At 40.7% G+C, this 59,960-nt stretch overlaps 1 long non-coding RNA gene across 1 annotated transcript; it reads right to left on the bottom strand.

Annotated features, from left to right (window-relative positions):
• Positions 1-24,012: 24,012 nt before the first annotated feature.
• On the bottom strand, positions 24,013-39,240 carry LOC121132866. Its single transcript, XR_005869558.1, has 3 exons — positions 39,172-39,240; positions 24,467-24,547; positions 24,013-24,104 (listed from the first exon to the last, which is right to left on the bottom strand). It is a non-coding gene; the product is annotated as an uncharacterized LOC121132866 (long non-coding RNA).
• Between the last annotated feature and the right edge of the window lie 20,720 nt (positions 39,241-59,960).

The raw sequence follows: 59,960 nt of genomic DNA, 5'->3' as shown, positions 1-59,960 counted from the left end.
AGATGGTTTCAGTGCAAAACTCTACAAGAGATTCAAACAACAGCTAATACCAATATTCCTCAAAGTGTTACACACAATAGAAGCAGAAGGCTCATTGTGAAACTCTTTTTACAAGGCTATAATTACCTTGGTACCCAAGCCACACAAAGACACAGCTAAGAAACAGAACTGCAGACCAATATCCCTCATGAACATTAATGCAAAAATACTCAATAAAATGCTGGCAAATCAAATCTACGAATACATCAGGAAAATCATCCACCATGATCAAGTAGGCTGCATCCCAGGGATGCAGGGATAGTTCAACATACAAAAATCCATCAATGTAATCCACCATATAAAAAAACTGAAAAAGAAAAACCACATGATCATCTCAATTGATACTGAAAAAGACTTTAATAAAATCTAGCACCCCTTAATGACAAAGGTCTTGGAGAGATCAGGGATAATAGGAACATACCTAAACCTAGTAAAAGCAATAAACAGCAAACCAACAACCAACAACAAACTAAATGGAGATAAACTCAACGTGATTCCTCTAAAATAAGGAACAAGATGAGGCTGTTCACTCTCTCCATATCTCTTCAATACTGTACTTGAAGTTCTAGCTAGAGTAACAAGACAACAAAAGGAGATCAAGGGGATACAAATTGGAAAGAAAGAAATCAAATTTTCACTATTTGCAAATGACATCATAGTTTACATAAATGACCAGAAAAACTCTATCAGGGAACTCCTACAGCTGATAAATACCTTCATCAAAGTCTCAGAATACAAGATTAACTCAAAAAAATCAGTAGCCCTACTATATATAGACAATAAATGAGCTGAGAAAGAAATCAGAGAAACATGGCCCTTTACAATAGCCACAAAAAAACATAAAATATCCTGGGGTAATGCTAACCAACCAAGTGAAACACCCATATAACAAGAACTTTGAGTCTTTAAAGAAAATACCATAAAATGGAAAGATTGCCCATGCTCTTAGATAGGCAGGATCAACATAGTAAAAATGGCAATCTTACCAAAAGCAATCTACAGATTCAATGCAATCCCTATCAAAATCCCAGAACAATTCTTCACAGACCTTGAAGGACAATCTTCAACTTCATATGGAAAAACAAAAGACCCACGATAGCCAAAACAACCCTGTACTATAAAGGAACTTCAGGAGGCATCACCATACTTGACTTCAAGCTCTATTACAGAGCCATAGTCCTGAGAACAGCTTGGTATCGGCACAGAAATAGACAGGTAGACAATGGAATCGAATTGAAAACCCTGATTTTAACCCACACACCTATGAACACTTGATTTTTGACAAAGAAGCTAAAATTATACAATGGAAAAAAGAAAGCATCTTCAACAAATGGTGCTCACATAACTGGATATTGACATGTAGAAGACTGCAGAGAGATCCATATCTATCACCATGCAGAAAACTTAAGTCCAAATGGATCAAAAGACCACAACATAAATCCAGTCACATTGAACCGCTTAGAAGAGAAAGTGGGAGGTACCTTTGAATGAATTGGTATGGAAACAGCTTCCTTAATGTAACACCAGTACCACAGACACTGAGATGGACAATAATAAATGGGACCTCCTGAAACTGAGAAGCTTCTGTAAGGCAAAGGAAACAGTCAACAAGGCAAAACAGCAACCTACAGAATGGGGAAAGCTCTTCATCAACCCCACACCTTACAGAGGGCTATTTCTGAAATATATATATTAAAAAAAACTCAAGAAGTTAGTCACCAAAACACCAAATAATCCAATTACAAAGTGGGGTACAGAACTAAATCAAGAATTCTCAAGAGAGCAATCTAAAATGGCTAAAGGACACCTGAGAAAGTGATCAACATCCTTAGTCAACAGGAAAATGCAAATCAAAACAACTCTGTGATTCCAATAACTAAAATAAAAAACACCAACAACAGATTATGCTAGAGAGGATGGGGAAAAAGGGGAACGCTCCTCCACTGCTGGTGAGAGTGTCAACTTGTACAGTCACTTTGGCAATCAGTGTGGCAGTTCCTCAGGAAAATGAGAATCAGTCTACCACAAAATCCAGAAATTCTATTCTTAGGCATATACCAAAAAGATGCATGTTCATACAACAAGGACATCTGTTCAACCACATTCATAGCAGCATTATTTGTAATAACCAGAACCTGAAAACAACCTAGATGCCCTCAGCTGAAGAATGGATAAAGAAAATGTGATACATTTACACATTGGAGTACTACTCAGCGGAAAAAAAAACAATGGAATCTTGAAATTTGCAAGCAAGTGAATGGAACTAGAAGAAACCATTCTGAATGAGGTAACCCAGTCATAAAAAGACAAACAAGGTATGTACTCACTCATATATGGATTTTAGACATAGAGCAAATGATTACCAGCCTACCATTCACACTGCCAGAGAAACTAAAAAACAAGGAAGACCCTAAGAGAGACATATATGGTCCCCTGGAGAAGGGGAAAGGGACTAGATCTCCTGGCATCATCAGGGTGGGGAGAGGGACTTAGGAGAAAGAGACCGAAGAAGAGGATGGGAGTGGAGGACATGAGGGAGCAGGAAGACTGAGTTGGGGGAAGAATAGAGGAGAGCAAGAAAAGAGATACCATAAAAGAGGGATCCATTAAAGGTTTAAAGAGAAATTTGGCACTAGGGAAATATCCAGAGATCTATAAGGATGACCCCCAACTGAGAATCTAAGCAGTAGTAGAGAAGCTACCTTAAACGCCCTTCCACAATAATGAGATTGCTGACTACCTTATATACCATCCTAGAGCCTTCATCCAGGAACTGATAGAAGCAGAAGCAGACACCCACAGCTAAAAACTGAGCTGAACTCCTGAATCCAGTTGCAGTGAGAGAGGAGTGATGAGCAAAGGGGTCAAAAGCAGGCTGGAGAAACCCACAGAAAAAGCTGACCTGAACAAGGGGGCTCATGGACCCCAGACTGATAGCTGGGAAACCAGCACAGGCCTGACCCAGACCCTCTGAACATAGGTGTCAGTTAGGAAGCCTTGGCAATTTATGGGGCCTCTGACAATGGATCAGTATTTATTCCTACTGTACGAATGGACTATGGGAACCCATTCCACATAGATGGATACTCTCAGGCCTAGATCCTGCTCCAAAGCATATGACAGACTTTGAAGATCCCCCATGGAAGGCCTCACAAGCCCTGGAGAGCAAAATGGGGATGGGATGGGGGTTAGTGGGGTCAGGGGAGGAGGAGAAGGAGAGGTGACTGGGATTGGCATGTAAAACAAGATTGTTTGTAGTTTAAATAAAATTTTTAAAAAATTAAGATGAGCATGAAGGACACTCGGTGGGGAAATGCTGAAGAAACTCTCAACAAGGAGACAAAGCGGTAACATAACATGGAATTTTTTATTCTGTTTTTAAAATTTATTCTTCTCTCACATGTTATATCCTAACCACGGTTTCCCCTCCCCATTCTCCTTCCAGTCCTCCCCCACTACCTCCCCTCTCCCCCAGATCCATGCCTCATCTGCTTCCCTTCAGAAAATGGTAGGCCTTCCAGGGATACCAACCAAATATGGCATATCATGTTGCAAATAGAATAGGCACGTCCCCTCATATCGAGGCTGGACAAGACAACCCAGTAGGAAGGAAAAGTTCCCAAAAGCAGGCAAAAGAGTCAGATTGGCCCCAGCTCCCTCTGTTAGTAGTCTCACAAAAACCCCAAGCTGCACAACCATAATATATGTGCAGAGGACATAGGTCAGGTTCACACAGGCTCTCTGATTGTTGGTTCAGTCTTTGTGAGTCCCGATGAGCCCAGGTTAATCGATTCTGTGGGTTTTCTTGCTGTGTCCTTGACACCTCTAGGTCCTACAATCCTTCATAATATGGAACTTAGGATATATGTAGAACCGAAAATATAATAGCCATGGCATATGACAGCAGTTCTCAACCTGTAGGTTGTGACCCCTTTGGGGGTCAAATGACCCTTTCACAGGGGTCACCTAAGACCATCAGAAAACACAAATATTTACATTACAATTCATGACAGTAGCAAAATTCCAGTGATGAAGTGGCAACAAAAGTAACTTTATGTCACCACAACATATAACTGTGGTCAAGTGTCACAGATTTGGGAAGACTGAGAATCACTGCTTTAAGAGTAAGGAAAGGGATAAAGGGCTAAGACTCCAGTTACTTGGAAGTAGCAAAAGTAGAACTTGACACATATGCTGTATGTAGAGGCATACACACAGGCCCAGCACTTTGGAGGTGGCTGGAGGAGAAAGAATTAAGGGCGGCCTGGACTGCACATAACAAAATGGAAGTGAGGCAGAGGCATAAGAAGGCGTGGCAGAGAGGAAGGGGGTAGGAGATTGTATATGTCAAGCACTTGACATGCAGCTTGTTATTTACAGGACACTCACTAATAGGGTTGTAAAAGCAATGGCATTGGCATCAATAGGTTCTCACTGAGAACAAGAATACATGTTCATCTGTGGGATAATGAAAGTAAAGATGTTAGGCCCTGATGGCTAATCTGGGGTGAATCTCCTATTTTTTTTTTTGATTTTTTTTTCAAGACAGGATTTCTCTGTGGCTTTGGAGGCTGTCCTGGAACTCCCTTGGTAGTCCAGGCTGGTCTCGAACTCACAGAGACCCGCCTGCCTCTGCCTCCCGAGTACTGGGATTAAAGGTGTGGGCCACCAACGCCCAGCGAATCTCCTATTTTAAAACAGGCTGATTACTAATCTTAGTTCTTTGCCGTATAACTTACTGCGTGTTCGGGTTCAAAGGATCAGGAGACAGATCTCTAAGCGGTTATGATTTGGCCCACCAAAGCATCTCTCCAGAATTTGTCAGCTAAGCAAAGTAAAGGTGGGAAAGACTTTAATAACCCATGAAGATACTTTGGGAATCTACAAAGAGCTCTCCAGTACACAAGGAATTTACAAAAAGTTACTAGTCACCAGATGATAAATAAAATCTCACCTAAGAGAAGAGGGGAAAGAAAGGACCTAGATTAGTTTTATGTCTAAGAATAGAATCTTCTTCATAGAGACTCTTATCCTTGCATCTCCCCTGATGTTTCTGAAATTTTCCACAGCAAGGACTCATGGGAAGTAGAGAGGGTTTTGTTGAAGATTGAAATGCCTGTGTGTGGCAACAGAGAGTCATCAATCCCAAGAACAAACCCAAGAGCCATAGCAAAGTAGGGATTCTGACCAACAGATTCAGAAACCCATGCCTAAAAATCATCATCAAATTATTTCCTGTCTTCTCTAAGCTTGCATTGCTCCACGAGCCATCATGGGTCCAGCCGTCACACAAAAGGCCATGTGAGAAGACACCAGAGGCTGATTGGTAAAACCAGCTTTAGAATGGTGTTGGCCCTAAGAAAGGCTTGGATTCGAGGCCCAGTGTAACTTCCTGAGACTGGATAGAGTTTAGCAACCTGTCTCTAACCTGTAACCTCCACGTGGGGGTGACTCAGCCAGATCTGATGCAAGATTGCTACCTGCCTAGCTACCTGCCTGCTTGGTGGAATACTATTGGCCCTTAACTCCTCACTTCACCTTACCCTATTCTAAGATTCCCATCCCCTACCTCAGTCCTATATAAGTTCCTGTGTGTTGCAATAAATCGAGATCCTGCTTCAACAGACTCCCGACTCAGTGTGTGCTTTTTCCCCCCGGTAACTAATGGGGGGAGGGTCTGAGTTGTGGACACTCACCATCCCACTCAGCCCCTGGGAAGAGGCCCGCTGGACCGGCCCTTCCCCTGCTTTGCCTGCAGGAAGGACCCTGCAGAATGGGGCTGATGGTGTAGGCAGAAGGAAATGATGGTGGAAGTGTCTAAAATCACAAGAAAGAAACTTTAGTATGGCAGGACATCAACTTGGACAGAAAGGAAAGAATATTAGAATAAACTTGGGTGGTTCTCTTGGAACATCCAGAACTCATAAGAGAAGCAAAAGTGTCCTCAACAGAAGGTTGCTGGGAAGAGACCAACCACACTAGCTAAGTAAGAAAGTATGTGTGTCTATGAGCATGACCATAGATCTTTATAGCATCACCTTCAAGGCTACAAATTTCATTTCCTTTAGTGTTTTATAGCCCTTTGGAGAGACAATTTTTAAAATGCTGCTGTTTATGCTCTTAAAATTTTAGAGCATATATATATATATATATATATAGTTAGAAAATGAAATCTGATAGGGCAAAATCCATATGGTAGTAAAATTTGTTTTTTAAATAAATTATTAACTGGCTGTTCTTTTATCTAAGTAGAAGAGTCATTTTGCTTAGCATTTCCTTTTAAAGAAGTTATAAAGTGAAGCTATAAAAGGAGTCACAACATCCTTCTGGGACAATGGATGATAAAGTCCAGGCAAACAGCTATTGGCACAAACTAGCCTTTCTCCTTATAGGAAGGGAAATTTCAGAGTAACTCTGCAAACACAGTAGTTTTTATAGAGTGAGGGCAACACTGTGCAAAAAATGTGCATTTGCCTGGGAACAGGCCACTGGATCTGTTTGATGTGCTATTTATTAAGACATGCAATTGCATAGCTTGGCCTGGGCACCCTCTCAATACCTGGGCCCTCAACTTCCTTATCAGAAGCTGGACTTGAACTAGATGATCTCTAAAGGAGAAGAGCTCTAAGGTGTTTGTAGCTGCTGAATAGAAATTTCAGATTTCAGCACAAAGAAATAAGGTAAATACATGCACATATCCATGTCACAAGGAATTGATAAATGACATCAGGATATAAAGGAAGAGCTCAAAAAGAAAGATATAAGCATAGGACTAAACTGTTAAAATGAAAATAATGAAGAACCAGGAAAGGCAGCGCTTGTCTTCAAGCCCAGCGCATGGGAGTCTAAGGCAGAGAATTATCACTCATTTGAGGTCAATTAAGATCATACAGTGAGTTAATGGCTAGCCTGGGTCACCTAGTGAGACTCACACCTCAAAAAAAGCTACATGGTCAATATACAATGAGGACACATAAGAAATTGCCTTAGAATAAACAAAAAAACATTGTTGTAAAAACAACCAAAAAAAGAGAGAAGGTGGGAATGGTGAGGAGAAGGAGCAACAGGATGGGGAGGGAAATGAACAGGAGAAAAGAAAGACAGAAGCGAGGGGATACATTCTTTTCAGTGATCATAAGATTTTAAAATTGTCATTTTCTAACTCTGCCTTCCTCACACTGTCTTAGTTGCTCGGATGAAACACTGTGACTGAAAGAAACCTGAGGAGGTTTAGTTGGCTTACTTCCACATTGTAGTCTGTCCTTGACAGAAGTCAGGACAGGAGCTCAAACAGGGCAGGAACCTAGAGACAGGAGCTGATACAGAAGCCATGTGTGTGTGTGGGGGGGCGCCGGGGGGGCGGGGGCGGGGGGCAGGGGGGGGGAGCTTCTTACTGACTTGCTCAGAGGTATCCCACCCACTGTGTCCTGAGTCCTTCCCCATCAATCACTAATTAAGAAAATGCCTTACTGTGGGGTCTTATGGAGCATTTTCTCAGTTGAGATTCCCTCCTTTCAGATAACTTTAGCTCGAACTATCCAGCATATGTATTATGCATTAAAGGCTTTTTTCAGCTAATGTTATTAGACTGAAAGTAAAAAGTACATTGTTTTTTAAACAAGAGTATGACGGGCTAGATATTTGTGTCTCCCAGACTTTTGTGTTAACTCATAAAGCCCAGTGCTATGTTAGGAAGTAGAACTTTTTTTTTCCTTTTTTTAAAATTTAAGTTAGAAACAAGCTTGTTTCACATGTCAATCACAGCTCCCTCTCCCTCCCCTCCTCCCCAGCCTTTCCCACCAGATCCCCCCAGTCTCCCACCCAATCTCCACTCCGATCCCCAGGGAGGGTGAGGTCCTCCGTGGTGGATCTCCAGAGTCTGAGGAAGTAGAACTTTTAAGAGGTGACTGAGTCATAACGGTGGTGTCCTCATGTGTGGGACAGACCCTTCACTTCTTCCACTTGGGAAAGCTCAATGGAAAGGTGCCCTTTGAATCAGATGGGACAATGGCACGTCATCTTAGCCTTCTCAGCTCTTTAAGTGTAAACAGTAATTTCCTGTTGTTTATAAACCACTCGGTTTATGATCTTTCTGTTATAGCAATCTCAACAGACTACAAAGAGCAGAAAGGTAAATAGGGCATCTTTGGTCAGTGATAGAGCACTTTTCTAGCATGCACAAAGCCCCAGGTTCAAAAATTCCTCTTGTCTCACAACAGCAGGCAACTTTTATCCATAATATGTTCAAAATATATACATAGATGCCACATCACTAGGAAAATGTTTTGAATGTTATAGAATCACTTTTACATAAAATAAATTGGATAGATAGTATAAAAAGAGATCGCTTTAAGATTTAAAAATTAAACAGTGCTTGATGAAATCAGGAAAGTAATTCAGACAGTAGAGGGCTTGCCACTTAAGCTAGTTTGCTGTCTATTGCTAAAACACTGACCAAAACAAACTTGGGGAGGAAAGGATTTTTTTTTTGCATTACAGATTATAGTTCACCAGTAAGAGAAGCCTATTGTGGGATATTTTGATGGCACTCTGATACTTTTGAGACTGCCCAATAAAGTTATACATTGAATCAGTGGGCGGAGCCGGTGCTTTGCTGACCCAAATTGGCCATAGAGAAGGCAGCAAATTGGAGATAGAAGACACCCAAGAAGGAAAGGGCAGGGACCAGAGTTTGATCTCTCTTGGCTGGGCTGTGGGGTGGCAGACAATAATTAAAATATCAGTAGATTCATATGCAGCTGCTAAGCCAACAGAAAAGCATCAAAAGCCAAGGCAGGAACCTGGAGGCAGATGCTGAGCAAAGGGAAGGAGCCATGGAGGAATGCCGCTCACCGGCTTGTTCCCCAGGACTTACTCATCTCCTCACAGCCCAGGACCACTTTGTCAGGAGTGGCACTACTTACAATGGGCAGAGCCCTCCTACATGCCTCATGTACATGCCCACAGGCTTATCTGATGAAAGCCTCCCTCTATTACCGTCCCTTCTTCCAAAGTAACTCTAGTTTGTGTCAAGCTGACCAAAACTGACCAACATACTGCCTAAACGTGAAAATCTGAGTTTGAACCCCAGAAGCCACATTTAAAAATCCAAACATGCTTCTGCATGCTTGTAATCCCAGGACAGGGGAGTCTGAGACAGGTATATCCTGGGCTCAATGACCAGTGTAGATCCAAATGGTGGTGATTGGCACTTAATAAACAGCACCAGAACTTGTCGTATGGCCTACACACACACACACACACACACACACACACACACACACACACACACACGTGCGCACGCACCGTGCTATAATCTGGCCAGTGCCACCTGTTGTTAACATCTTGTCCTCCTATAGTACATTTCTAACAACTAATGAGCTGATACTGATGCCTTGTAATCCAAGTTTTATTTGAATATCCTTAGTCATTACCCAAAGCCTTCTTTCTGTCTCAGAATCCAGTTGGCATTTAATTCAGTCCACACTCTCTGCTCATTTGAGCCCTGAAATTCCTGGTTTCACAGCTGGTCCTCATGATACCATATTCAAGAACTATTGCTCTCCTGAGTCAGGCTATATTTAAGCAGCGGACTCCTGCAGGCAGAAGCCTTGGTATCTGGCACCAGTCTTTGTCAAGCTGACCTCATATTACAGGCTCCTGCTGAGCTAACCAAGCTGTCTCCAAGCATGAGCCTTCCTTGGTGCCTTATTCCAGCATCTTCTCTGAGACTCAGACCCTTTGATTTTCATTTGTTCAGTTCTCCCACTGACCTTCCATTCCCATGTTTATATGGTAGCCACACACTTCAGGGCAGGGTCTTCCAAGATGATCTTTCTCCACTCCCAGGCTTACTAGATAGCTCTGGTTCTAGAATTTGGGCTTCTGCTTTTGTCTGATTGAGGAGTTTTGTTAGATAATCTAGCTGGCTCCCTTCAGAAAACGTGTTTCTTCCAGGAAAATCTCCCATAAACATCAGACTCTGCCCTTAAAATCCATTCCCCCAGCTAAGATGATGTTTCTCTATGGACTCCTGGGTCTTCTGCTGGGGCACACCCACCTAAAGGTGCTGGCATAACATCATTCGTGAAGAGTCACTCTGAAATACTTGGTAAGGACCCCTGTAGGAGGAAGTCTGATGCCGCCATTAAACATGTGACTTATTAGAGGCGCATACAGATGAGGTAATAAAAGGGCGGTTTACCACACCGCTAACCACACCCACTTTAGGCAGGACTAAAGACGTATACGTACGTAGGCGGAACTACGTCACTAGCCAGGCCCACTTTTGGGCATGGCTAGGGGCGTTACGGGGGAAGGCATAAAAGACAGCACACAGGAAGTCTCGGTCTCTTTTCCTGGAGATCGGCTTCCGGTCCGGCAGCTAACTGAAAACTGCTCCTCTGGGTTTGGTATCTTGTGAGTAATTTTCTACATAAAATACTTAGCGTTACTGTCAGTAATTGTGTGTCTGTATTGTTACAGCGTCCGTTAAAGCCTACAGACCCCTAGATGACTTCCTCCTCTATAGAAATAGTAGGACCAGGACCCGCACAATGCTCTCACCCTCATGCAGGGCTGGCCTTTCTGCCTCACTAAGCCTAATCAGGATAGTCCTTCATAGGCCTCCCCAAAGGCTTACGTCCTGGGTGATTTCAGATCTATCGGGCTGACAATCAGTGTGAGCCATCACACAAGGTCACACAAGATCTCACTAATGTGTGGAGGCAAAGCACTGGAGCTCATAGGAGCAGAAAGCATAATGCTGGTTTCCAGGTTCCATGTGTCAGGGAGAGAGGAAAAGAATAGATGCCGGCCAAAGAATATAAAACTTCAATTAGGGAGAATAAGTTCAAAGAATATATTACCTAGAATTAATAACAGTGCATTATATTCACGGAGTAGATATGTTAAGTGTTCTCATTGTGAAAATAGTATGTGAAATAATGCACTCTATCCAGTCTTTCTATAACATGAAAATATCTTTCAAAGTATCATGTTGTGGTGATATATTGTCCATCTTTAGTAAAGATTTAGAATGCAAAGTTAGCCTCACTGGTTAACCATAGACACCAGGCAGTGGTGGGATACACCTTTAATCCCAGGACTCAGGAGAAGCAGATGGATCTCTGTGGATCCAAGGCCACTCAGGGCTATATGAGAGTGAATCAGTCTAAAACAGTAACAGAACTCATGCCTTTAATCACAGTACTAGAGATGTATATAAGCAGTTTCCAGTCACAGGGAAGACAGGATCTCCATTTCAGCCTTGATAGAGGTAAGAGCTGTTGGCTGATTGCTTTGCTTTTCTGATCTTTAGTTTGAACCCCAATATTTGTCTATGGGTTATTAATACTCATGCTACATTGTACGAACATGATAAATATATACAATGTTTATCTATTTTATGATAATTTTAAAAGAAGAAACTTTAAAAATTAAAGCTAGTTTTGCTTTAAAAACACTTACTTTTAAAATATTTTTATCCTATTCCTAGTCTTTTCATCTGTAAGCTTCCCACAGTTCAAAGGATAACCTTGTTGTATAGAAGGATAATGAAAGGCATTCTTAGGAATTCAAGAAAAGCTCAAAATTCAATTGAAAAAAATCACTATTCACCCATGCACACTAGTGTCTACACAAGGACCAGTGAGCCAAAGAAAGCACATGCCAGACAAATAGAAAGGTTACAGCATGAAACAAACATGTAGAGTAACACACTGGGAAAACTGACTCTTCAGGAGCAGCTATGCAGCCTTTAGAAAACAGGGTTCACCATGAGTTTCCATGCCTTTTACACCAAGCTGGCCCCACATTTCTTAAAATACAATAATGGTGAGCCAGTGAGATGACTAAGTGGGTAAAGGCACTTGCTGTACACACTGCTCAACTAAATTCCTTCCCCAAACCCAAGCAAAGGCAGACAGACAGAACTGACTCCACAAAGTTGTCTTCTGACCTTCACACATGTGCCATGATGTGTACATGTGTGCATACACACACTCTCACAATAATAATAATAATAATAATAATAATAATGATAATATAAACAAAAATTAGTGCCTTATAAAGAGGAAGTTCATAACAGTTCAATTACTACATGCTAACTGCTAAGTCAGTGAACTCAGTGATAGACCTTACTATTTAGTGCTTCTATGAAAATTTTATGATTGCATTTAGCGTATCTTAATCATACCTGCCCTTTACTCCCCACTGTCAGCTTCTCCGGTGATCCTCCTAAGCATCTCCCTCCCAACTTCAGGTCCTCCTTTGATAGTTATTTATTTATTTATTTACTTTAATTCAATGAAGCCTGCTAGTAGCTACACTCCTAAAGACAAGTGGCCCTCCCTCATAAGCCATCAGCTACCTTAACACCTCAGCTATTGGCGGGGCGGGGGGGGGGGGGACGGGTGGCTTGAGAGACATTTCTCAGATCAGGTTCAGTCTGTACCCAGGGTGCAGAAGCAGATGTGCTTTGGCTTGGACCGTGGTGCTGACAAAATTCTCTTTCTGTTGTGTGAACTTTTCCTGTGGAGACCTCATGCTGGGTTTGTTTCCACAAGACAGAATAGGAAATAGATGCCAGTCAAGGACAGAGTTTTGGTGAAGACAGACAGGAGGTCAAGAAGACCATTGAGAGAGAGCGTTGCCACCACTAACTAATGTGTATCGTTTGATCATATTTTCCTAAGAGAGTACAGGGTGACAGGTATGAGTCACGGGGTTGTAGATGACTCTGGGAGAAATAAGACAGCTTCTGTTCTTAAGATGAGGTTTACTCAGGATAATATCTAATATTTATTCATTCTTCTTTCCCTTTAATCATTGACTTCATAACTATATCCTCAGAGCAATCCAGTATTGAACTTAATATGACTGCAAAGGAAAGGAAACCATTGAGAAATGTGATTAAGGTAACTGTGCTCCAATCTTCAGAACGGAACCAGAAGCCTCTAAGGCAGCGAATCTCGACCCCAAATTTTTCAGTACCATCTGTCTTTCAAGTAGAAGGAAGTCCTCCTAAGAGGCTCCTCCCACAAAGGATTTGGTTGATCATGTGACAGGAAGACTTTGTCCCTTAAAGGGCAACACATTAAAAATAAAACAAACTAACAACCCACTGTACATTTACTGCTTGTTAGTTTTGTCCTATTCTTGTTAGGTTTTATTTTATTTTATTACTCTTGGATACATGTTTGATATCTAATGACAGAGAAAGAAGAGTGTGGGTGACAAGGGTGAGGAGGTGAGGAGGATCTTAGGAAGTTGGGTGAGGAGAAATCGTGATTAGAATTAGAATATACTGTAGAAAAAATCCATTTTTCAATAAAAGCATTTATTTTATTTGTGTGTGTGTGTGTGTGTGTGTGTGTGTGTGTGTGTGTGTGTGCGCGCGCGCGCACGTGCATGCACGTGCACAGAGGAAAAAATGGGTGCTGGTTCCTCTGGAAGAATATAACAGTACCTACTCTTAGTCACAGAACCATCTCTCCAGCCCCTTAAGAGGCATTCATTTTAATGTGTTAAGGCAAAGTCAGAATATCCTCACATGCTAACAGCTGGATCAAAGCACTATCCATCATCACACATGGAGGAAGAAAGCAGAGTCTGGTAGACAAAGAAAGACAGTTCTTGGGGCAACTGGGATGAGCCTATAGTACACAAGAAATGATTCATGAACTAAGATGTGAGGATGACCTCCCAAGCTCTAACAGTGGAATGACTCTATACCTCACTCATTTGAAGAACAAGAAGCCCTTTAACCTGTTCCAGTGAGTGCAAGCTGTATCTCTTGGCTTTTGAAAATATACCTCTCATAATACTTTCCATTTTCAAGACAATGAACATGCAATTAAAATAAACTACACTTGCTCTATGGAGTTCTCCCCAATCTACCTTTTTCTCTCAGATCACCTAAACTATACTCTTCATTAATTTCTGTAAGGTTCCATTTAATATTTTATATGGATCATTGATAGTTGGATTGCTGGTAGTGGATAGTTGAAACTGGATGGCAAAAATGTGTTTGGGGATCAGTAACTATATATCCAGTTTTTATTGATTTATCTGACAGGTATTCAGCAATCTCCCATGGTGTGCTAGATACAGAACAGAAGGCAAAGGAAAATTGAAACAGTTACACACTCCTCCCTCCCCTGACTTTTCCACTTTAGCAACAGGAAAAAAGGAGATGAATAGTGAGCAGAAAGAAAAAAATTCAGAAACGTGTGAGTACCATGAATAAAATTAAGAAGACAGGACAATAGCAACTGAGACGGCAAGGGACAGCCACTCTGGCAGCATTTGAATTGAATAATGAAGACTGATGTGAGTGCTTCCTAGTGGAGTATGCAGTAAGTGCAAATATCAGATAAAACAAGATGACTGAAGACTAAAGGAAAAGACTACTGTGGTTAGAGTATAGCAAGGGGCCTAGCAGAGCTGACTCACCAAGGCAGGAACTAGATTGCGGAAGGCTTTGCCTACCCTGGGAGGGTATGTGTGCTTCAGTCTAAGGAAAATACCACCATGATCCAAGGGGATACACTTAAGTCTATTGACACTTTACAACCTAGTCTAAACATCTGGTTGGAATGGAAAATGGAATGGAGGAGACAAACCATAATACTAATTAACATATCCAAGCAGAATCCATCTTAACTGATAATGACAGCCCTACTTCTCCTCCCTTCCAAGAGAGTGTGTAGCTTCAGCAGAATTTTATCTAAAGCCCTATATTGTGACAAAAGGGTCAGAATCCCCAAAATGCTTGTTTGTAGCTCTGGTTTTGTTATTGGTAATAGAATTGCTTGTCCAGGCTAGTACTAACTCTGCAAGTAAATGGTAGATGCATATTTCTGAACTGAACACAGACACAGGAAAGAGAATAGCTGCCTCTTCTGCTAAGAGCTAGGCACATGCTTCAAAGTTGAGATAAAGTGTCTCAGGTTTCTATACTGAACTGGTGACAAGACACAAATTGGTCCTTGGAATCCTCTCTTTGTAGCTTGAATAAGAAGAACCCAGAGACAGATATTGGAATTCAAACTGAAGATCAGAGAAGCAAAACAGCCATGCAGTAGCTCTTACCTCTACCAAGGCTGGAATGGAGATCCTGTCTTCCCTTTGACTGGAAACTAAATCTCCCTGAGACCCTTTGTCTCTTCCTTATATACCTCTCTAGTGTTGAGATTAAAAGCATGAGCTCTGTTATTCTTTTAGACTGATTCACTCTCATGTAGCCCTAGATGGTCTTGGTTGGACTCACAAAGATCTATCTGCCTCTGTCTCCTGAGTCCTGGAATAAAAGATATGTACCACCACTACCCAGCTTCTATAGCTAACTATGTGGCTGGTTTTGCATTCTGAACTTCAGTGGCTTTATTAGGTCATAAACAATATACCATCATATCTCCTCTCCTAAACCTTCTTTTCATTAATCCTGCAATGAATGTTAAAAGTTACTCTAGAGATCTGAGCAGCTGGCTCAATGGGTAACATGCTTATTAAATGTATATGAGGACTTGAGATAGAATATCCATAACACATGGAAAAAGTATGACAGTGTATTTCAGTAACAACAACTCTGTGGGGCAAGATAGACAGACCCTGGGAGCTCCAGGTTCAGGGAGTACCCAATTTTCAAAAAGTAAGGTAGAATGTCAGAGACAAAGATATCTGATGTCAATCTTTGGCCTTCACATGGGCAAGCATACATGTGTGTATACAAGTACCACCCTCATGTCCACACATGCATGTATGTTTTCCTGAAAAACTTCAGTAACGTATGAGGCACGCCACAGATTTTAATTCTGACTACAAAGAAATCCAAGAGGCAAAGCTTTACAGAACAATCCTTTTGGTCACACACACACACACACACACACACACACACACACACACACACACACAAAGCTGCTTCAAGTTACCCAGATTCCAATATACCAGTTTCTCTTCAGTTTGTAATCACCATTAGGACTCTATTGACAACAGAGCTTTTGCCAGTTATGCTACCGAGTGCTATGTTTAAAAAAACAATTACAGATGGCAAACTATTTGGCAAATATCTTCTATAAAAATAAAGCAACAGTTCTCTAAATTGATTTGCTGGTCCATCCGAGAACTAAAGCGGATGAATCTGGAGTTCTTTTTCTCTTTTCTGTGCTTTGGTCAGTTGTACACAGAGAGTTGGCAGAGGAAACTTCAGTACTTTCCATTTTGAGAAGATTGCCAAGTAGAGTCCATTTGTTTCCAGAAGAACCTTGACAATATTCCTTTAATTTTAAGCGAAGAAAGTTTTGTTGCAAAAAAAAAAGTCTCCCTTAATGGGGGTCTTTCATTTGGATAGTATTCTTAATGCTTGTTCCTCCATTGGAGTGTAAATCACTATCACAGATCAGCATCCGCGGAGTAACTCCTTTCTCCAAAAGATCTGGCTCAGCAGGAATGATGGAAATATGATACTTGTCTGGAATGCCCATTTGAATCATCACCCTCTATACTTCCATGGGTTTTCTCCTAGAAGCTATTGCTCCTTTCCAAAAGTGTCACTCGGGGGATTCATAAAAAGGATGCAGACAAAAGAGAGTACTAAGAGAGATATAGGAGGCATGACATATGTGGACTATGTAGGAGTCAGGAGGGTAGGGTACATTTGAGAGCATATTTAATCATCCTTGTTTTGAATGTTGCATGAGTGGATACATGTACACACACACACACACACTTATGGACACTCAAATGCTTTCATTTTTTGGTCATAGAGAAAGCTGCTAGGAGTAAAGTATTCCTGGAACTTTCTACATGAATAATAGAGTCATCCCGAGGATAATGCAAGTTTCATGTCACAAACCCACTATGCTAACTTTAACTGATATAATCAGGCATCTTGAATTTTAGCACTAAACAGATTTTAAATGACTTATGCACGCCAATCTACACATTGAATTTAATGATTTGTACAATCTCGGGTAACCCATAGCCCTCTGAGCACTACACATCATATTCTATGTGCTGTGATAGTCACCATTAGATGCTTCCTGCCACTAATCCTATGTTGTGTCAAGGGTCCATTTCACATTGAGGTTTCCAGTAGGAACATAAAATCTTAAATGAATACCAAAAGCATTATTTTTCAAAAAGCCAAACTGAAGTTAGGGGAAGAAAAATAAGTCAGCATTTAATGGATGGAACAGAGAGTGGAAACATCTGACAGAACAGTAGGAAACTTCGCTCTGTTCTGAGTGCCTCACCACTACTCACACCATCTGTCATGCATTTCTCGTGAAATAAACAATTTCAGAAATGTTTTGGCCGGGGGAGATGCATTTTGTTTTTTCACCCATCTATTTATCCTATATGGACTAAAGACGATGGCCTAGAGGGAAATCATTTTGCAGGAGATACCAGTTTTATTTGGAGGCACTAGTTAAGGACATGAGCTACAGATAGAACAGGAAACAGGACGGTGTGGCGGGGGTGGGGGTGCTCGAAGAGAAAGGTATTGCTGCCAAGAGCAAACACTGAATTTCCTGCAGTTTTTATTTCCCAAAATCAGAGTGGCTGGGAGAGGGCTGGCTGGGAGAAGGATCTGGGGGAAGGGGGAGGAATGGTGAGCCCTCTCCGGGGTTGGGGGGTGGGGGAAAGTTGGGGGGGCGTGGGTCTCCATACAAATTTTTGAATTATTTCCACAATCTGGTAATACTTTTATGCCAGAAGAAAGATGACACTCTCTTCATTATTTGCAGCTCTCTGACTGTGTCTCAGTTGACTGTACAAGTCTCTCCCCTCCATTCCATATGTGAAAGTCAGCTTTTCCTAGTGTCCTCCCCTTAATATTCAGAGGGTAGTTCTCGTAACACTACAATAACACCTTTGAATTTGACCGTTGGTGGCTTGGTGTAATAATTTGAATACCACATTTGTGAATGTTTTCTCTATTTAATGAGTCACAGTCAATTTTTCTCCTATGTGTCTTCTACCCTGGAAAATAGAGGTTTTTTTTCTTCTAGTAAGAACACTGGGACAGTAGATCCTCAATATGCCCTCAGCTTCAGTATTGCTCTGCACTCATGGGAAAGTCACTTTATCCCCTGTCTCTTCAATTGTATTTTTTGTTCCTCAGGGCAATGGTAAAGGTCGAATGTGATAATATATTTATGGTGTCTGGTTCATATTGAGAAATGAACAATTAATCCCTCTTGCACGTCTTTCCTCCTTGTTCCCATTGCTTTGTAACTCTTTCCCGTCATGCTCCCTTCCCTGGAATTCTTCCTTTTCCTTCTCTTCATTGTTCTTTGCATAGACAGATCCGAGGGCTGACGTAAGAAGGGTGTGTGGGCTAAGAAGGAGCATCCATTTTATAGCACACTAAAGAAAAGAGAATTTTAAGGCTCTATAGCTCATGTTATATGAATCAATAAAAAGTAGCATATTATATCAAACACGTTTAATGTTTAGTTACTCTATATATTTCTCTCTCCCTTTACCTACCCTCCCACCCATCTCCACACTTACATTTTTCCTTCATTAGTCTCCTTTACCAATTCTACCTTAACAAGGTGTGCCTACCGGTGCAATAATGGCATGACTATTATATTGGTGGCAACCAATCACTTCCTGATTGAATTTAAGGCTCCACAGGAGACAATTCATATCTGGTACTGTAAGCTTTGTCAGCATCCTGTGGCTGGAGATTCATCACTGGAGAACCTACTATTACTGTTTTATTAAATGGACCAGGTATCAAATTGTCTTTGAAACACTTGTTTTTATATCATGAGTTATGCATCTCTCAGCCCTCATCACAGAGGATTCATTTTGCAGTGGATGAAGGTTCCTACAGAGACTCACAAGGTTCAAAGTGAAGAGAATAAGTGATTGTGGGGTGTGCAGTCCTAAATGCAACATCATTTCACACAAGAGCCCTTCTTCCACAAAGGTTCAGGCAACAGCATGGAAGGCAAAGTGGGGGGATCATAATAATAATCAGTTTGAAAAGGAGGGCTGCTAACTGATGTCATCTCTTCGTGACATGACTGATGTAAGCCGGTGCTCACTTCAGCTGTGGTTGCTTGAATCACAGAAAGAAGAACTGTTCATGGGGATCCAGGCCTCCCTAAGAGACTATTGATAGTTAAGAGTGACTGGGGGAGGGGGTTCCCCTTCAGTGGTGCAGCCATTGATAAGTTTCCCATGCATCAGAAAACAGCATTTCCTGAAATTCTACTTAAACTCAAGGAGTCACACAGATAAAAATGAGACATGTAAACAAACAGGGATCCTGCTGAGAAGAGGGGTAGTGAGAGGAAGAGAGAAAAGACAGGGTGATAGGTGTTGAGGACTAAGATTCATTATATGCATGCATGAAGCTTTTAAAATTGCAAAGGGTTCAACCAGCATGAGTCTTCTGGCCTCTACTTGTGGTTTTTGAAATTGAGTTTATCCTTCATTGAGGTCCAGTTGTATTTCTTGTTTTCTTCCTACATCCCTCCTTATAATTTCTCCATCCCTTTGGTTTCTCTTGTAGTTTTTCCTCATTCTTGACTGTCCTCTAATTGAGATTAATTTGAGATTAAGAATGATTTCTTTTCATAAAAACCCAGTGGTATCATGCTGAATCTTGGCTGTTGAGTGTCCCCAAAGGTCTATGTGTTAAAGGCTTGTCCCCAGATGGTAGAACTTTAGAAGGTGGAGCCTATTGGGAAGTTCAAGGGCCATGGGAGACATGCCTTCGAAGGAACTGTGGATCCTGTTTTCTTTCTGTTGGCTTTTCTCTTGGAGCGTGTGATGTGAGCAGTTTCACTCCAGTACATGTTCCTGCCATGATGTGCTGTCTCTAAAGAACAATGGGGATGACTGGGTTGTGAACTGAAACTTCTAATTGTGTTCCAGAATAAGACCTTTCCCTTTGTAAATTAATTGAAACAGGTATTTTGTTGTAGTAACAGGAAGCTGACTAACTTATCCTGTTCGCCCAAATTTGCTCCTTTCATACTGACGCTAAGGCTAATTACCCATTATTACACTTACCTGATTGTTAGTGGGATAAAATTTCCCTTCATATTCCTCACTTTCATAGGTGGCCTCGTTTCAAATCATGGTATCTTTTTCTAAATACTTTTAAAACCACTTCTTCACTCTTTTGTTTGTTTCTTACAGGTAATTGAAAATCCCTAAACTCTTTGCCCATGTAATTTTTAATAGGGTCTTCCTCTTGGAAGTCCCTATTGTCCCTTCTAATCTTTCCCCTCTCTCAGTTTCCAGCTAATAACAGCTATAATAAAACTTTACGTGCCATTTTAAATATTTCTACGTTGTTCAGAAACTTGCTTTTCAGTTGTTTGTTTCTGCTTCTTCAAGCTAGCAGTGAAATCAGACTTCAAGGCTTCCCAGCCACTAGAGTACTTTCTGTTTATTCTTTGTGTAGTCTTCTGTAATGATGCATGCTTCTACCTAAATAGAAAAGAATCCCGTGTGGTAATGAGGCCTTTACTTTAGACTCTTTCTGGCCAACAGTAAGAGGTAGGGAAGTATATGTAACATTGCTAGAAGTCATAAAAGAGAGAGTGGAGAGTACAGATTTATTTGTGGCTAGGAATAGTGATTTACTTCAAGACACCAGTGTGCCTGTCTGCAAATGAGCTCACTCATGTTTCTCAAAATCAGAGATTTGCTTAAGGCTATTTAAAAGCATTAAGATTGTAAGCTTTTACTTCATACAAACAAGATAAACCAGGTCCTGGCCAAGTGACAGTAACCTAGCTCTCTAGCTCTGTTTTATAACAGCAGCAAAGCCAACTACTCTAAGCCATGCTTTTCCCATTTACTTTCCCAAGCTCTCTAATGCACTCTATGCTGTCTTTTGTGCATGTTTATGACCAGTGAGGTAACTTTTAGATGGTAAAATTTAGAAGCAAGTATTTTCATTGGTGTGTCATGATGCCCAAATTTCTGGCTCATGTCCATCTAGCTTTTAGTATTAATCATTCAGGGGCTATTTTTCCTTTTTGTCTTTTTTTTCAGTGTGTCTTGAGCCTGGGTCTTGCTTTGTAACCCTGGATTACCTGGAACTCACTGATTATAGCAATCCTCCTACCTCTATCTTACAAGGGCTGAGATTATTGGCATGTACCATCTTGCCCAGCATGCCCTCTTATGAGCTATATTTTTCCACAGTCTCTCTACTACCCTTTCTTTTCAGTAGTCACAGAACATTATATATGTGCTTTTCCTCATCATGATTGTTTGAAGTTCAATAAACTAAGCCTAGGAGGCAGTGTTGGGAAAAGCCAAAGATATAAATTGAAAATAGGACAAAAGTTCCTTAAATATACAGCATTAGGTGTTTTAGAAACTTTGGACAAAATGCTGGGCCAATGCAGGACCCCTGTCTGTGCCACTAATAGTATACAGAGCAGAAGGGATTCAGAAGCAAGGGCTGGTCATCTCATTCAAGTGCATAAAAGCTAATCTTCCCAGGAAGGGAAAGTGAGGTCTTGCTGACAGGGAGAGCAACATAGCTTCCACAGCCAAACATGATGGGGTAAAGGTAATGGGAGATGTCCTTCTGTATGCTGTGAATATTTGTTTCTCATACTGGTTGTCAAATAGAGCTGTTTCAGCCAATGAACAGGCAGGATGTAGCCAGACAGGAAGTATAGGCTAGGCTACCAGATTAGGAGAATTCTGGTTAAAGGAACTCAGTGAGTAAATCTTGAGAGAGACACCATGTAGCTGCCAAGAAGCAAAAGACCATGGCATTACTGGTAAACCAAGACCACATGGAGATTCCCAGATTACTAGAAATGAGTTAATAATTAAGAGAGAGTTGGCCAATAAGAAACCTAAGCCATTGGCCAAACAGTTTATAATTAATATAAGCCTCTGTGTTTATTTGGCACTGAATGGCTACGGCACCGGGCAGGATGGAAACTTCTGTCCACAGAAAGGCATACATGTGGTGGTCTGTGGCTACTGAAAGGGAAGTACACTCAAGAGACTGTGGAGAAATAGAATGCATAGGAGGATATGCTAGGCATGATGATGCATGCATATAAACTCAGCCCTTGGATGGCAGAAGGCAGAGGGTTGCAACAGTCAGTGAGTTCAGGCGAGCAAGGGCTACAAAGCAAGACAGAGGCTCAAAACACATGCTCTCTTCAAGCCTTCTTCTTGAAAGATGATTTCTTACTGTTTTGGTTTCTAATCATTTGCTAACCATGCCATTGGTACAAGATTCTTTAATGCTCTGACTATGCTAGTGAAGCTTGTCTCTTACCTTGCATTTGTCATTTTTCCAATGTTTCAAGAGTATTCATCACTTACAATCTTTTCACTTTCTCATCTACTTCTTTCATTCTTTCTGAACATGCTCTCAGAATTGCCTGAAGTGGAATGATACATTGGATTCACCTTGACCAGTTAAAATCCAGGAGTCAGGAAGGAGGAAATGCCAGTGAGTCACATTGACAATCGATGAGGTGAAAATATTAAAGTATTCAAATGAGTCTCCATCCAGGCATTTTTTTCTTTCTTTCTTCCTTCCTTCCTTTCTTCTTTTTATTCTTTTCTCATATAATACATTCTGACCATAGTTTCCCCTTCCTCCACTTCCCCCCACCTCCTTTCTCCCACAAATCCATGCCCCCTCCACGACCCCACAGAAAAGAGCAGGCCTCCCAGGGACATCAACCAAACATGATGGCATAAAAGCTAAGTAAGATCTGGCAATACACCTAAAGGATGACCATCCTATCACAAGGACACTTTCACGACTATGGTCACAACAGCTTTATTCATAACAGGCAGGCATTTCTTACTCAATGTGAACAGGCCACATGCAGCCAAAAATAGCTACAAGTCATCCTAACACAAAATAATAAACTTACTTAAAGCATTATGAGACTCTTTTTGCATTTCTTGGTACCTCAGTTGCATGGTTCTCAGATGTAAATTTTGTAGACGCCATTATTATTATGTCAATATTGAAAAGTTGGCCCTCCCGTAGGGTGAAACCCATTGTGCACACTATGGCATCTACGGTCATTCAGTCATTCAAGGGCTCTTTTTATTCCTTTTTCCAGCACTTCATTGATTTTAGCATGTACAAACACTTAAAGCAGCAGTTCTCAACCTGTGGGTCACGAGCCCTTTGGGGGTCAAATGGCCCTTTCACAGGGTTCACATATCAGATATCCTACATACCAGGTATTTATGCCACTCTTCCTAACAATAACAAAATTACAGTTATGAAGTAGCAATGGAATAATTTTATGATTTGGGATCACCACAGTTTGAAGAACTGTATGAAAGGGACACAGCATTTGGGAAGGCTGAGAACCACTGCTTTAAAAGATCTTGATGGGATCTGTCTTCTATTTGCCTCTGTGAGCTTCACACTACTCATCTTCTCACATTAAGTTATTCTACATATTTGAAGAGTCTGTGCTCTCTTTAAACCTTTCTAGTGGTTGCTTTTGTCTCTGCAGTATGTGATATGCCAACCTGTTCATCACTCTTATTCCCCCAAATAATGTCAATCCATACTGTGGCTCTTAGCTTAGACCTCATTTTATCCGGGAACTCTACCTCTCCCAACCATGCAGGGTGGGAATCAGAGCCTTTACAAAATTCTTTTACCCTCCTCATGTTTCTCTAGCATGTTTCTGTATGGCTATTGCCCATTTATCAGAACAATTCCCTCACAGATTAGCTCTAGGAGGGCGGGTCAGTACCTGCCCTGTGAGCTTACTATAAATTCTAGCATATCCTAGGACAGTGTAGTGGTTTGAATACAAATGTAGCCCTACCGATCCCATATTTGAACACTTGATGCCCGGTTGGTGATGCTGTTTGGGGAGGTTTTAGAAGTACAGCATTGCTGGAGGAAGTATGTCACTGAGGGTGGGCTTTGAGATCTTAAGGCCCACCCACTACTGTCAGTTTGCTCTCTCTGTTTCATACTTGCAATTTAAGCTGGAAGGCCTTGGGTTCTTGTTCCTGCTGTCATGCCTGGTGCTTGCTGCCTTGCCTCTGCTCCATGATGATGGACTCTTATCACTCTAAAACCATAAGCATAAATATGTTCTTTCTTCCATAAGTCTCCTTGGTATTTATATCACGGCAACAGAAAAGAAACTAACATAGTCAGAAAGACTTAATTTCATACAAAGGAATATCTGTATTTATCTACACTTATCAATTATACATGAATATGTCCTATATAATTGTATACACTGTGCATGCATGTGTGTGCATGGGTGTGTGTGCATGCGTGCACACATGGACATGTATATAACAGATGTGGTGACATGGTAGGTACCCATGCCCTTCAACCTCAATGTATGCTTTGGATTAGGTTTCTGGAATACACTTGATGTACATCCAGTTTCAGGATTTTCATCCTTGATAAATTTTCACTTACCTGTATAGAATATCTTCTTGTTTCTTTCTAACTTCCTCCTTTAGAATTACTTTTCCTAGTCTCCTCAGTTATTGTTCCTCCCTGTAACAAAACAAGGCATTATTCTTGGGCACACACAGGTTATTCATTTTACACATCCTCTCAAGCAAGTCTTGCTTTGATTTGAAATAAACTGAACCGGAATGAAGATTTTCATATGACCCACTCTATCCTTTGTTGTTTGTACAGTTGGTGTTTTACTTCTACAAGTTCCCCATATCCTGAAACCCATCAGGAGGTCTAGACAGTCACTTCTTCATAATCAGGAAAGTGAGGGCTCTGTGATGGTGCCATCAGCTTCTCTCATGTGGGTAATTTTGTGAATCTGTGAAGGAAGATTTTCCAACACCATTTGATATACACAAAAATAAAAGTGCCAAAAGTACTGAATAATATATATTTTTTTATTTCTCATATCTTTATTTTATAAATTTTATTTAAATTAGAAACAATCTTATTTTACATATCAATCCCAGTTCCCTCTCCCTCCCATCTTCCGATGCCTCCACGGACAACACCCATCCCATCTCCCATCCCCTCCCCAGGGAGGGTGAGACCTTCCATGAGGGATCATCAAAATCTGTTAAGTCATTTGAGGCAGGGCCTAGGCCCTCCCCTGTGTATCTAGGATAAGAGATTATCTCTCCATGGGCTCCTAAGGATACATCCCGGTTCCACTGCCAGAGGTCTCATAGACTGCCCAGGGCTCTTAGCTGACACCCACGTTCAGGGACCCTGGTTTGGTCCTATATTGGTTTCCCAGCTGTCAGATTGTGGTCCATGAGTTCCCACTTGCCCAGGTCAGCTGTGTCTGTGGGTTTCCCCAGCGTGGTGTTGACCTCTTACTTAGGAATGATGATAGGTGCTTCCATCTTCTCTCTTCTTGCCCATTGGCACAGAGACTTGATGAAGTCCTTCCTGTCTTATTCCTTGTCTCTCAGAGCCTAGATGATACATTTAGAAAACCATCTAACAAACATTCAGTCTTCACTGCAAGCACATAGGTCTTCTGGCCCAGCCAATATAACAACGAGGTGCTTGTCCAAAGGACTCCCACACTTTCTCCCCACACAACATTCAACTCACTACACTATCAACCTGCTTCTAATAATGTCCCCCACTTAGTGTACTTACATCTCTAGATTCCTCCCTGCCACTCCTCTGGGCTTATGATACATTCTTTTCCTTCCAGTTTGATAAATTGGAAAGGATAGCCAGATTATTTGATTTCTCCTACTGGATAAAAGCCCCTTTCTCATAGGAGTTATCCTGGACACTGTTGCCTCCCTAGTTCTGTTTCTAGAGGGATGAATATTGGCTGCTATACTAAATGTCTGTGATCCCTAAAGCTAGAGAGAGCCGGGTACTTGCTCTTTTACCAGTAACATTATCGTGTAAGCAGAAGCACATGATTGTTGAAGCCACTTGACAACGCATGAGACATGTCCCCCTCCAGAACTGTTGCTGCAAGTGAAAATATGATTTCTTGGGCTCTTTAACAACCTGCCATGCCCCCTATTTAATCATAAATAATTTATAATACTTCTTTTATAATCATGAAAGAAAAACATTGGCTAGTGTAATCAACCTGCTCATCTTTTTTTAAAATCAACATAATGCATATACAAACTTTAAAAGAAATAAGAGGAAAATGATTTCTAGCATGTTATAAGAGTTTCATAATGCAGATGCATAGGAATTAGTATTCCAGAGGACATGACAGTAGAGAGAGGGATTCACATCTATCAGCTAAGTCAACTTCTAACAATTACAAAGGCAGATGGAAGACCTTTTAATTTGGAGACATCTGGGGTTGAAAATAGCATCAGCGGTACTGTGATCAGAATGATATTTTTACTAAGAGATGGCTCAGCTCTTCCAGAGGACCTGCGTTCAATTCCCAGCAACCACAAGGTGGCTCACAATCATCTATAATGAGATCTTATGCCCTCTTCTGGCCTGCATGCACACATGCAGGCAGAACACTGCATACATAACAACTAAATAAATCTTTGGGGAAAAATGTGATCAAGTTCAAACTAAATAAAAAACAGTCTTGAATGGGAAGATTGTGAAGTATTGTGTTACTGCATAAAATGGAAGCCTTTTCTAGGCTCAAGTAATATGAACGAAGTTTTAACTGACACAAGCAACCTCTGGAACACTGAAAAGTTAGATGGGATGCAAAACAATTTGTTGTTCCTTTGTTGCCTGGACCTTTCTCGTGAGCTTTGGCATGTCTGCGTTCCTGGAGCCAGGAGAGGGATACAACCAAAGCCAGTAGTTTCCTTATCATGATAGCAACCACCCCCAGGAAATCTTCCGTTAATTTCCAAAATGTCACAAAGGGGTGACAAAGCACCCATTGAGGGCCACTGTCAATTGTCAAGCAGGGAATGTGGACAGAGTGGGAGACAGACGGTGGATGTGGTGGGGGTCTAGTTTGATGTTTATTGGTACCCATGATGTGGCAGAGTTGCTGAAGGAACATTACATGTTTTTGAATGTCATCTCAGAAATTAGCCCTGACTTAGGTAGCCTGCAGAAGCTAAACAATCTACTGAAGGTCATAGAGCCAGGAAGTAAGTAATGAGAAGAGTGGAGCTTGATTCCATAGCAAGAGCATTCTTGGCTCTGCGGCTGAACAGAAAATGAAGAAATGGTCAGTACCACACACGCAGCCAAGAGGCCCCTTCATGGAAATTTCAAGGGGGTTCCCAGCTGAGCTATGCCAGATGCATGAAAGCCCAGTTTGGGCAGAGAATGTCAATCAAGCTATTCACAGACTCCAGCTGAGGGAGGTCCTGTCCACCACTGTGCAGCAGAGTCGGAATCTTGGCCCGAGACCCAGGCTGGAACAATGCCACTCTCTATGGGATTTTTCATTCTCTCTCTCTTTCTCTCTTTTTTCTTTTAAAAAGAAAACAACTTCATTGTTTTCCCTTTTATAATAGAAATAATAGATGTTCACTGCAAAATGTTCCTACAGTGAAAAAATGCCAAAAACAAGAAAAGAAAATTCTTTAATCCCCATCGCTCAAAATTAATTACTGCTTACATCCTTTTGCTTTTGTTTTTCCCTTGTGTGTATAAAAACATTAATTTTAAAAGACACCATATCACAAGTATTGTTTTTAGCTTGTTGCATTTGTCTTGCAATGAACATTTTATGACTTTTTATCATCACCAATCTTCAACAAACTGGTGGTTCCTTCCTTCTTTCCAGTGTTTCCAGCATACAGACTTGTGTCTGTTTTCATATTAGGTCCTTAAGGAAACTGTCAAGGAACAAACAGAACTCAGAAATAACTATTTCGCATATTTTGCCATCACAAGCAATGCTACAATAAGGCACTATCAAGTATGCATCTTTGTGCAGGGACAAAAATACTTTTATAATTAAATTGCCCAAATATCCCTGAAAGACTGAATCAAATGATGTTTTACCAGAAGTGATTGAAACAGCCATTTTTTTTACCTCTGAGCAAACTTGTTAGCAACAGTTTATTTCCTGTTTGCTCTGGAGAGAATAACATGCGTTGGCCATTTTAAAATATAGTAAAGTATGTGAAATAATCACCTTTTGAACTCACAGCTCTCAAACATATCTGTTCAAAGATTTGAGTGTGGGTCTATAGCTTAATGGATGGTACTCTACCACTCATGTCCACTGGAGGCCTGAGTGCAACTATCCAGGAAAAAAAATCAGGTTAGATTAAAGATGCCAAGGGAAAGAATTATTGATCGTACGGGGCCCATGTCAAGGGTATATGGGAGAAGAGATGACACAGAAGACAGGGTGATATAAACAGATACAGGACTGGAGTAATTCAGCTACAAACCTGGGAATGCCAAGGACTGCCAGCGAATGCCAAAAATTGCCAAGGTATGCCAAGGGCTTCCATGGAATGTCAAGAATCGCCAGTGGTCACAGAGCACCACTACAAACACAGTTGTATGTATTTTTTTGTTGGTGGTAGGTATATGTGACATTATATAATATGTGGCCTCTGGTACCTGACGTTTTATTTCAGCTCAATATTCTCAGTATCCAGTCCAACCATAATTGTTAGAAATATTCCCATTCTCTGTAAGTAGCTGAATAATGTCCTATTATTCTAGTATAACCCATGATTATCTATTTATCAGTTAGTGGGGATTTTTACTACTTCCACCCTTGGCTACATGAATAGTACCATTCCGAACATACACGTACAGTTTTATGTGTTCAGATGCTCTCATAAACCTAATAGTGAAATTGCAAGTTCACATGACTATTCTGTGTAGCTTCTGGAAGAAATGTCAAAGTATTTCCATGGTGGCTGCATCATTTTATATTTCCAGCAGTTTTTCTCTTTTCCATTTGTTCTATTATTGTTGGTGCCCTGGAGGGTATTGAAGTGCTCACATTGTCGTTTTGATTTGCATTTCCTTAGTGACTAATGACTTTGACCACAAAAATCACTTTCAGTCCTTCAGAGAATTCCACTGTGTTCCTGCGCCATGATTTTTCCAGTATTTATTTAAGTAGTTCCCTGTGAAAAGATATATAGTTCCCAAAATCTTTTTGCCATCATAAGTAATTTTCAAGGTTTCTATTTTCTTTTGTCAACAAAGAAGGTTTCTGAGTCTAGACTCAGGATTAAGATCCCTAGGGAGACAACCCACACACTCTCGAGTCATACACTGTCACACAGTCTTCCTGAATAAGTGAATCTGCTTTCTGGTTGTGTTTATTTCTCACTAACTCACTAACTAAGCAACTACTCTAGATTGCAAGACCATATTTTGGTATTTACCAACAATCCATTTATTTGTATTGAGATAAGGTTTTGCAAGTCAGCCCATGCTGGTCTTCAAGCTTAAGCTCTTCTGGACTCCACAGGCCAAACAACTCTTACTCTTAAGATGTATTTAAATGAGATGCATGGCTGCATCTTGCTCCTGTTGTGGGGGAGATTAAATTATATCTATACACTACAGTTTGAAGATGTGCTCAGAAATTCATGCATTGGAATTATAATCCCCAAATTCATATGTAGTAGTTTGGAGATAAGGGGGTGAAGGTGGTTTTAGGGGAGGGGAGACTCATTTTAGCCCACTGGTTCACTCATTCCCATGGTGATGGAATATAGTGATGACCTTTACCATGTGAAGATAGAACAGATCCTCCTAGATGCTTCTGCCATGCTCTTAGGCCTCCCAGTCTTCAGAAATGTTCGCCAAATAGCTTGTGCTCTATAAATTGCTTTGCCTTGCTTGTTTTGCTACAAACCCCCAAGATGTTCTAAATGGGAATGCAAACAAAGCATCTGCTCCACTGTAAATCCCCAAAGTCTTGCAAAGTCCCCAGGGTTCTTAAAATGGAGTCACTGTCAGGGAGCACCCTCCCTGCCCTTTTCACGGGGTGACTACAGTGACACTTGTTTTCCATGTCCTTTGGATTCTTAGGATTATGCTCTTTCTTGGTCACACTCAAGGATGTCTTAAGAGTTGAGAGCCTAGGGAAGGGTTCTCTGTAGGGAGTTGCTCCCAAGTAGCTGTCACCCTTGGGAGTTCCTGCTCCCTCCCCACCCTGTGAATCAGAGTTCTCTTGCTTCCCTCTTTAAGTCAATCACATTGTCTCTTCATGCCTCCTCTTACACTCTCCCCACCCCTCTTTGAAGCCATGTATAGATTTTAGTTATGTAGAAATGACAGGAAAAGCCAGGTGGACTTTCTCTCTCAAAACCTAGATAAATCTATGAGGTAAGACAATAGAAAGGCTACACTTGGGGTAGAATATATTTGCATGGAGAACTAACACAAGTTAGCTTCTCTACTTGTTCTGCTTCTGCCTGATGGATATTAGACAGTCTTTCCTGCTTGTTAATTTGACATTTTTTTTCTTTGCTCACTTTCTGTCAAGGTGCTTACTGCTGTGTGCCTTGATTGTAGATGAAGTAATCTTTGCAAGTCAGGTAAAGACTGCATGCATTTCTGTCTATCCTACTAAAGGATATAAATTGACTTTTCACCTTTATTATTATTAAATCTAGTTTGCAAATTATCTTTTCACTTTTTAGATGACTGACTTTTTCTTTCCTTATGTGTAGGTGCTCATTATATTACCACAAAGACATTCAGCCTTCAAACATATCACAAAGATTTTCTCTTATCTTGAGTTTTCTATGGTCTTCAAGTCTCCATATTTATAGTATCAACAATACTCTTTATACTCACTCAACAATTTCCTTTTTAGTGTTTGAACTTAATTAAGTGTCATAATTACCTTTTTCTACACCAAGAAATATTCTTCCAAACTGTTTCATTTCTAACATACTGTATTATTTACAGTCTTCAAGTATTAGAGGTATCTGGTGTGTGTGTGTGTGTGTGTGTGTGTAAAGTACAATCAATCATGTGCTGGCTTAAGTTGATGCTTTTACCCTATTATATTTTCTTGTTAATATTGCTGGAATATGTTCTTAACTCTATATAATAATTTCCATTATTTCTAGATATTTCACTAAAGTTTAATTATTAACAAGATGCCATTAATTTCTTTTGGTTTGATATATATAAGAACAATAACATTATAAAAATAATAGCTTGAACCTTCCTATAAACTTCTATTAAATGTTGTGGTTTCCCAGCTGCAACACTGGAGAGAGCAAGCCCTGTGCCTTGCCTGGGCAGTACAATAGAGCCAACCCTGTTGGTGGAGGTGTGGGGGGAGTCAGCCCTAAGGTTGTGAGCTTGGGAGAGCTGTCATCACCACTCATCTGTCTTGTTGGCATGGCAGAGGAAAGATGCCCTCCTCTCACCATAATGGGAGGGGGTCTTTTGGCCCAAGGCTTAAGGATCTCCATAACACTGGGCAGCAACAAGATATCCAGCAAGAGTCCCACTGAGGGCCCAGAGTCGATGATATAGCAGAGATCAGGGGTTTCTAACTAGACCAATGATTCTTTGTGATAAATGGCTGCATGTAAAAATGTATGGAAAAAGGTGTTTTTTTTTTTTTGCGTGATTCACTGTGTCACGCTGCAACTTCCACGATGAGATTTTCTCCTTCTTCCTTTCTGTTTCTTTTTCTCTCTTAAATGTTATTTTGTTTTATTGATGGAGGGTGGGAGGGATGGGGAGACATGATATGTAAGGCACAAAGAACAAACAAAAAGAAAGTTAAAAAAATTTAAAAAGTCAGAAGAGGGTGATCGATTCTTTAGAACTGGAGTTACAGACAGCCATGAGCCAACAGGAGGGTATTTCAGGTCCTCTGAAGGAGCAGCCAGTACTCCTAACCAATGAGCCCCTATTTAATCTTCAATATATCTTTTTAACGGAAACTATGCACAGAATACTTGTGCTGCATAATGAGGAATTGCTATCTCAAGGAAATACTTGCATGAATTTTTGAAATACAAGCTAAACAGGTCCAAATTTTATGGGGCACTATTTTTGTTTGAAAGAACTACCAATAGCTGGGTGGGCAGTGGGGTCTCAAACCTTTAATCCAAGCACTGGGGAGACAGAGGCAGGTGGATATCTATGTTTAAGGCCAGCCTGGTCTCCAGATCGAATTTCAGGACAGCCAGTATGGTTACACAGAGAAAACCCATCTTGAAAAGAAAACAAAGAACAACTGATTAATTATGATTATATGAATATTTGGAATAGACATGCACTCTTAAATGTCTTAAAACAAGCCTATCATTTCAAGGGAAAAATACTAATTGTATTTATTGCTAAAATGAGAATTGAGTTATAGAAAACATTGACATCTCACTATTTTAAAAAATTATTGTTTCCTTTATATGAACTGCACAAATTTCTCATTAAACTTATACCAAGTGTATTTTAATTCTTGTTCTTATGTGAGCTAAAATATACATACAAAGCTGGCTTATTTGTCACATGGTTTAGTGGGAACTCTTGCCAATGATAAAGACAAACTCCTCTTGAGCCCACATTCCTTTAAAAAAATGTTTTTTAAAGGAGTATGTTTAAAGGGAGTTAAAACAGCTTTGTTGATAACTGGCCCATTGCTTTCCTGATGTCTGATTTTTTTTTCTACTGTGAACCAAAACAGGATCAAACTATTGTTTATGCCACAGACAATGTCTCTACTCAGTTCACCAATTTCTAGCTAGTCTCAGCCTTGGCTTTTCTTGAATATGCTAACTCAGCACCAACTGTGGGTGATGTAACTGCCCTCACTAGTCAGATACTGAGCAAGTAGAGGGGAAATATTACAAGGAAGGGGTTTCCCAAACCAGATGTAGAACCAAGTCTAAGTCTGAAGCCTGTAGTACAGAAGAGTCTGTATGTAGACCATGGGGAAATAATAGAAATATGGGATCCAAGCTCTAAATGCCCAGTGCAGCCAGCTCTGTGGACTGTTGGACTCTGAATGATTTGCATCTGATTTGCATATGAGCGCAAGTCTGTCACTTGTAGATAAATTGGTTGTACAAAGTCTCCCTAGACTTTCTAGTCTACCATGCCAAGAGTCATTTTGTCTCACAACTTCATGATACAAACACTAAACCAAGAGTCTAAAACATGTGAGACAAGAGTACATTAAATGTACCCAAGGGTCTACGTGTTCAAGTCTGGATAACCAGCCTGTGGCTCTGCTAGGAGGTGAGCCCTTGTGAGAGGAAAGTGGAGATTAGGTCACTGGAGATGAGCCCTTAAAGGGCAACATTAACTCCAGTTCTCTCTTCTCTTTCTCCATCTCTTTATCTTCTTTCTCCCTCCCTCCCTCCACCCCCCCTCTCTTTCTCTCTCTCATGCCATCTCATTATATTCTGCCCCAACACAGGCCCAAAGCAGCAAGGCCGAGTTACCATAGATGCAAATCTCTGAAGCCATGAGTCATAGATACATTTCACTATCTTAGGTGCTTTGTCACAGTGATGGAAAGCTGACCCATGCAAAGAACGAACTGCCAATCAGCCTGTGAGCTATACTGGTAGTCTTGAAAGGCAGAAGTGAGTTATACATGCCTAAGAGAGGAAAACATCTTCAAGGTTAGCCTCGTATAATTTAGGAGTATCCTGCTCGCTTACAGTTTTTGAAAACACGTTGAATATATATTTACTCCTCTCATATCTTTCTCCCCAGACTGAGGGAAATATGTGATTCTACATTCTTACAATACTGGGTTCCTGAGGTTTAAGGGGTACAAATGCAAATGAAGAGCAGGGCTAACTCGTTTCTACCAATAAATTGTTTAGACATTTGTTCAAATGAACAAAAATGAAACACTGCAATGATTTGTTAATCTTTCCCTGGAGTCACTCCAGCTTCACCTATTTGGTTAAAATAATAAAAGTGACACACAGTGCTTGTTCTTCCATAAACACTCTGAGTAGTCCAGGGCACAGCACTCAGTCAAAAGCCGAGAACCTGACTTGTAGATCCTCCCAGTATCTCCATCCATTGCTTGACATTAGGGTTAATAGACTCCAGTAACATCTGTAACCTTTCTATGTACTGAGACTAGAACAAGCATCCCATGTAGATTGTATTTGCTCATGAATGAATGAGCAGTGCCACTTCCTGGTGTGTGTATATATGCACATGTATGTGTGTACCCACAAGAATGAAGAAAGACTATTTCCTCCTGAGATTAGATCTATCTGCAGGATTCTGTAAGCACTTCCCAGGCCCTGTGGACATATCGAGTTTTTGGTTGAGTCTACCTACAATGGTAGACAGAAGTGACTGCTAATCTCTTAGCCATGACATTTCTGTGGAAATGATGATAAAGTCTAGGTAGGAGCTAGCTCTAACCAAAGGGTTAAAAGGTAAACTTAAAGGAGCAAAGACAGTCACATGGCCCATAAGTAGCTCTTCCTAGTGGCACAGGTCCTCAAATAAATCCCATGGGACTTCCCTAATTATAAATGAATATTATTAACTTACTTAAAATACAAAATATAAAAACATAAGGAAAATGGTAAAGAGAATTAGGATGATGATAGCTAAGAATTGAGGCAAAATGTTGAAGGGCAATGACATCTTGCAGTTGTATCATGTCATTTCATGATTTGATTCTCCCAAGGTTGGCTGGTGGAGTAATTATATTTGTGCTTATTTAGCTGGGATCTTCAGGGGCTGAGGTCCCACCCAAAGATGCTGGGCTGAGGTGAAAATGAAGGTGAGCAAGGATCCAATGATCTTAAAGCACAACACTAAATCATGACAGGGACTGGAGAGATGGTTTCTAAGTTACGAGCACTGATTTCTCTTGCAGAGGACATGGGTTCAATTCCTGGAATCCCCGTGACAGCTCACAACCATCTGTACCTCCCATTCTAAGGGATTCAACACCTGCTTCTGAGCTCCATGGGCACCAGGCACACAATAAAGCACACAGAGGGATAAATAAGATGAATACATCTTTTAAAAATATTTTGAAGAAATAATGGTAGCAGAGCAATGAAGTTTTAGGTGACTTGCCGTGGAAATCACTTCTAATGTTTCCAGTTAATGGAGAGGGATTTTTCTCACTCTCAATATTTCCATTTGAATAAACGATGGCACTTTGACTTCAGTCTTCCATGAAGTTTTTCTTTGTTTGCTTCTGTGACCATGGTTGTGGTAGTTCTTGGATTCTGAATACATTTCTATAATTCTCATGAAAGGGGGATAGCTAAGAACTGGTGAATTCTAAGCCTTGAATTTTTTGTTTTTATTTATGTTTTGTGTATATGTGTGAGTGAATATCACACATGTGCAGGTGTCTTTGGAGGCTGTAGGAAATCCCTCAGAACTGGAGTTATAGGAAGTAGTGAGCCAATTTTGTGGGTGCTGGAAACTGAGGTCAGGTTCTCTGAAAGAACAACCAGGCTTCTTAACCACGGAGTCATCACTCCAGCCACATAGGAGAGGCACCACTGCTTTTAAATTTTGACTAAACAACAAACAAATAAAAGCTATAGTAATATTTAACTCTGAAATCTTCACTCATCTCTATGGGAGAGGCATCACACTTTCTTTTGTTTTCCTTTATTTTTTCTTTTGGTTTTGGCTTTTCAAGACAGGGTTTCTCTGTGTAGCTTTGGAGGCTGTCCTGGAATTCTTTCTGTAGAGAAGCCTGGCCTCAAACTCACAGAGATCTACCTGCCTCTGCCTCCCCAGTGCTGGGACTAAAGGTGTGCACCACTACCACCTGGCCTGGTCACTGCAGCGAAAGAAACCGAGGCTCAGAGAGGTAGATGGTTCCTCTGCTGTGCTTCAGAGTTGCCTTCTTCACTGAGTCAGGGTCACAACTTTCTTACATCCTGTATGGGACTCTGCTTCGCCATATAATCACATAAGCTGTGGTTCAGAAATATGAGGTGGGGAAGGCTGGCAATTGACAGACAATTTTATCAAGATGAACATCAGATAGACTGTTATGGTATTTTGTTAACACTATCAACTATTACTTTTTTGTCACTTTTTTTTAGGGGGGGGCAGGGTCTCATGTAGCTCAGGCTGGCCTAGAACTTACTAGGTACTCAAGGATAACCTTGAACTTCTGATTGTCTTGCCTCTGCTTCCAGAGTTCTGGGATTACAGGTGTGTCCCACCAGGCCCTGTTTTTGTTGTGGTGGTTGTTGTTTGTTGCTGTTTTGGTTTGCATGTTAGGCAAACCCTCTCCCAAGTGAGCTACGCTCCTAGCTCCATGGATGTCTTAAAAGGAATGCACTAAAGCTTTGGAGTCCTGAAGATTAGATGGACACATGTTTTTGTAGTACATACAGCTGGGTCTAAAGTAAGGTTCATCTTCATGTTGCTTTGAGTATAATTTATCCCTATGTCCACAGATATGTGTGGTCCTTAGCCTGCATCAGGAGCTTCTCCTTGCAATAGAGACCATTACAAAAAACCACAAGTCATTAAAAGGCAGACTTGTGGAGTCTGAACCCAGTAACATCTGTAACAAAAGACCTGGACCTATGTCTCAGGGAACATGACAGAAGATGGGGAGGAAAGATTCTAAGAGCCAGATGAAATGAGTTTGTTGTGAGACTGTGTCTCCTAGTAATGCCAGAAGCTACACCCATGAAGTCTCACCAACATGACTGCCTAAACATAAGCTGAACAAGGACAATAACAATAGACATGCTAACGTGGATGCAAAGCGGGGTGGGGGGAGTCCAGGAGGCCCCACCCCTACACGAAGAACTACAGGCAACTAAGGAATTCTGGGAGTGAGAGCAATGGTCTAAGGAGGGGGATACCAGCTGGTTATCCAGTACCAGTTGGTCAATCCTTAAAACACATACGCATACAAGAAACAAACTGAGGCGGTTGTGCCTGTGTGTTTGGAGGTGTGTATGTGTGTGTATGTGTGTAACAACAATGGGTGAGGCATGAATTTGAAAGAGAGCAAAGAAGTTGGAGGGAAGAAACGGACGGGAGAAATGATGTAATTGTGTTATAAGCTCAAAGAATAAAATTAACAATTTAAAAGAGAGAAAATCCTGACCACTTCCTTGAGACTTTCTATGTTTTGTTTTCATTTGTCAGTCTTCCCCAGACCATGTTTATATAGTTTTGAGACAGTGTCTCATTAACTTGTTCAGGTTAGATTTGAATTCACAGTGTGTAGCCAAGGGAAGCCTTGGACTTCAACTCCTCCTACCTCCACCTCCCAAGTAGCTGGTATTACAGGCTTGAGTCACTAAGCTCGTTTTAGCTCTCTGTTTTGTTCTGACAGTTACTGTAAAATCAAATGAAGCAAGAGGATTGGTAAAAACAAAAGAAGTTAGTGTCAGGCATGAAAAGTGGCAAAGACCTCGATTCTTTCTCCTATGCTTCTTGGGATATGCTGAATTTCTGCAAAAAGTCAGGAGGTTTAGAAACCACACAGAGAAACATTCCTTGGAAAGGGGAACTCTTCAATGGTCTAAGATTACAGGTCCTTGAAACAGAATGCTATGCAGTTGAGTTTTCCATTCACAGTTCCAGGAAAAAAATGGGCTTTTTTTCCCATTAAGAATACTGTTATTTAGTTATTTTGAATATACAGTACATACATGTATTTTTTCCAAAACCACTAGATTTCCTAAGTAGCACACAGTTGAGTATCATGAGCCTTCCCCATTGATGTTTTAAAAAACTGCAATTCAAATACAGATAAGAAGCCAGGGCCTTCATTCTTTGCTTCATAAAGCACTTAAACCTACTATCTGTTTCTTGAGAACGCCTTAGCCACTCATATTTATAATAATAAAATCTATAAAACTGCCAATAAATTCTAGGAGAGCTGAATGTTCTAGATATAGTGCATTGATTTTCTACCCTGAAAAAAACCTTTTTGTAAGTCTTATTTACAAAGAAGATGCTTTAAACCTTAAGAATCCTAATGAAATGAACGATAACTATGGGACTGTGTATTGTAACATTTTCTTCCTTTTTCCCCTTATTTCTCAACTGAGAGGGAAGTAAGCTGTGCCAGGCAGTTTTGTCAACTTGACACAAGCTAGAGTCAGCTGGGAAGAAAGACCCTTAATTGAAGAATTGCTTCCATTAGATTGTCCTGTGGGCATATCTGTAGAGCTCTTCTTCTAAATTATTATTATTAACGGCTGGTGTGGGAGGGTTGAGCTCATGTTGAGCAGTGTCACCCCTGGGCAGACAATCCTGTGTGGTAAGAGAAAGCAGACAGAGCAGGGCATGCGGAGCAATCCAGTCAGCAGCTTTCCTGCCTTGGCTTCCCTCCGTGATGTCCTATGGTGTGGAAGTGTAAACAAATAGATCCTTTCCTCCTGGTGGTGTTTTTGCCAGCTTCTGATTACAACAGAGAAGCAAAGCAGGAAAGCTACATCTGTATAGCGAGCTCCTTAAGTACTCTAAGCCCAGTTTCACTTGGTCTGTTTTTCTTTAAAAATAAGGAAAATAGTAAAGCCCAATTAAAAAAATCATAGAAATTATGCAAATGAAGGACACTGAGCCCAAGATGGCAAAAAATGAAGGCACAAGAAGGATCACCCTTAGAAGTTTAGGAACCTTGGACCAGAGGAACTGGTCCATCCTCTAAACAGTGTCACTAAGATTCAGTAACTCTGTGTGGGGCTCTGCTTTCCGTGGTTGGACCCCAATCTCTGCTAGATTCTCCTAAGGGCAAAGAAGGCCTATAGTTAATTCCTGGCTTACATCTAAGTAAGTCAAAAAGTGCCAAAGAGAAAGGTCTGTTCCCTAGCCATGATCATAATTGTAAGATAACTGATTGGAAATAACCCTAGTGAACATGATTCGGATTTTGTGTTTATCTTGGAATCCCAGTAGATGTGAGATTTTATTGGCCAGGTCTAGGCTATAAGCCAACTTTATAAGTTGGAGGTACCTAGAAGGCGATCAAAGGAATGGAAGGACTGAGAAAATGAAAGTATATGAAGAGGAAAACTAAAGATAAAATAGAAGCAAGTAAAATAAACGTGTGGCCAGTGTTCCAGGTGAAGTCAGCATGAGTCATCCTTCCTAATGGGGCTTTAAAAGGCATGCACCTGATCAATAGCTGTATATCAAGTATCAGAGGCCACAATAATCTGCTTTAAGAAGCTACCGGGCTCAGCAGAGCAGTTATGATAGGGACTATCGCTTGCTTATGTTTCCAGTGGTTCTATAATCTTCTGTGTTCTGCTTCCATCTGTTACTTTGTAGAAGACATAAAGGTGACTTACATAGGAATAGGAGAATAACCATCATTCCCTGTGTCCTTTGAGACTTTGAAGACACTGTTAACATCCCAGGCTACTGCTTTTTTCAGTGGGAAAGAAGGTAGAGTGAAATCTTGGCTTTTTTTTACTATGACATCACTAATGCTGTGAGTCAGGGAACCAATAAGAGGGTTCTGCCAACAGCTAAGTACTTGGCAGCTGGGAAGCACACATAGGTGGATTCTGTTGGTTCTGTAAGGTGGATTTGGACTAGGACTCTGATATGGTCTGTCCTCAGCTCTCCATCTAAACGAGAAGGTCTACCAGAGTTTTAGACTTCCTTGTACATGGAGGAGTTTTGATACACTATTCAAATTCTAGAGTTTCACTCTGAGGTTCTGTCTTCTAGAGTGATCCTTTTCCTACAGAAAAGCTAGGAATCAGTGTGCACAGAGCAAAGAGGGAATATGGAGAAAAGCAAGATTGATGTGCAAATTAAAAAAAAAGATACTGTGTCTGTTGATGAATAATAAACATGGGCTTAGCTTTCCTGAGACCTTCTGGACATCTGTCTAGGTCACACCTTATCCTAATGCTACAGAGGAACCAGAAAGCTGGCAAGTTGCTTTTGATCTCTGATGCCAAGGCAGTTAAGAGTTGCTGTGGCATTGAACTCCAGGGCACTCTGACGCACATGGAATGAACTTGTGTCTGCAATTGTTCTTGAGGCAGAGAGAACCTCAGCTGAAGAGGCCCAGCTGTGGAGGCAGAAAGTAACAGATTCTAAACAGAAATGTACAAGATCTAGAACGCCCACAAGGTCTTTGAAAGGAGTAAAGTTAACAGAGCAGTCCTTCTGTATTTCATGATCAGTTGGGCCCATCAGTACAAGAGTGATCCTCAAAAGAAAAATCACTGAAAGAGTTTAGAAAAGGTGAAAATAAACAAAGTCATGCTAGCAAATTCAGCATCGCGGACAGAAGATGTTCTTCTCAATTTTCAATACATGTTGCTGGAACAATGTTCACATGTTATCAAAGAAAGTAAACTTAGATCTATTCTATATTTTCCACCTTCTAAAACAACTAAATATATTGTAGAGTTGAATGCAGAAACTGAGATGTATGTGTTCCATACATATAAAGAAAATGTAATAGATTAGAGATTTATCTAAAAGCATAATCCACAGAAGAAAACAATGCTATATTAGAATTAATAAAACCTGATGTACTGGAAGAAAATTTTGTAAGTCATGTATCTAATGTAGTTCTCAGTCATGTATGGTGGCACACTCCTCTAATCCCAGCACTCAGGAAGTAGAGGCAGGCCACCTTTAGCTACATAAGGAGTTTGAGGCCATCATGGACTACATGAGATACTATCCCCCAAACAAAAATTCCTCCCCCTAAACAACCAACAAAAACCCTGCTATGTATAATATTAAGGAATGTTCAAAAGTCAACAATAAGAAAAACATTGTTTTTAACTTGGACACAGACCTCAGCAGACCCTTTACTAGAGAAGTAGATGACAACAAAAGAAGCTATGAGATGATGTCTAACATCACTAGTCCTTAGAAAAATGCAAGTTAAAACCATCATATGACTGCTGAATGGCTATGGATATATATACCTATATATACATATATATCCATTCAATCACAAATATTCATAGCAGTTTCATTTGCAATAATAAAAAACTTCAAATAACTTAGATATGCCACTCCATAGGCAAATAGATTTTAAAAACTGGAACATAATCAGACATAAGAGAAGGTGAAGACTACTGATTTTTTTTCAGTTAGGGTGATGTTTCTCTGATAGCCCTATAAACATAAATGGCCTGAGAAGGAAATCAGAGAAGCATCACCCTCTATAGTAGCCACAAGCAGCATAAAATATCTTGGAATAACACTAACCAAACAAGTGAAACACCTGTATAGAAAGAACTTTGAGTCTTTAAAGAAAGAAAGTAAAGAACATACTAGAAAATGCTCTTGGATAGGCAGCATCAACATAATAAAAATAGGAATCTTGCCAAAAGCAATCTACAAACTCAATGCCATCCCCATCAAAATACTGGCAAAATTTTTCACAGGCCTTGAAAGAATAATACTCAACTTTATATGGAAAAACAAAGGACCCAGGATAGCCAAAGCAACCCTGTACAATAAAGGAACTTCAGGAGTCATCACCTTCCCTGACTTAAAGCTCTGTTATAGAGCTATAGTCCTGAAAACAGCTTAGTATTGGCACAAAAACAGACAGGTAGACCAATGGAATTGAATGGAAAACCTTGATATTAAACCACACACCTATGAACACCTGATGTTTGACAAAGAAGCTAAAATTACACAATTGAAAAAAGAAAGCATCTTCAACAAATGGTGCTGGCATAACTGGGTGCTGACATGTAAAAGACTGCAGATAGATCCATATTTATCACCATGCACAAAACTTAAGTCCAAATGGATCAAAGACCTCAACATAAATCCAGCCACATTGAACCTCTTAGAAGATACAGTGGGAAGTACCCTTGAACGAATTGGTACAACACCAGTAGCACATACACTGAGATTGACAATAATAAATGGGACCTCCTGAAACAGAGAAGCTTCTGCAAGGCAAAGGACACAGTCAACAAGACAAAATGGCAGCCCACAGAACGGGAAAAGATATTCACCAACCCCACATCTGACAGAGGGCTGATTTCTAAAATATAAAAAGAACTCAAGAAGCTAATCACCGAAACACCAAATAATCCAGTTACAAAGAAGGGTGCAGAGCTAAATAAAGAACTCTCAATAGAGGAGTCTAAAGTAGCTGAGAGATACTTAAGAAAGAGTTCAACATCCTTAGCCATCTGGGAAATGCAGATCAAAACAACTCTGAGATACCATCTCACTCCTGTCAGAATGGCTAAAATTAAAACCACCAATGACAGTTTATGCTGGGGAAGATGTGGAGAAAAGGGACCACTCCTCCACTGCTGGTGGGAGTGCAAACTCTTACAGCCACTTTGGAAATCAGTATGGTAGTTCCTTAGGAAAATGGGAATCAGTTACCACAAGACCCAGCAATTCCACTCTTGGGATATATCCAAAGGATGCACATTCATACAACAAGGACATCTGTTAAACTATGTTCATAGCAGCATTATTTGTAATAGCCAGAACCTGGAAGCAACCTAAATGCCCCTCAGCTGAAGAATGGACAAAAAAAAATTTTGGTACATTTACACAATGGAGTACTACTCAGTGGGAAAAAAATGGAATCTTGAAATTCGCAGGCAAATGGATGGAACTAGAAGAAACCATCCTGAGTGAGGTAACCCAGCCACAAAAAGGCAAACGCAGCATGGGAAACCAGCGTAGGACAGACACAGACCTCCTGAATGTGTTTGTCAGTTAGTAGGCCTGGGCAATCTATGGGGCCTCTGGCAATGGATCAGGCCCACTCCACAAAAAGGGATACTCTCTCAGCCTAGACACACAGAGGAGGGACTAGGTCCTGCTCCAAATGATGTGACAGACTTTGAAGATCTTCCATGGAAGACCCCACCGTTGGGATAGGGGGTTAGTGGTGGTGCAGGGGAGGAAGGGAGGGAGAGGGAACTGGGATTGGCATGTAAAACAAGCTTGTTTCTAATTTACACTTTTTTTAAAAGGGGAAAAAAAGAAGATGAAGAAACAAGTAACTTTTCTACATGTAACTGTTTTACAGCTTGCTAATATTCCACCTTTCCTAATGCATACAGCAATTAGTCTGACAATAAAGTGGTTTTCATTTTGTAATGCTTATACAATCTGCACCAGGAGTCAGCATATTTTTAATATAAAAAGCCATATAGTACTTTAGATTTTGTAAGTCAGAGGATCTTAGTCACAAACTAGTCAACTGTGAACTTAAAATACAAAAGAAGCCATATAAGTAGACACATGAATGAATAGGTATAACAGCTCACAAAACTTTACTTGTGAAGACAGATAGTAAGTGGGTTTGAAGGATCGACTTTTTTCCAAACTTGCCCACTTACTATATTATATCTGTGTCCTATCAGATATATGCCTCATCTGTTGATCATAGGTATTTCAGACACAGTCTTTTCTGTAGTGACATTATGCTTGGGTATTTAACAATACCTGGGGACTTTTCCAGTATCTGGGAGCAGGATCTCCCAGGATGTTTAGACTCATGCAAGGTGGGATGGACTGATTACAACTATAAATGCCTGGTCATCTCAGCTTCTCCTGCTCCACAGAAAGCTGGAATTATTTTCACTCCCACTGTATCCTGGCTGATGCTATAACCAACAGAGTATGAAGGAACTGAGCTTTTACCCATTTGGAACCTAAACCTTAAGAAAACCTTAGAAACCTCCTGAGTTCATGCTGTTGAGTACTGCAAGCCAGAGATTACAGATTACACTGTACAGAGAGGTGAAGGTCTAGAGTATCCAAGACTAGACACATAGAGTAAAGGCCTTGCTGTGCCCAGCATTCAAAGTGAAACCCTCTCAGCCAGTCCCTGGATAATCTGCAGACTCAGCTATCATTATGTGAGACAGGGTTGACCAGATGACCCTACTCAACCAAGTGTAAATGCTTTTCTATTATGACATTCAAACACCTGAAACAAGGAAGCAAGCCCACTGAGTGGGCCTGTCCGTAAAGGAGCTGGTGGCTGAGTGGACAGACCTTTTCAAGTAAAGTCCAGTCAGATGTGCAGAGATCACCACAAAGTAAGGCTACACTGATTTTCATTATTGAAAGCCTGAAAGTGGTGCTACAAGTCAAAACAAAATTAGTTTATTGCTATAGAACTTTCCAATGGCTTTGATATGAATGCCTGGAAATCAGCATTGTGAGAACTCCCAACAGGAGGAAGATAAGAGTTGTCTGTGACTTTTTGTTAAAGTGATCTTATTCACCTTCTGAGGATTCATAGTGGAGATGACATAATGTCTAAAGTGTGTCCTCACCAACAAGAAAAGCCTTGAAAGTGTTGTACAGTGTGCTTTGTAAGCTAACTCATGACATTGTTACCTAGAATCCATGAAAGGGTCTCCCTCATGCTGTTTAGCGCTCTAACACTGGGTGGGGAGTACGAAATATTGGTGGTGTTTTTTTTGGTTTTTTTTTTGGTTTTTGGTTTTTGGTTTTTTTACTCTTTGGGGGTTTGCCACCTAGCTCCCAATTAAACACAAGAGACTTATTCTTACTTATGAATGCCCGGCCTTAGCTTGTTTCTAGACAGCTTTTTCAACTTAATTATCCCATTTCTCTTTAACTATACTTTGCCTCTGGACTCTTTGCCCTTCTTTATTCTATATATCTTTCTTTCCTTCTTACTTCTTAGCTGGCTGTGTGGCTGTGTGGCTGTGTGTTTGTGTGACTGTGTGACTGTGTGTTTGTGTGGCTGGGTGGCTGGCCCCTGGTGACCTTTCCTTCTCCTTTTCTCGCTCTTTCATCCTTACTTCCTAGATTTCTCCTCCTGTTTATTCTCTCCAAATGCCAGCCCCACCTATCCTTTCTCCTGCAGCTCTGGGTCATTCAGCTCTTTATTAGAGCAATCAGGTGTTTTAGATAGGCAAGGTGACACAGCTGTACAGAGTTAAACAAATGAAACACATCTTTACATCACTAAACAAATATTCCAATGCATAAACAAATGTAACATATCTTAAAGTAACATTCCACAACATAGAAAGAATCCAATCTTTTAACATCCTTCCCTCTCCTCTATGTAGAAAAACTTCCTTTAAGATGCTTAATTTCCTTTAAGTCCTAAACCCACTAAGTTCCTTGAAATGAACCTACAATGTCACTGAAATTGAGATTGAAAGGAAAAACAACCTATGACTTCATGAACGGATACCTCAACAAAACTTTTAAACTAAACCTGTGTCACTTGTATCCTTTCATATCTGCCACATACTGTCATCTCCCTGATCACTCGCCTCCTTCAGTGTGAAAGTAGGATTCACTGTTCTTCTTTCCTGAGCTACTAAAGACAAAGTTAAAGGAGCAGGGAATCATCTATCTCATCAACATCTTCCCTGTTATACTTGGATCCTCAGCACCAAACATTTGAATTAACTGTTTGCACAGCTGTGACTCCTCCTAGATCTTTACAGTCACCTTGTGGTCTACTGAAGTTCCGCCCCTTTCAACCTCTTCTTTTTTACTTTTAAAAAACGGCATCTTTTCCCCAAATGTTCTCACTCGATCCCAAACTTGCAACTGTTACCAATAGACTATGGAACCCACCCCATTTCCTGCCCATAAGCCCAGAACCTGAACTCCAGATACGTATTGCTCTACACTATTTTTCACCTGAAAAATGTGAAGTATGAAAGTAACTTCCCCTATGCTTTAACGATGATATCAATCCTGCTCAAGTATTCATTCTTTGATTTAACTTTGATATCTGTTAAGTGCCTACTCGAAGTCAAGAGCTTTGCTAGGTGTTAGCTTCTGTGAGAAGCACTCAACTGTGAGAAGCCTGTATCAGAGTCCAGGGAGGGTGGGCTGGTAGAACACTTGTTGCTCTTGCAGAAGACTCAGTGCCCACATAGCATCTTGGAACCATCTATGATTCCTCTCCCAGGGAATACAATACCCTTTCTGACCTCAGCAGGCACCAGATATGCTCACATACATACATGGAAGGAAAACACTTGTATACATAAAATAATCAAGTTATTTTTATAGAGAGCCCAGTGAGGTAGATGAACACATAATCAAACAATATCAGGGGAAAGCACAGTTTTACATAGCAACACAGAAACAAAACACTTAATTTACGCTGATGGGAACCAGAGGAAAGTGGTATGAGCAGGTCTTCCAAAGAGGAAAATGACTAAGTCAAGCCATCAAGACTGGATTGGGCAGATGAAGGAAGTGAGAACAGCATCCAGCTAGGAGAAGGGCTTTGTAGGAAAGGGAATGGGCAGAGTCATACATTTAGGGACAAGTAGGGCATTCTTCATTCTTCATGATGAGTCAGGAGGGAGGGAGAGAGAGAGAGAGGGAGAGCGGGAGAGAGAGAGAGAGAGAGAGAGAGAGAGAGAGAGAGAGAGAGAGAGAGAGAGAGAGAGAGAGAGAGAGAGAGAGAGAGAGAGAGAGAGAGAGAGAGAGAGAGAAGAGGCTGGGATTAAATCCAGTGCATTGTCCCTCTATACCAACTAAGGGCTCTATCATCTCTGAGCTACAGTCCCAGCCCCTAAAATGATTTTTATGGAACTCTATCTAATTCATTGGCCACTCTCAGTATGACATAACAATTGATGCTTTTATTTTGTGTTTTCCTTATATAGGGAGTATTCGGACACAATGACTTTGCTTTCAATAATGTTCAATATGTCTATCCTATAACTGACAGTTACATTTTCAAGTACTTACCCAAGAGAAGTGAATGCTCATCTCCACAGAGCTTGAGACAAAAGTGTTTGAAATAGCCTTGTGTATAATAGCCCCAAATGGAAATAACACAAATGGCCATCAATAAGAGAATGGATTCATAAATTGTAGTATGTTTATACAATGCAATTAGACTTAGTAATAAAACAGAGCAAATAGCTAATGTATACAACAACACAGTTGTTCCTCCAATCATTCTAAACAAACTGGGACACACAAATGATTGTTTACTGCAGAATTCCACTAATGTGAAGTCCAAGAACAGGGAAAATGTTTTATAGTGACAAGAAATCATAAAGTGCCTGCTCAGGATATGGGGCAGATGAAAAACAAAAGAAGGTGTCCGGGCATAGGGAAATGTGCCGCCCCCTACGTTTTAGGTGATGGTTCCATGGCCTTATTTAAAACTCATCAAGTTGAAGAGTATGGTAAGTGCATTTTATTGATTGTAAGTTCTACTTCATTTTTTTAAAAATGCTAACAGGAATATTTTGTTCAGTAACCTAAAGCTAACGACATGGCTTGGTGTGGTTTAATGGATGTGATGGGAGACTTTAGAACTGTACATTGGTTGGGCAGTTGTGACACGGGACTTTAATCACAGCACTCGGGAGGCTGAGGCACATATATCTCTGTGAGTTCAAGACCAACCTGGTCTACAAGGATGGAGAAACCCTGTCTCAAAAAACCAAAACAAACAAACAAACAAAAAGAAAGAAGGAAAAAAGTAAAGTAAACAAAATATTAAAAAGCTATTCAAAAAGTTAATCAGCCATAAATACTTCGTGTTAACTTGTATAGATATTTTCTGAAAGTAGTAAGTGAGCTATAACAGAGAATTTTCAGAACAAATAATAATCGTGAAAACAGCAGCTATGTACTGAATGCTCTTCACTGTGATTATTCACTCAAGTATATCACAAGGACTCACTGGAAATATTTTTTATTCCTTGCAAATTTGCTACACAGTACTGACACTGATAGATAAAAATGAAGCTAACAACATATTCACGATGTCAACAACAAGCTGGTGGATTAATATCATCAATTGAAAGAGTACTTTAACTTACTCACACATGTAAAACTATACTGTGAGTGTATGCCCAAGAGTGGTATAGCTGAACCCTGTGGTAGATCTATTTCTAGCAGTTTGAGGAACCTCCACACACTTATTTCCATAGTGGCTGCACCAACTGGCCCTCCCGCCAGCAGTGAATATATGTTCCTCTTTCCCCACATCCAGCAGCATTTGCTGTCATTTGTATTTGTGGTTTTAGCCTTTCGGATTGGGGTAAGATGACATCTCAAAGCGGTATTAATTTGCATTTCCATAGTAGCTAAGGGGTGAAGCATTTTAAAAAGTGTTTCTCAATCATTTGCATTTCATTTAAGGACTCTCTGTTTAGTCCCATACCTCTTTTTTTTTAATTGGGTTTTCCTGTTTTCGTGGTGTTCAGTTTTCTGAGTTCTTTGTACACTCTAGTTACTAACTGCCATATGTATAGTTCATAAATAATTTTTATCATTTTGTATGCTGCCTCTTCACTCATATGATGACGTCATTTGCTGTAAAGAAACTTTTTAGTTCCACCAGATCGCATTTATCGATTGTTGATATTCATGCTCAACTTTTCAGGATATCCAAAGGACTCTGTGTCCTAGTACACATTTATTGCTGTTTTGTTCACTATACCTAGGAAATAGAAACAGCTTATATACCTACCGACTGATGAACGGAGAATGGAAATGTGGTGCATTTACACAACAGAGTATCATTTAACGGCTAAGACATATAAAATTATGAAATTTGAAAGCAAATGGCTGGAGCTGGAAGCATAATTCTGAGTGAGCTAAACTTTATCCACAAAACACAAATGTATGCTTCCTTTCGTTGGTGGATGCTAACTTTGTATGCTCAGATATGCATGTTTCATTTGGAGTACTCATATTCAGGAGCTTAGTAAGGTGCTATGAGTGCGCTTCCATGAGAGGAGAGCTAGGACATAGTGCATAATGGTATAAAGGTTTAAAGGGGAACATTGGAACAGAAACAGTTAATTGGGAAGAGAAGGAGGAGGCAAAGGCGGGGAAGGGAATATTGGGCGGGATAACTAACACTAAAGATGTTTAAAATTTCGTAGGGAACCTGCTACTATAGAAGCTTCTTGAAATACATTCGTGTACACAAATAAAATATTTATGGGGTTGCCCTATAATGAGGTAGTGATGCCCCAACTGTACACCACACGCTAGTAAATAAAAATCTCAGAGCCAGAAATGGGTCGTAATCTCTTTTGGAGTTGTTGGCCAGTGAGGTTCCATAGACTAGCCCCCAAGCATTATAGCTGATTGCCGGCACCCTTGATTACCCTCCAGAACCTGATGGTAAGACCCTGTTTTTTAATATGCTTGAGTTACAGTACACAGAGAAACTGTGTACTGGCTAACTTTCATAATACTGTAAGGAGCTGAAGAGAAAAACAATCACAAATTGTCTTACCCATGTGAACCACGTGAGCAACAGCAGTGACTGACCTGGCAAGGCATGCCTATAAATGCAATATCTGCAGGAATGTTTTGGGAGTAGCCAACCACTTCTGCTTTGATCTCATTGTCACTCCCTAAAATTGCAACCCATAATTGTACCAATGCTGGGACCAAGAACCTTTGGCTAAACAAGTCATAGGCCTTAGGGGAGAATTTGCTGCTATTATGCTGCTAAATAGACATAGTATTAGATCAATTTATAATAGCATAATGACTTATCATTATACCCATAGATTAGTGTATCTGACAACCCTCATCAGAGAAGCTTCTGTTTGTTTGTTTTTTTCCAGATGGTATTTAACACAGAGATCCATAGCTGGTCGAGGTACAGAGAGTAAGAGACTATGGAATGTTCAACCCTAAATAGGACACCCACATGACACCTTCTCTCCAAGGCTCAGGATCATTGTGAACGAGTGAGTAGAAAGATTATAAGAGCTGGAAGCATTAGATACCACAATGAAACAGGGTTTGTCAGACATTAAGGGGCAGGTGTGCATATTAAGTCACAGCAATTGAGTCAGCATACACAAGATGAAGCCAGACAAAATTTTCAGCATGGAGAAAAGAGGACAGAAAGCCCCACTCTTAGCTAAAGATCTATTGCTAATTGATTACTGCCAGGAGAGGGACGCTCCGTTTTCCTTAAGGCTACAACCTCTGCCCAGTTGAGCATGTTCAGTGAGGAACACACATCCAAGTGTATGTGAGCAACTTATTTGTGCTTGCTGGGTTTTAAAGGAAAAAGCAAGTGAACACAAAGTTGAGAGAGTAGAAAAGGAGGAACAGATATAGAAAGAGCAGGAGATGGGGTATGAATATTGTACAATACATTGTACCTAATTAAATTCTCAAAGGACTAATAAAATACAAAAACAATGTAAGAAAGAAAGAAAGAAGGGAAGAAAGAAAGAGGGAAAAAGGATTTTTTCAGTGACTGAAATCTTAGTAGTTTGGCTAATCATATATGAAAGAAATATAATAGTGGTTTTCCCTCATTTATCAAAAATCCTGAAAATGCAATGCTATAATTGTGGATAAATTGGAATCCAAAAAGGAAATCCATCTTTAAAAAAAAAGAAAAGAAATCCTACTAGAAGAACAACTGTGACTAAATTACTCCTTTCTTTGTATATTTTGCATATGAAAATATATAAAGATATTCCTGACATATGGTCAACAATATACAATTAAAATGAAGAGCAAATTATAAATGCAGATCAAACAATTAATAAAATATGTCTTCCCCTCAATTTTGTGATTTTTCTGGTATTAGAATTTTAAAACATAGTTGTGATAGTCACTGTCACTGACTTTGGTTGTTTTTTTCTCTCCTTCTTCTGCCATTTTAAACAGCATCTTCAAATTATACTAGTGTAAAGCCCCAGGAGGCCTGGATCCATGCCTTCATTTTTAAAACTGTCTTCCTGAAGGACAAAGGCTGTGACCTTTTTCCTATGTGTTGATGAAAAGTAGGAAGCTTTCACAAAAGAAAACAGTCTGACACATAGATTCTGGGGATGATGTGAGTCTTTGAAATACATCTAAATCTGGGAATCAATTCTCCCCAAGGGAACAAATATGTGTTTACCTCTAAGGATGCTGTAATGCAGAGTCAATTCTTAATAAGAGCTATCCAATACGAACTTCCTGTAGTTCCCACCCCACTGGGTCCAAAACTATTCAGTTAAAATTAAAAATTGAACACAGTGATGTTGGGTGGGGGCCCAGAAGGTAGAATGTTCTCCTAAGACACATGGAACCTTGGGTTTGGTTCCGCAGTGCCACATAAAACCAGATGTCCCCATGAGATGGGGAACACGGCGAGGGTGGGGGGAGTCGGAACTGGGAAGAAGAGGGGGAGGGGAAGAGAGAGTAGGACATGGGGGAACTGGAAGGTTGAGTGGGGGGGGGGTAGAATAGGTTAGAAGACAGATCAGGCACCAGTGAGACCTCTAGTGATCTAAAGGGATGACACCAATTGGCAAGCTAAGCAATAGTGGAGAGACCACCTCGAATGCCCCTTCCTGATAATGAACTTAATGTCTATAACCATCCAGGAACCTTCATCCAGGGACTGATGGAAGCAGAGGCAAACACCCACAGTTAAACACTGAACTGAACCCAAGGAACCCAGTGACAGAGAGAGAGGAGCGATGAGCAAATTGACAAAGAATGGGGTGGCAAAACCAGCAGAGACAGCTGATCTGAACAGGGGAGAGCTCTTGGACCCCAGACCGACAGCTGGGAGGCCAGCATGAGACTGATCCAGACCCCTGAATGTGAGTGTCAGTGAGGAGGCCTGGGCAACCTATGGGGCCCTGAGCAGTGGATCAGTGTTTATCCCTGGAATACAAACAGACATCGTGTGTCCATAGCACAAAGAGGGTTGCTCTCTCAGCCTGGACTCTTAGGGGAGTGCCTGGACCCTACCCTGAGTGAAATGACAGACTCTAGATATCCCCTATGTGGAAGGAATTGGCAATAGGGTCAGAGGCTGGGAGGGGCATGGGGGGTACGGGAGGAGGGGAGGGAGAGGGAACTGGTATTGACATGTAAAACAAGCTATTTAAAATTAAAATAAAAAAAAGTTTAAAAAAAAACCAGATGTTGTAGTACACAACTTTAATTCTAGTTCTCTGGATGTGGAGACATGAAGATCAGAAGTTCAAGTTCCTTCAAAGCTGAGATATATGAGATAATGTTTCAAAAGAAAGAAAAAACCCCACAAGTTTCTCTGTACTGCCTTATTTTCAGCTTCCTTGTAAAAACATCAACTTGGTTCCTTCCTGATTTCTTAATATTTGGGGAGAAATGCTACAAATGGGTGAGTAAGATTTCATTACTGTCCACATATTCTGAATAATTCGGTTACCTACCTTAGCTTTGGAAAGAGCAATGGAAATGATTTTTGTAATATAATGAAAATGATGTCTTCGCTTTTCCAGGTGCTTTGAAGTTGTGTTGTCTATAGTCTACAGAGAGACTTACCAGTGGACAGGGTTCCTCAAGGCAATGCCTAATCAGATCTTCCCACCAGCATCCAGTCCAAACAGATGTGAGCCTATTTTTAAAGACTTCTGGGAAAGGGAGATCCCCTATCTCCCTTAGCAACGTGTTCCAGTGTTTAACAACATTTGCTGTTGGGGATGAGGGTTCTTGAGGCTGGCTTGAGTGTTTTTATATGTTTCTACATATTAGTGTTTTTTATTTATCTTTCTCCCTTTTGGTGTTAATTGTATCTTCTTGCTTCTCTGCCTTTTTTCAGTTAATTTCATTCTTAGACTTTTTTTCTTGGCAATAAAATAGAGTTTAAGGTGATCAAAGTTTGTAAACAAAACATGCAGAGTATAATTTTATATTAGACACATCTTTTTCAAAGGAATAAATTTTAACCAAGATTTTATACAAACAGTGCACAAACAGTTGATATTCTGTCCTTGTAGTTGTGAAGATGTGAACATGTATGACAAAGATATATATATATATAATATTTGTTGAAACATTACATTGAGATATTTAAGCTTGTAAATGTATTTATAATTTTATCTGTTTTTTAAGTTTCTTTTTAAAGCTCTACAAAGTGTCCATATTTTTAATACATTTATATTTATTTTGTGTGTATGGGTTCCTTGCCCATGGGTATCAGAAGAGGCTGTTAGATCCTCTGATACTTGAGTTGTAGATGGTTGTAAGCCACCATTTTCATAGTGGCACTTGAACTTGGGTCCCCCGGAAGAACAACAAATGTCCTGGATTGCTGAGCCATCTCTCCATGCCCCACCCTTATTTGTCTTAAGTTGATAAACTCTGAGCTAGACTTGAAGATGCACCGGAGGTCTGAAGAGTACAGACTATACCCATCATTTCTGCCCCGTTCCTTTCAAGCGTTGGCCTCGGAATCCATCTTCACACCTATGAAACCAATCACACTTAAACACACAGTGGTCATATCTCAAGGATTTGTTAGTTCCAGGAAGATAAAGTTATTTGTAATACTTCTTTCTTGTGTTTGTGTACGTGAGGGTGTGTGTGTGTGTGTGTGTGTGTGTGTGTGTGTGTGTGTGTGTGCCTGTGGACCAGAGGTCAAGTCAGGTGACTCCTCAATAACTGATCCATCTAATTTCTTCTTTTAATTTTTTTCTAATTATCATTTCATGTGTATGAATGTTTTGCCTGCACCACTGTGTGCCTGGTACCTGTGGAGGCCAGAAGAGGGCATCACATCCCCTGGATCTGGAGTTAAGAGAGGCTGTGGTGGCCCAAGTCTTTAATTCTAGGACTAAGGAGGCAGAGGCAGGCAGTTTGAAGCCAGCCTGGCCTACAGAATGAGTTCCAGAGAAACCCTGTGTCAAAAAAAAAATCAAAAGAAAAAAAAAAAACCCCACAGAGACAGTTGTGAGCTATCATGTAGGTGTGGTGTTGGGAATTGAACCTGGATCCTCAGTGTTCTTCATTCACCACTGAATCATCTCTCCAGCACCCTCCACCTTACAGTTTTGTGACAAATTCTCTCATAGGAACTGGAACTCACCAATTTGCCTAGACTTGCTGGTCAACAAACCCTGGGAATCCTCTTATCTTGCCCTGCCCTCACACTAGGGTTGGAAGTATTTGCTGGTGCCAGCCCAGCTTTTTGTGTGAGTTCTGGGTTTCCAAACCTGGGTCTTTGTACTTGTGTGACAAGCACTTCACCCACTGAGTCATCTCTCCAGAGTGTTTGGAATACACTTATCATCAGGCACTGACTTCATGCAATTCCACCAACAGTGATTCATACACTGGACCTGTTCTCTCGCAGGATCTGTTAAAATGGAAGGAGATTTTAAAATTACAAACCTTTATCAAAGCAGTCTAAGAAACTGGCCCAAAGCTTGTACGTTAAGGACCAGGTGACTGGTAGATGGCTAGACATGGAAACGTGTAGAGAGAGGATGACTACAAATCACAGATGGTCCTGGGCTGAATTGGTTCATGTCAGCTGTTGACATACATTTATTTGTACTTCCTTGTTCACTCATGAGTCTTTGGTATCAACCAAAGGAGGGGAATTATGAAAAAGTGAAGCTTTGTCTCTGACTCCTTTGCTGCCTTTTGCGTCCCCATTCCTCATACTGAGTTGCCTTGCCCAGCCTTAATATGAGGCAAGAGGCTTAGTCTTACTGCAACTTGATATGCCATGTTTTTGAAAACCATGGGAGGCCTGCCCTTTTCTGAATAGAAAAGGAGGCGAGGAGGGTAGAGAAACTGCAGTCGGGGATGTAAAATCAATTAACTAATTAATTCATTTTAAAAAAGAAGTGCATCTTGAAGGAGTATGAGGGATAGCTTTCAAATACCCGTAGATCTCTTATTGGCTGAATGATCGTGCTCTGGCTTCCCATTGACAAATATTTATTCTTAATTATCCCTTGAATGCCTACAGCAACGAGGTAACCATTGACATATGTTTCTATGCTGTATCCGTACTTACTATATCTACACTGTTAAAATCTACTGAACCTCTGACACTCATACAGTCACTTCCTCGTCTGTCTCTTGAATTTAATTCTAACCATTTTTCTGAGTAGCACCTTTAAAACCATGCTGACTGCCTTGATTCTGGCTATTGTGTGGCAGTGCCATAAGCTGAGTGGTATGAAAGCAAAAAACATCTGATTATCATAGATCTGGAGGCTGGACACCAAGTATCAAGATGCCAGGATCGATGGGCTCCCGTGAGATTCCTCTCTTAGTTGCAGAGGGTTGACTTCTTGTGTCCTGAAGTGGCAGAAAGACAGCAAGCTAGATCTCATGCTTCTGCTGTTAAAGGCATATTCCCATGCCCAAGGAGTCCACCCTCCTCCCTAATTACCTCCCCAAGACTCCACTGCCTAGTAATAACATCATCCATTCAGGGCTTGAGTTTCAACGTATGAAACCTTGGAAGACAAATTCAAGTCCATCTGGTTTGTACCAAGAAAACTGTTCACATTTTTAATCTGCATTACTTTTGCTGGGCTTTGTTTTTTCCTCCTTGTCCATTTACTTACTGATTCTCTTCTCTCACATAGTACAAGTGTGTGTGTGTGTGTGTGTGTGTGTGTGTGTGTGTGTGTGTGTAGGAGGCACTCGTTTTGCCTAGCATAATATAACACCCAATAAAGAACTGCAGGAATCACGTTATTTCCCTGCATGTTAAAATCTCGGGCCTGTACGCCACTCTCAACTTCATTCTCAAATCATTGTACCTGAAGATAAAAGGTGATAAAATCATTACCATCTTGGAAAGAGTGCCAAACAACCACAGAGATTCACACTTTCTTAAAACGTGCAAGGATTATGTCCTTAAGAATGGAAGTGCAAGATCAAAAGCCACTTTGACAGTGGCAATTTGTTTGTAGCACAAACTAAGGCAATGAGCCCAACTTGACCTAGGTTCTGAAGAGCTGGAATTGTGTCTTCATAGGTTCATTTGGTTCTTAGCCTTCTTCCTTACCAGTCAGGACAGTAAGGAGAGAGCTTTTTTGGCACAGGAGCCCTGACTGCTTGAAATGAGACAGAGATCACCCAGGCACTTCAGAAGCAAGACACCAGATGGTAATAACACATTTCTACTCTTAGATGTTCAGATCAGAGGTTAAAGGTGAAGGTCTTATCTCATTTGTCAAATGATGTAAGTCATTATTAAATCAAGACAAACCAGTTAACATCTGAAGTATAATTTGTGTTGCTATTTATAATGCACTCACCAGTTCATTGGGTTTGCCTGGCTTATTTAATTGTGTGTGGCATTTTGCATTTGTTAAAAGCTTGGGGAGAACAAGGAAATGACCTGGACAAATCACAGTTCAGAATAATGCGAAAATTCCCTTCATGTGCCAATTGAATGTTGGCAACTTTGAGTTACTTGATTAAATCATGCATTATTTAAGATAATGACGAGCTTTTCACCACAGGAAACACCCCAGGTAAGCCTGTAAACTTTGACAACGCTTGTAAACTTTAGGGTACATATCTGATTTTTAGAATAGAAGTGAGCACATGTGTGGGCTCACACACACACACACACACACACACACACACACACACGCACGCACGCACGGACATACACAAAGAGGGTTGATGTAAATGAGTCAACTGACTTCTTATTACATTGATATCAATATCAAAAGGAAAATAAAAATTCATGTAGACAAACACATCCATAAAGAAAAAATCTTAATATATTTCTTGCTAAGAAAAGTGACAGCGTTGGTCTGTAAGAACCTCTAAAGGATAAAGTCTTGGTAACTCAGAAACTGACTGAAAGGAATAGTCAGTTTCTTCACACTGATTATCCAGTGAGTCTGTCATTAGGAAAAGGAATTGTCATCTTCTTTACCATTGTGCCAATACTTACTAAGTTCTTCCTATATGCTTGGCACCATACTTAAAAAATTGCTTGTATTTTGTGTTTGTGTGTCTTTTTGTGTCTGTGTGCATATGTGTAGGGTATATGTGTGCATGTACATATATGCAAGGAGGCAGGCACTTGTGGAGGCCAGAGGTTGACATCAGGACTCTTTCCTCAGTGGCATCGGCAACTTATTTTTTGAGTCAGGGTCTTGTGAGGAACCTATAGCTCAGTTTCCAGCTGGACTGAATGGCCACTAGGCCCTGGGAACCTGCCTGTCTCTTTCTCCCAGCACTGGGGTTACAGATGTGTACCATGTCTGGCTTTTTAAGTGGTTTGAGGGGTGGGGATAAGTTGATCTCAAATCCTCATGCTTTCACAAGCATGTTTCCCGCTGAGCCATCATTTCCCCAGTCCTTCTGCATGTCTTAATGCACCTTATCTTTAGAACGATCTTGTGAGATTGTGACCTTATTATGCTCATTACAAGGATGAGGAAACAGAAGTCACACAGATAGTAAGAATTAAACAATTGGGTCTTATGATAGAACAGCAAATACTTTTTCAATATAAATTGTATTTAAATTATAAACAATCTTATTTTACATATCAATCCCAGTTCCCTCTCTCTACCATCCTCCCATGCCCCCGACTGACCCCTCCTTCCCATTCCCTTTCTGCTCCCCAGGGAGGGTGAGGCCTTCCACAGGGGATCATCAAAGTCTGTCTCATCATTTAGGGCAGGGCCTAGGCTCTCCCCTGTGTGCCTAGACTGAGAGAGTGTCCCTCTATGTAGAATGGGTTCCCAAAATCCATTCCTATTCTAGGGATAAATACTGATCCACTACCAGAGGCCCCACAGATTGCCCAGGCCTCCTAACTAACACCTACGTTCAGGGGTTCTGCATTGGTCCTATGTTGGCTCTCCAGCTGTCAGTCTGGGTTCCATGAGTTCCTGCTTGCTCAGGCCAGCTGTTTCTGTGGGTTTCCGAGCATGGTCTTGACCACTTTGTTCATTACTCTTCCCTCTCTACAACTGGATTCCAGGAGTTCGGCTCAGTGTTTAGCTGTGGATCTCTGCTTCTGCTTCCATCAGCTACTGGATGAAGGCTCTAGGATGGCATATAAAGTAGTAATCAATCTCATTATCAGGGAAGGACATTTAAGGTAGCCTCTCAGACTATTGCTTAGATTGTTAGTTGGGGTCATCCTTGTAGATCTCTGGACATTTCCCTAGTATCAAATTTCTCTTTAAACCTATAATGTCTCCCTCTATTATGGTATCTCTTTTCTTGCTCTCCTCTATTCTTCCCCTGACTCAATCTTCTTGCTCTCTCATGTCCTCCTCTCCCCTCCTCCTCTCCCCTCCTCTTCTCCCCTTCTCTTTCTCCTTATTCCCTTCCACCTCCCCCCATGCTCCCAATTTGTTCAGGATCTCTTGTCCCTTCCCTCTTCACGGTGGGGGGGGAGCTGCGCTGGGAGGGTGGGAGGGGGCTATGTATGTCTTGCTTACTGTCCTGTTTCCTAGCTTCTCTGGAGGTATGGATTGTAGTCTGCTAATCCTTTGCTCTATGTCTAATTTCCATAAAGAGTGAGTACATACCATGCTTGTCTTTCTGTGACTGGGTTACCTCACTTAGGATGGTTTCTTCTAGTTCCATCCATTTGCCTGTGAATTTCAAGATTCCATTGTTTTTTTTTTCCACTGAGCAGTGCTCCATTGTGTAAATGTACCACATTTTCTTTATCCATTCTTTAGTTGAGGGGCATCTAGGTTACTTCCAGGTTCTGGCTATTACAAATAATGCCAGGAAATACTCTTAACCTGAGTGATCTCCCTCCAGCCCCTAGAAGTTACTGTTCTAACCATGTACTATCTTATTGAGGGGTTTTTTTTCAGAAAAGCATTATGATTTATTTGATAAAACAGTTTTTATCAAATTTATTTGAGTTTTAAAGGTGTTGGTTGACCTTCTAGCTGATAACTGTTAAATTTATTTACATGCATTCATGTGAGCAGAAATGTACATACCCATAGTATTTGCTAAAACGATGTAAACTGATATAGGTATCTGAGGTCTATAGTTACACACTCATGGAGCTGTTAGTTCTCTAATTAAATCAAATAGTGCAATAATATATCACATTTTTTGTGCTATCGCATAAAAAGAAAGAAAGAGAAATTAGGTTTTTAAGAGGGAAGATTCTAAGAGCAAAGCAAATTTGGGAGTTGTTTTTTTTTTAACACAACCAGAAAGAAAGATACCCTTTAGAGATATCCAGAAAGCTATGATATTTACTCATCTATTCTGATAACACAATGGATTTTCCAAGACAAGCTGGGGGTGGTAACCAAGGGCTTCGTTTATCTGAAATTAGAAGTGCCCACAATGGGTTGGCAGGGCTGTGGGCAGCATTGTGTGTTTCCTAGCTCTCTCTAATTAGCCCTAGAAAAATGCAAAGAATAGCACCCACATTCTGGAGGGCTTGTTACCTGAAGAACCATTTTCCTTTTGTTAAATTCAGTGTGTGTAATTATGTTTTCAGAAAACCTCTGTTTTGGAACCCTTCCCTCACTGACCTGCCACCCGTTGGAAGCCATACCCAGCAGGCTCTGTTTACCAAAGTACCAAAGGCTGGTTCTAAGAAAAGCTTATTTTAAAGTAATTAATAGTGCATGTGTGGGCACACATGTATGTGCGTGCATGTGCATGAGTGTGTGAGTACATGTGTGCGTGTATGCACGTGTGTGTGTGTGTGTGTGTGTGTGTGTGTGTGTGTGTGTGTGTCCAATACCTTTCCAGGTCTTTGGAAATGACCTATCCAACAATTGCGTTTCTCTCTATCTCCTGATCTACTCTCTTGGTCACCTACTCAGGACCTTTCCTTCCTCTCCCTGCCACCTGAGCCCAGCCACACTGGCCTCTCAGTTCCTCCAGGTGCTGAGCTGTTTCTACTTGAGCCTTTGCATTTTCAGTTTCCGTTCACTGAGGGCCTCTCTCACTGCTCTTCACCAGTCGGGTCTCAGCTCGAATGTCAACTCTGCAACTCCCGCTGCTCTCATCCAGTCTTGTTCCACCTACTAATCTACTGCCTATGGATGACTTCCTTTATTCTTACCATTTCTCATCATTGGAAACTGATTTATTTTCTCTCATTTCTCCTTGGACCTTAGCACCTTTGTCTGCCTTGCTCTTCCATTTATCTCTAACTACTAAACAATACCTAGCATGTGGGCCCCTGTAAATAGGTATACATGTATCTTCACTCAAAAGTCTATCTATGGAGGTAGGAGTTAGAATACAGATTACTTTGGGGGTGTATTGACAGGGAAAGGGTATAGAAGGCAGTCTATGTTAAAAACATTCGTCGTTGTCATCAGGGTAACCGGCACATGAAAACACATGTATACAAACTTGAATATAGTTGTGCATTTATGGGTTATCAAAGTTTGACATATTACAAACTGTT

Source organism: Mesocricetus auratus, unplaced genomic scaffold (assembly GCF_017639785.1).
Source record: "Mesocricetus auratus isolate SY011 unplaced genomic scaffold, BCM_Maur_2.0 Super-Scaffold_100018, whole genome shotgun sequence".
NCBI classification, from domain to species: domain Eukaryota; kingdom Metazoa; phylum Chordata; class Mammalia; order Rodentia; family Cricetidae; genus Mesocricetus; species Mesocricetus auratus.
Note: the sequence above shows the minus strand (reverse complement) of the source record. Positions and strands in the feature narration are given on the sequence as shown.